General features: G+C 42.0%; 1 protein-coding gene across 4 annotated transcripts; it reads left to right on the forward strand.

The window, feature by feature from the left end:
- The first annotated feature begins 11685 nt into the window (after window positions 1–11685).
- LOC147902528 (metal tolerance protein A1-like) lies at window positions 11686–31481 on the forward strand. 4 transcript variants are annotated; one of them, XM_087373576.1, is made up of 4 exons: window positions 11690–11784; window positions 26244–26332; window positions 26547–26626; window positions 29684–31481. In XM_087373576.1, exon 4 carries the CDS (start codon window positions 29685–29687, stop codon window positions 31035–31037), a length of 1353 nt encoding a protein of 450 aa, XP_087229702.1. In that variant the 5' UTR covers window positions 11690–11784; window positions 26244–26332; window positions 26547–26626; window position 29684; the 3' UTR covers window positions 31038–31481. The 4 variants fall into 4 exon arrangements, with proteins under 4 accessions (XP_087229703.1, XP_087229701.1, XP_087229702.1 ...); XM_087373577.1 differs by lacking the exon at window positions 26244–26332 and having other exon boundaries at window positions 11686–11784; window positions 26547–26636; XM_087373575.1 differs by lacking the exon at window positions 26244–26332 and having other exon boundaries at window positions 11686–11784.
- Window positions 31482–72089: the final 40608 nt, after the last annotated feature.

Raw genomic sequence — 72089 nt, forward strand, 5'->3', positions numbered from 1 at the left:
GAAGTGGATCTCCTACTATCCACATGCCCTGCATAGTCTGAATCTGTGTACCCAAGTACACGCATGTCTCCTTTACCAAAGCAGATGCACATCTCCTTGGTACCCTTCATGTACCTCATGATGCACTTAACTGCCTCCCAATGCCTCTTTCCTGGATTAGCCATATACCGGCTAACAACTCCCACTACAAATGCAATGTCTAGTCTAGTAGCTATCATAGCATACATAAGACTCCCAACTGCTGATGCATAAGGAACCTTGGCCATCATGGCCCTCTCCTCATCTGATTTGGGACTATCTGTATGACTCAGTTTCACATATGGAGGCAATGGATTACTCACTGCCTTCCCCCCCTCCATATTGAAATGCTGCAATACTTTTGTAACATACTCTTTTTGTGAAAGCCAAAGGAGTTTTCTACTCCGATCACGAGTAATGCGCATACCAAGAATATGACCTGCAAATCCCAAATCCTTCATATCAAAGGCCTCATGCAACTTGGCCTTTAATGCATCTAGCTCATAAGTCTTCTTGCTAGCCAATAGCATATCATCCACATATAGTGCTAGGATTATCAGGCTATTATCCTTAGCCCTTTTAGTGTAGAGGCAATGATCAATTTCACTCCTTCTAAAACCCTGGGACCGAATGAAAGCATCAAACTTCTGATACCATTCTCTAGGCACTTGCTTAAGACCATAGAGACTCTTCTTCAGCTTGCAAACTAAATGCTCTTTGCCCTTTTCTTCAAAGCCTTCCGACTGCACCATGTAAATTTCCTCATGCAAATCCCCATGCAAGAAAGCTGTCTTGACATCCATCTGCATAAGCTCCATATCCTCTGCTGCCACTAGTCCAAGCATGCATCTAAGTGTGGTCATCTTCACAATTGGAGAGAATATCTCATCAAAGTCTACACCCTTCTCTTGCTTGAACCCTTTAGCAACCAAACGGGCCTTGTACCTAGGCACATCATCACCTGTGACCTTCATTTTGTAGACCCATTTGCATGGCAATGCTTTCTTTCCATGTGGCAAAGAAACCAAGTCCCAAGTCTTATTCTTCATAAGTGAACTCATCTCTGATTGCATAGCATACTCCCACTTGCGTTGATCCTCGCGCATCATAGCCTCTTTGTAGCAAGAAGGCTCCCCGCAATCAGTAAGCATCACATAGTCTACCCCTAGAATAAACTTATCAGGTGGTCTAGACACTCTAGAAGATCTTCTCAAGGGCATTTCAGCTTGCTGTCCCACCTGCATATCAGCCACATTTGGCTCATCATTTCCACCAATAGATGATCCATCATCTACCCTTGATTGTATACCTGTGGGAGTACTTGGTGGTACCATTTCTTGCACATTTGGTGCATGGACAGCTTGCTATCTATCAACATATGCAAGTGGATTCACATCCTGGAAAGTGATTCTCCTCATTTCCACATCCCTCATGGGTGCCTTATGCATCTTCTTCTCATTGAAGACCACATCATGGCTGCGTATGATCTTCTTTGCTTATGGATCCTAGAGACGATAGCCCATCTCTCCACTTTCACCATAACCCAGAAAGATGCATTTCCTAGACTTAGGATCTAGCTTCTTTTGAAGCTCTTTCGTCACATGTGCATATGCCTCACACCCAAATATACGCAAATGAGAGTAAGAGGGCTTCTTGCCACTCCATGCCTCTTCAGGAATACCACCATCCAAACTCTTACTAGGTGATCTATTGATCACATGCACTGCAGTCTTCATTGCCTCAGCCCAAAAACCACCAGAAAGACTTGCATTGGAAAGCATGCATTGCAACCTTTCTTGAATGGTACGGTTCATCTTTTCTGCAACTGGATTTTGTTCTGGAGTATGAGGGGATGTGAGCTCCCTCTTAGTCCCACGTGTATCACAGAAATGCTGAAAGTCATGAGAGAGATACTCTCCACCATTGTCAGTCCGTAGGCATTTAAGCGTTCTACCTGACTGATTCTCAACCAAGGCCAGCCGTTTCTGAAATACCTGGAACACATCACTCTTCCGAGCTATAGCATAAGCCCACACTTTCCTAGTTGCATCATCAATGAATGTCACATAGTATTCAGCCCCGCCTAATGACCGTGTAGGCATGGGACCACATACATCTGAATGCACCAAATCAAGCTTTTCAAACTCTTTCTTTCCCCTTCTTTTATGGGCTGATTTAGTCTGCTTCCCATAGAGACAGTGCTCACAAAATTCAAAACCAGAGAAACTCAAATGTGGTACATAACCCAAACGGCATAAGAGTTTCATTCCATTTTGGCTCATGTGCCCCAACCTGCAATGCCACAAAGAAGTGCTTGGCTGCTCGGTTATTGCAACAACATGATCAAATACCCCTGATACATGTAAGGGATACAAAGTCCCACACTTGGCACCCCTGGCCAAAAGCATAGAGCCCTTTTGCATTTTCCAACTCTGAAAGCCAAAAGTGGTGTGAAAACCAGCATCATCTAGCTGACCCACTGAAATAAGACTCTTGGTCAGCTTAGGCACATGTCTCACATGTTTCAAAACAAATGCAGACCCATTTGCAAAAGAAAACTTTATGTCACCTACTCCCACTATGTCACATGCATAGTCATTTCCAAGATGCACACAACCTGTCTTTCCACTGTCATAAGTGGAGAACCATTCCCTATGGGGAGTAACATGGAATGAAGCACCAGAATCCAAAATCCAATCCTGGGAATATGCATCATCTGAAGTGGTAAGCAACTCTGTAGATAAACTAGACATGAAGAGAATGTCATTGTCACCATCATGTGTGACTGCATTGATCTCCTCGATCTTCACTTTTCCTTTGTCCTCCCTTGGACTCTCTTCCTTTTGATTTGCACCCCAATTTGCATTCTTTTTCTTATCCTTTTGCTTTCTTTTCAGCTTGTAGCAATCCTTTTTCATATGGCCCTTCTTGCCACAATGGTAACACTCAATGTTCCGTGCCCTGGATTTGCTACGAGACTTCCCTCTTTCTTGTGACTTCCCCCTGAACTGTGATCTACCCCTTTGCACATTTAAGGCTGCATCCTGCTTGTTGCCGTCCATAGACTTCCGTCTAATCTCCTCGGCCAACAAGCTACCCACAACATCATCAAATTTCAGTACTCCACTAGGTGCAGAGTTACTGACAGCTGTACGGAAGGTATCCCATAAGGATGGCAATGAACATAAGAGAAATATTGCCTTAGTCTCCGCATCAAAATTCATTTTCTGAGCCTGAAGCTGGCTAAAAATAATATTGAATTCATTCAAGTGAGAAGTAATGGAGACCCCTTCCTTCATCTGCAGCTCAAACAACCTCTTCATGAGGTAAACTTTATTAGAGGCAGTTTCCTTCTCATAAATAAGTGGCACACAGTTTCTTCCACAAATCTTCCGTAGTCTGCTCATTTACTACTGTGAAATAAACTGACTCTGCAAGATGAAGTCTAATAGTAGACTTTGCTAATGCATCCAACTCATTCCAATCATCCTCAGACATATCTGCAGGCTTAGCTTCAATACCTGCCAAGGGTTTAATTTGCTTCTTTTGAATAAGCACATCCCTTATTTGTTCTTTCCACAAAGAGAAGTTTGTCCCATCAAACTTTTTAATGCTGAAAAACTCCTTTTCAGACATGGAAGAGGATGCCATGATGCAAATGAAACAAAATCCCAAATGCTAGTGCCTGCAAGAGAGAATCACACCAAATACCAGGTGCACCCAAATGTGTATGCCACAATAGAGTGAAATATCACCAAATTTCAAAGCTCAAAGCATCAAAAGATGCATCTGACTCATGTGCATATACTATGCATCCATATGAGCAAATCTGGCCCAAAAAAAATTGCCAATAAGTGCCAAATGAGTCAAGCATAAACACCGTCCACTGGCATATGCATCAATAATATCTCATCCAAGAGAGCATAGCACTATCAGTGCATCACCTGCAATGTGTCAAAGCTGTCCCTCAGCATAAAATAGCATCCATGTGCAAAGCGTCCATAAAAATAGCATCCCACAAGGCAATTTGGGCCTATCAGCACATCCAATAAGGACCGTAATGCATCCAAATGGCGTATAAATCATCCACTACAACCCAATGCATACCACAAATGAGCACACACTGCTCAAACTACAACCAGAGTGATCTACATAAGGTATGCTCAAGAAATCATAGTCCCACGGTAATGAGCACTACTGAAAATAGAACCTGAGATGCCTCAAAACATGGACGCCATTGCATAATCGGACTCAACAAGAAAATTTGCAAATATCTCTCTTCTGTCAGAACTCCAAAATCCCAACCGATGAGTGAGAAATGGGAGTCAACACTTATCCACTGCCATGTGGCATAAATCTAAGGTTTCAAAACCTTAGAATGAAAAATGCATAACAGAGAGACGAAATCGAATACACAGAGATCTATAACTCTGAAAATCCTCCACCGAATCGCGCAAGAACTGATAGGTAGGGGTTTTTGGGCGTCCGGAACGCAATGGGATAGACGGTTTTGGAAACTGTGGTCTCAATCACTGGGTCCAACACACGGACTGAAAAACGTTTTTGGAAACAGAGATGTTTGTAAACTCCACCGGAGTGCGAATGATGAGCAACATAGAAGTTTTAGGACCTCCTGAGTCCACCAGAACTGACAGATCTGCAAATGGTTGCTCCAAACTTGAGTTCCAACACCCGGGCAAAAAACGCAGAAACTGACACAGTGAGTCAGAAATCCAATGAAATGATCCCAGATTCAAGAATGAAGGTGTTTCCAGGCTCCTGAAGTAATGTGGACACCAAAAGCAAGCAATAGTTGCCTCTACAAGTCAATATGGAGTCTCTGTCATCGAACGGAACATCGAACGGAACAGGGAAAAGCTCAAAATACGACTTTTTCTTTGAAAACTCTTAACAGGCTCTCAAAACCACTTCGTAAAACCAAAGTGACTTTTCCAAAGATTCCTCCAAGGTCTCTGCACACTTAGATGCAAGTAAAGTCACCCACAAAGCTTCCCACAGAGTTTCTCCTTCCTCCCACAGAGCTACTGAGCTTCAAGCATTCACGCACACTCAGCTAGATCACCCGGGCTCTGATACCAATCGAGAGTGCTCTCAACGGAAGCAAGAATGGAAGAGGGAGAGAGAGAAACAGAGAGCCACAAGTTTTGGTGGGTGCAGAACCGTCCTAATCTTCTTTTTCATTCATTTATATATGTGTTTGAGTATTGTACATAACCGGGGTAAAGGCACAGTGACCTTTAACCCCCACACTCTCATCTCTCTACACTCATCATCATACAAAGGATTCTGTGGCATCTTCCCTAGGGAGGCACGTGCAAATCAAGTCGTGGGGAAGGACCTGATGGCTGCATCCATGACTACTGTGGAAAGGGTGTCTGACGTATCAGCAAGGTCTACAACATCTCCAAGTAGTAGATCTAGAAGCCTCTTTGCCAAGTTGCTCACATAGATGGGGTCTAGGGCATGATTAAAGTGAACCTATACACGAGTGGATGCGAGGGGGACCCTCTCTATGACTGGCATAGTGGTAGAGATACAAAAGGCTAGGTACAAGTGATCAGCATCGAGTGGGGGAGGGGGCACAATAAATTCATATATTCGTGAGGTAAAGGCCAAGGAACCGAATAGATAGTCCACTATGCTTGTCCCTCTGCCATGTGGGAAACAAGTGAGATCACTGGATGATGGCCATCTCTGTAGACCATTGTGAATTATCAAATCATGAACATCCCCTAGCTCAAGTAGATGTCCTCCATACTCTTTCACATGTGGTGCATCTGCAGAGTGTCTTACTATCCCGAGCTCAGTTGCATCTAGTTTTGGTACTATGAGGGAATCCGATGCAAAATCCAGTAGGTCCACCAGCATATTCCCTGTGCATGCATTGAAGTCACCAAAAAGAAGGATGTCCCCCTACCTGGAGAATTAAGTTATATCATCCTAAATCGACTCATATGGATTGTGCACTTTTGTGGTGACCTCACGTGCGTAGGATGAAGTATCTAGGGGGAAATAACACACTGCTATGAGAATCGATCGTGCATCTGGTACCTGGACTCGTATCCACATGTCGCGCATGCTCCTCTCTCCGGTCTCATGTGTGATATAAAAAGGATAGCCACTCCCCCCAAACCTCACACACCAATGTCTCTCCTTGTCTCCTTCCTATGAGATGACTCCCATGTATATCCTGTCACGGTGGGCAGTCCTCTCTCGGGGCTCTCATGTGTCTCAGTGTAGAAGACCATGTCTCTGTCAGTGTATGTTTCCAAGAAACCACCTGGATCAGACCAGAGTGTGCCATTGCAATTCCACACTGCAATTTTTAATCCACTTTGTGTCCCTCTGGCCCGACACTATCATAATTCACCCTCTTCTTTCTCTCTTCCTTTTCTTCCTTCTCTCCATAGTCCTAATCTCCTCTCTCTCGGATGATCACCCTACCATCTCTGTATGCATCCCATTTCCTTGCTTCTCTCGCTGCCATGACGTGTACCATACTTTCTCTCTGGTGTTCCTTCTGTAGGAGGGTGAGGTCATCCTCTAGGTAGATCCGGGTTCCTTTCAAGGTCACCCATGTGCTCATGAGGGTCTTCCTATCCATGGCTGTTCAAAGCTTTATCACAAGTGGCCTTGTGGATGCATCAGGCTTACCAACTCTCCAAGCTGTCTCACATGTCAGGTTCACACCCATTTTGGTGAACAAAGCATTTGCATCTACCATAGGAGTATCTCCTACTATGAAGCCTCAGACTAAGACATTTAGGGCTTTACTATTTCTCCTTTTAACCTCATTACAGCCTCTCCTTTCTTGATTTTCTGGGTGAATTTGGCATGTTTACCTTTCATAGTATCTTGTAAGAAAGCCAAGTCTTTTCTGAGTTTTTCATTCTCAGATTTCAGCTCATTTATGATCTTGCATCCTTCTTCTAACATCCCCTTTTCCCCTTTGAGATGCTTCATTTGTTCCCTAATGATGTTGAGAGAGAGAGAGAGAGAGAGAGAGAGAGAGAGAGAGAAGGGGGGGGAGGGGGGAGAGGTGTCCATTTATGGGAGGTAGCATTATCATGCAACCTAGTTGTTTGTAATCAAGCCCAAAGCTTTTCGCATAATACAACTTGACACTTCTGTATCTATTATTGTACTCTTACATTCTTTAAAGTATTCACTATCTTTATATGCCTTTATGCCATGTTGCAATAGTTAATGCTTGGATCTAACATATGGTAGCCTCCTTGCACCCAAAGTAATGTCACTTAGCTTAGAGAGAAATCAACTTTTTGTATACCCAAGTGATCGATGTGTGACTGAGGGAAAAAGATCATGCATATATCTTTGCTAAAATACAAGATAAGTCTCCCTAGTTATAACGTTTAGGGACATAATGAAGAAACTTGGGCTCTCTTGATAATCATCAAATTCATGGTGGTCTTAGACTGTGTGGCCTTTGCATTGGACAATCATTGTAAAGATGGTCTAGTTGATCTTCTTGTATTAGGTTGATCTTCCTGTATCCTATTGATCACATGCATAGTCACTATCTATCATAGTAACATTGCAAATTAATTTGATTTTGTAATAGTTGATGCTTGGATCTAACATATGATAGCCTCCTTGCACCCAAAGTAATGTCACTTAGCTTAGAGAGAAAGCAAATTGTTGTATACCCAAGTGATCAGTGTGTGACTGAGGGAAAAAGATCATGCATATATCTTTGTTAAAATACAGGATAAGTCTCCCTAGTTATAACGTTTAGGGACATAATGAAGAAACTTGGTAATTAGCAAATTCATGCTGGTCTTAGACTGTGTGGCCTTTGCATTGGACAATCATTGTAAAGATGGTATGGTTGACCTTCTTGTATTAGGTTGATCTTCCTGTATCCTGATCACATGCATAGTCACTATCTATCATAGTAACATTGCAAATTAATTTGATTTTGTTTATATTCAATCCCAAAATCTTTTGTGCCTCATATGTGTCTCAATATTCTCTTGGTCACATTTGATGTGATTTCCTTTATATTCTCTTACAAATTGATGTGATTCCCTTTCTATTCAATCCCAAAATCTTTGTGTCTAATATGTGTCTCAATATTCTCTTGTTCACATTCAAGAGGGATTTGTTCCCCTCTTTTGCAAAGAAAAGACTTCTATTAAGTACAAAAGAAACTCCAAGAGCAAAGCTCAAGGGAAAAGTACATCATGCAAGGCATGAGAAAACAAATGCCCCTATAGGGCAAGGGCAAAATCAAGATCCTATATGATGAGAGCTAGAAAATATCCAAGGTTGAGGCTGAAAGTGCCAACTCAACCTTGCGGGGACTCCCAGAAGGATGGGGAGCCACTCCACTCCTTAAGAAAAACAACTGTTCGAGTAGAGACTACTCAAGAAGATCCCTGCATGCTCCCCCAAATGGCCTCCAAGGTCGGTAGAGTATCTATCCAAATATTAGACAATGTGTGTGCATGCTGGACCTAGAAACCATCCAAGGCCTTTGTGCATATGTATGTATAAATATGCCATGCCACTATGCTTGCCAAAGTCTCCTAGGAAGTATCCATAGAGGCATGTGTAGGTCTGTAGGGAGACCCAGAAGCACCGTCAAGAGAGCATGACTCAACCAGGTCTCATTGACCCAAAAGAGCCCAAGATGAGTCATGTCAAACACGTGAGGCCCAAAATAGAATGCCAAGCTACAAAGCCCCAGGTCATGAAGAAAGGAGAATGTATAAAAGCTCTCAATAAGCTAGCAATCCCTTTCTAGATGATCCTCGCATGTTTGCAATCCCATAAGAAATGTTAAATAGACTTCTTAACAATAGAAAGGCAAACGAATATAAGTAGAGTCTACCCCAAGCACATAGACTTCTCAACAATAGAAAGGCAAACGAATATAAGTAGAGTCTGCCCCAAACACAAAGCTCTACTAATTCACTACAATCCATCCATGGATAGGAAGTTAGTAGAAAAGAGTGATTTTTCTATTTCTAGAGTGTCTTTCAAAAGGATTTCTACAAGTCAACAAAAATCTAAAAATTCTCCCAATGAGAAGCTCTGGTGGGCTTCTAGCCTCCAAGGCTTAGCTGAAACTTCCCTGCATTATTAACCGTGTATCAAAAGAAGGGGACGCTCTTCTCTCGGTGCCTTGCATCAATCCATTCCCACTTCGTGGGGCCCCACTATATATACTTTATGGGGACATCTCCATAGAGGCAAATCCTCTATGAACCCAAGGGAATATGATCCCTATTAGGGTCTAAATACCATCTTGAAGCCAAAAAACAATGCTCCATGTGACCTACAACCTTGATAGGCCCAAATGGAAAATGCATAAGTATATCATCCATAGACTTGGACAACCTACCCTCAGAATGAATATCAAAGACCAAGGCATCCTTGTCAAATCTGCATAGTCTTATAACGTGAAGTGAAGGCCACTGGACAAGTAAATTGAGAGTGAGGCCTACCACCTGCAAGAAACCAATCCAAGGGTCTGTTTGCATCGATTTGCTAAATCCTCACTACACTTTCTCTAAGGTAACTTTACTATTTAGAGTCTCTAATCATCTCATAGGTTTTTGAAATCCCTCCAAGAAACCTTAGAGGGAGTAGGACCTAATCTCCCATTTAGATTGCTCCTTCTAATAAGAGGTACCAAGTGGTCTATCATGATCATCAAGTATAGTATCATTTCACATGATAGGCTACCTATATACCTCTTTCAAAGAGGAAGGGGGAACTCTCCAAAAGAGTACTCTTGAAGCTGACCCAAGGTTTTAGGATTGGAGCCATAAAAGGGGAGGAGGGAACCCTACGATGGGTTGAGGTAAACATTTACCTACTACTATCCACCAATCTCCACATGTGGAAGGAGAATAGGATTGTATGCATTGAATGAAAAAATCCTTCCAAGGTTCGTCCTTGGATGTCAAATAATAGACCTCAGCATCAACTTTCAACTTATTTTTTCAAACCTATCTCAACATATGTGCAAGCCAATAAGGACATCAAATGGAAGTAAATCAATTAATCATCAATTTTCAAAGTACTTACATGCATGTTGATCTCAAAAGAGAGGCAAAATTAGTCACTACTTTAACTTAAGCTCACACATTGTAGCAAATAAGTTTTAAACACAAACTGGATGAACATTTCATGGAGAGAAGTATGCAACAATCAGTGCACATCCTCAATATCAACAACAAATAAATTTATTTAACGACAAATAGTGGCTTGTACTAGAAGTTAAAGATTAGGTAAAGCATAAGCTATCCCTTTAGAAAATTGGAATGTAAGCATGCTGGTGGAAAGTGCATTCGCAATGTGCTCTCGTGGGCTTAGTGTACATGTAACTTCTATGTAAGATACTAAGGCCAAGTACATGTTTTCATACTATTATAAGATGTAGTTCCCAGTTCAAATCATGTACCCAAAGAGAACTTTAAAAAGAAAAGAAAAGAAAAGAAAAGGGAATATATATTATAAAAAATGGGGGGGTATGCTTTGAGGATATATATATTATAAAAAGTAGGTATGCTTTGAGGAATTTTAATTTAGAGAATGTGGAAAAAGAAAACTATGTAACAAGGTATGCTTTGGGGAATTTTAATTTAGAGAATGGTTTTGAAGTTCCAAATTCCCATAGGGGTTCCCCTAGAGTCAGGTATGCTTTGAGGATATATATATATTATAAAAAGTAGGTATGCTTTGAGGAATTTTAATTTAGAGAATGTGGAAAAAGAAAACTATGTAACAAGGTATGCTTTGGGGAATTTTAATTTAGAGAATGGTTTTGAAGTTCCAAATTCCCATAGGGGTTCCCCTAGAGTTAGGGAAGCTCAAAATACAACTTTTTAGAGCACATTCCCACGATGCCCAACTCAACATTGGAGATTTTTTGGCCTAAAGTTGTGTCAGGCCGAAACAATTTTCTAGAGCTCTGGGAAGGATCAATTGCTTATTTTGGCTCATTGAAAATCTAAAACAGAGGATTGATAAAGTGGGAATGAGCTCTTATGTGAGCTCACCATACTTAGAGGCCTTCCCCATCGGCCCCCCACACCAGCTTCCCACCGAGGCTTTGCATGTAATGGGCTAGTCCCCATAGCATCTTGCAAATAGCTCTGCAACCAGCCACACCAGTTTCAGAAGGGAATTTGGGGGGTGCCTGGGGTACCCCCCAAACCTCCTTAACAAAGATGCAAACCAGTTGGGCTTGGTTTTGAAATGGGGGCAGAGTGTATATAAGATGTGTGCAGTAGTTCCAGAAGCTTTGTATGGGGATGATCTGCAAGGTAGCGATGGTTAGGGTATGGGAGGGGACAAAATTGCTACTCCAAACTTGGTACTGCAATAAATGTAGCAAATAGCAATACATTCCAATCTGCAAGCGAACTCTGCAAGCGAACTCTAGCACTCTCCTCAGGCCAACTTCAGTGCATTTTGGTTGAGATGTCTTTTGTATGAGTCTGTTTTACTGATTAATATATAAACATAACTCTTTCAATTAAAAAAAAAAAAAACATTCCAATCTGCAAAACAGATGCAACTCTTCTGGAATTGATTGGGCACACGTGTGGGCTATAAGGTTGGAGTGAAGGGAAACGTGTGAACTAGTGCTATATATAGGCAAAGGAGGAAGGTACTCGTGTTCTTTTTGCTATGCATGTTCTTCTTCCTGCTCACACCTCCGTAGCCTTTTACCTTCATCGTCCAGGAGCCCTCCGGCCTTTCGCTCATCAGGTATTCTCCTCCTTCGCTTCTTTTCTTCGTCTCTCTTCTTTTCCCTTTCATTTTTCATGCCTTTGTTTGTCTCTTTTGTTTGCCTTTTGGATGCCTTTCATATCATCCCGCAGCGGAGACCACCAGCTCTTCAGGTAGGTTCTCCCTTTCCCGCCTCTTTCTCCGCTTTTCGTCTCCCTGCCTCTGCGTTTAATGCTGTGCCTATTGTCTCTCCTCGGATTTAGCTCTCGCTTTTCCTGTCGAGTCGTATGGGATGAGGTGGTGGCCAGCAGGCCCAGATTGCCCATGCACAACTGGGAGCACTTGTTATGCCCATGTGATCGTCCTAACCGGTGGAGGCGATATGGATTTCTTGCAGACAAGCCTCAGTTTCTTTTGATGGCTCCTTGATGCAGCCTACGACCTATGCCTGTTTGAGCGCAAGGAATAGAGTAAGTGCTTGTTGTCTTAACTTCAGAAGCTTGTAGGTGAGAATCTGCTTGGCGCCATGTCGGCAAGGCTATGTCCCATGCTTAGTGATTGTGGACAAAGCTGCCATGAAAATCTTTGCGAAGCTTTGAGATAGGCTGGTTAGCTAGCCTTTGATCATACTTTTGACTATTCAGTTGGAACATGAGGGCATCGGTTAGACCGGCAGGGTGTGGGGATCGGAGCAAAATGTCCAAGTGATGAAGATTTGAGACAGGTGGGTTAGCTAGTCTTAGAACATAGTCTCAACATAGTTGAGATTGAGTTGGAGGAGGATGCAAGTGAGGGCACATGTTAGGCTAGTAGAGTGCAAGATGGGAGCAAAATGCTACTTTAAGGGATTGAGCATCCAAGAACAAGCGGGTGGAGAGGAGAGAGACCAAACATTGGGCGAACGTCAGTCTTGCGCAAGCAAATTTTGCATTTTCTCGATTTGGTGCAAAGGAATGAGGATCGGAAATATTGCTTTGCCCGACGTATGCTGTACACATAGGTAGGAATAAATGCACACGAGCAAATTGAAACTAGCATAAGTAGGGTTTGAGTTGAGCTCTCCACTATGAAGTGTTCTGTATTGCATTCTTTTTGTGATATTTTTTGAATTGGATCAGAGACTTTTGGAGCTTGAATGGCTCCAAATGTTAACTATGTGGCCAATGGGTGGAGGGCAATGGATATAGTCAGTTTTGTCTTGTATCAATTGGCTATGTATTTACCATTTTTCCCTTGTGGTGGTGTGGCTTCTCTTTGCATGGCTTGTTTGGTAAGATTAAATATGTTGAATTGACCTTCTATTGATATGTTTGTTAGCCTTAAACCTTTCTTTGATGGAGGTCTTTCTTACTGTTTGCTCGCTTTTTCTCACTCGCTTATTTATGTCCGCTTGCTTTTCCTCGCTAGCTCTTTGGCAATCCTCCTCTAATTGGCCCTAGATTTCTTCAACCTTTGTAATGTGGTCATGCACTGTGTCCCTTTCTCGATCCTCATGTTGCGAATTTTGGAGGTTCCATATGTGTAACCTATTGTGTATGTTTGTCCTTGTATGCTTATGTCCATCCATGTATCCGTCCTCATGTGGATGTGTCTACATTGTGTGTTGAGTGGGAGTGGTTAAGGTAGGTGTGATTGATTCAGAGAGGATCATGGGATGGTCGATGTAATAGTGAATCTAGGGGTCCTCATGATGATCTCATTGATGATGTATATGCATTATAATCTCAGCCTATATATGTCACATGAATAAACATATTGAGTTTTTGTTGCCATTGCGTTTCATGTTCTCCCATGTTTCTTCTCCAACCTCCATAGCCATTTCCTTCAAAATTCTATGGGAAGGTCTAAATAGGCAGTGTCTAATCCCATTGTGAGTATTTTAGGAAAGGACATTACATGATTGGAATTACAAGTGAGAACATGGCATGTTCTACCAATGAACTTAAGAGGCTTCTAGTAGAACTTAATTGAGACGTACATGTGGCCTCAAAGGCTCAGGAATGTCAAGTATGGCGTAGAGGGCTGATGCATAGGCACATAATTAGAGGTTCATACTTAAAAAAGCTCTTGGGCTCAACTCATGGGCCATGGGACAAGATCCACAATTTGCATTTGCCCCCTCCTAAAAGATAACTGTCCTCAAGAAATACCAATGGAAATGCAATAAAAACACATTGTTGAAAAGAAGGCTAGAAGCATCCAAGTGGTGTTTACGAGAATTCGACTCTTGATAAGTCATGCTATACAATTGCATCTTGAGAAACAGCTTGGAATTATTTAGGTTGCCACCAAATGTTGCTTCAAGGCTTGTCCATACATCTGTAGAAAAGGAGTAGGGCACAGATTGGAGAAAGCGAGAATGAGGAGAGGAATGGAGAGAGAGAATGGGAGAGGAGGAAGGAGAAGGGGTAGGAAAGAGAGAATGATGTGGGTAGGAAGGAGGGAGACACATGCACGCACGCACGCACGGAGAGAGAGAACGAGGTGGGTAGGAGGGAGACACGCACGGAGAGAGAGAGAGAGAGAGAGAGAGAGAGAGAGGATTGGGGAAGAGAGAGTAGGTTGCAAGTAGGAGGAAGGAGGAGATAGATTAGATGTCACATCAAAAGTGTTACAAAAGTGGAGGGCTTGGACTTATATAGTTCCCTCCATTATCCCCTCTAACCGTCACTAAAGCATCCCTAAATTAGCTCCCTTTTCCCGTTCTTTACAGCCATCCCTCCTCAAAATTTTGCCCTCAAAATTGCAAGTGTTGGCTGGAAACAAAGGCTCCTTGCTGCTGTAAAAAGGTGTTATGCTCTAGCCAAGATAGCATGACCTCGGAAAGATCGGTGGGCATTTTCTCTTAGATGACTAACTTTTGTAATAGTTAATGTGCGTAATTGAAATGGTCAAGAGAAGTAACTACCAAGGTCATAGGTGAGGGTGAAATGGCATTGACTAGGTAGTTCTGAGTGCTAAGGCCTAGGTGCACCTAAATGTGCAATAATGCCAAGGGGCAAGTGGTTTAAAATGTGCCCCAAGAGAGGGGTAAAAAGGTGCACCAAGTGGAGAGGCTAAAATGATGACATTTGGCAAGGAGAACTATCTAGGGAAATGAGGGTCTCGTGGATAAGCATGAGAAAAACAAAGGAACGAATTAATTAGAATATCTGTGATCCACGAGAGTAGGTTGGGTGGAACAAAGGAAATGCCATCGCCCGTGATCTGTGTCAAAGTAGAAATAGTGCTTAACAATTGGTATCAGAGCCTTGTGGAGAGAGTAAGGGACAAGAGAGGGGATTAGAAACCTTCACGTGAACGAGATGGAGTTGGATCGTCGAATGAGCTGAGAGCGAATCGACGGATTGATCGGGTGAGGCTACGACGTGACAAAACGAGGTAGGAACGTGACAAGACTACGTGACGAAACGAGGCGGTGACGGAGTTGTTGGCGACGCCTGATCGACGGCGTTCCCGATTGTCAACGTAAAAAGGCTAGTGGGGTCCCGTAACGCGCTGACGCGCAATTGGCCTACGAATCCGTGGGTGCTGGATTACTTTAATGGAGGTCGTCAACGATTGACGAAGTTTTCTCAATTGGGGCTGGAGCGCAGGTGGACGAGGATCGACGCGGGAGTCAGAGGCAGGTGCAAATTTTGTTACGGTCACGGGATCTGGCCGCCTCTTTCGTTGACGCTAGGAGTCCGTGGGCAGGAAACTCAGGTGGCAGAATAGCCCGACAGACCGAGAGCAGAGAGCCTGACATTAGTTAGTGCATGAAGGCACTTGATCAGCGTAGAACGCTAGTTGAACGACAAGAGTCTGTACCTAAGCTGTGATTCCAGACTGGTCGCAGCAGAGCGAGGGACTGTTGGCCGGAATTGTATGGAACAAAAGGGAGCGTGGCTGTTCGTTAACGACCAGGGAGCTCTCTTCGAACTTCATTACTTTTGTTTTGTTTTTTTTTCCTTTCTCCTCGATTAGTCGGGCGATGCTTTGCTTTCATAGACGGATCTTGAGGGCAATCAGCCTGCATGAGGCTCTAATGTTGTAGCAGGGACAGATTATGCCTGTGCATATACCTGTGTGCTTTAGTCGGGATCAGATTGCAGGAAATTCCCTAGTATAGGGAAAAGCGCTGTTTGGGTTTTAGAAAAGACTGAAAAAAAAAGAAAAAAAGAAAAAGAAAAAAAAAACATTTTCCATTGTGAAACTATGGAGGCAGAAGGGCAGAATTCTAGGGTGAATCCTAGTGAGTCTAGAGTACAGTCTACACAACAGATGTCACATCATGCAGCACCTACTTTGATCGGTAGGATTTCAATATTAGAAGATGCTTTACAGCAGATTATGAACCAGCAGCTTCAAGTGAATGCTAGTCAGAATGAGATTAGGGAGATGGTACAAGCCTTGTCGGCTAGAGCGTCTAGAATTGATAAGGGCAAAGCTCCAGCAGAGCGAGAGCCCAGTATACATTCATTAGAGCGCGCGAGGGTCAAAGTGCCTAATATCGCTAATTATAGATCAGAGAAGTACGCTGGTTGGATGACCGAGCGCAGCTCTGATGTGATCGAGGTTTGGTTACACAAGTGGGAAGAAGCCTTCGCCATTTGTGAAATTAGATCTGATCTAACTAAAATCCGTGAGGCCACGCACCTGTTTATTGAGGCAGCGGATAGATGGTGGATAAAGCAACAGAAGGATCAAGTTGCTCCTACCACCTGGGAAGGGTTTAAATCCGAATTTAAGAAACACTTTCTCCCACCTGATGAAGAGTCCCGAGCTTGGGATGCTTATAGAAATCTTCGTCAGAGGAATCTGTCGGTGGCAGAGTACACTGACAAATTCAGGGAATGTGTCATGAAAATAACAGATCCTCTCCCTATGTTGGTTCAGTTAAAAGACTATATCTATGGACTGAACGACAAGATCAAAATGGAAGTTCGGGCTAAGTATGTGACTACATTAGATGAATCTATTGCAGTAGCCTTGAACTATGAGGATGCCAGAGGCAGATCTGGTGGATTTGTGCAGGCAGGGACTCAGTATGAGTACCCGAAAAAAGGGGGATTTCAGAGGAAATGGACTTCAAAGACAAGTGTCTCTCAGCCAAGTGGCCAAAACAAGCAGGTGAAGCCGGTTGAGGGACCAATAAAAACAAGTACCACCGTTGGGGTGAAAAGGAAATTAACTCTAATGGCAGCCCGGGCTTGGTCAAAGTCCTCGTTGACCCCTGAACAAAAAGAGAAAGCTAGAAAAGAAGGATTGTGCTTCGGCTGCCTTCAGCGACATCAGTGGAAAGATTGTCCACTGAATAAAGACCGTCGTACGGCTAATATGATAATATCTGAATGCGACATGGAAATGCAGGAGAGTCCCAATGCAGAACATATGCAGATGCAACTGGCGGGACCTTCTCAGAGGTTAGTACCTTGTTTGTTATGTGTGTCTGTTGCTAAGCTAGTGACGAGTGCACCTGATAACATCCTATCTAAGCCCGCAGCAATGGGGTATACAGCCTTTAATGATACGGAGTTAATTAAAATGAAAGGGCAAGTGGCCAATCATGATGTCATTGTGTTGTTTGACTCGGCGTCAACTCACAATGTGATTAACTCCAAGCTCGTGAAGAGGCTGAAATTAAAGACAAGTCCATCTGACTATGCGTATACAGTCAGAATGACAGATGGAAGTTCAACTGAAGTATGGGACCAAAGGGTTACCTAGTTGGAGCTTCGGATTCAGGACTATGCTGAGAAGCTTGATTTTGAAATGACCAAGCTTGCTCATGCAAATATAGCCCTGGGTATGGCGTGGCATTCTAGGAAGAATCCAGCCATTGATTGGAAAAAGCACGTATATCAATTCAAGATGAATGATGTGCTTTATGTCTTGCGAGGTGAAAAAGATATATCTCAGGGACCGTTGGTTTCCGTGATGGAAATCAGAAAAGCTCAAGTAGAGTTTTAATTCCTTTGCACAGCATCGGTAGAGCCGGTTGATGATTCTTCGGCTAGCATTGATGTTATGCAAAGTGGTGAGATGGCCAAGCTGGCTAATCTTATAACAGAGGAGTTCTCTGAATGTTTTAGGGATAAACTACCTTATGGGTTACCTCCAGAGCGGAAAGTTCAACATAAGATTGAACTGATCCCGAGGGCCGAACCTGTAAATAGACCTCCTTATAGAATGAGTTTTACTGAAGAGGCGGAGGTGCGTAGACAACTGGAAGAATACCTCAAGTTGGGGTTGATTCAACCAAGTTTCTCACCTTTTGCTATGCCAGTGATATTAAAGAAGAAAAAGGATGATACGTTTCGCCTCTGTATAGATTACAGAGCATTGAATAATATCACTGTTAAGCACAGGTATCCGATGGCTCGGATTGATGATTTACTAGATGCATTACATGGAGCCGTGATTTTCAGCAAGATAGATCTTAAGTGTGGCTACCATCAAATCCGGATTAGAGCCGAGGATGTGCATAAAATTGCTTTCAGAAGCAGGTTTGGTCATTACGAGTTTTTGGTAATGCCCTTTGGACTTACTAATGCTCCTGCTACATTCGTCATGCTGATGAACGATTTGCTACGTCCGTATATCGAAAAGTTCGTAGTACATTTTATTGACGATATCCTGATATTCAGTAAAAGTATTACTGAGCATCGTGAACACTTAAGAGTAGTGTTCAGTACTTTGAGGAAAGCTAGTCTTTATGTAAATAAAAAGAAAACTATACAAGGTATGGTTAGGTTTGAGTATTTAGGATTCATAATTACTTCACAGGGGGTAGAAATGGATCCGAAGAAAGTGGCTGCGATACTAACTTGGCCAATCCCTCAGAGTCTGACGGCGTTGCGATCATTCTTGGGATTTGTCTAGTTTTATAGAAGGCATATCAAAGGATATTCCGAAATAGTATCGCCATTGACTGATCTGACCTCAGCTAAAGTACCTTTTATTTGGGGACAGAATCAACAAGAAAGTTTTAACACCATAAAACAAGCTGTGGTCACAGGACCGGTGTTAAAAATAGTTGATCCCCAGAAACCGTTGTTTCTAGAAACTGATGCAAGTGGCATTGCGGTAGGAGCAGTCCTCCTTCAAGAGGGAAGGCCAGTAGCCTTTGAAAGCAAGAAGCTTTCTCTTTCTCAAAGGAATTGGCCAACTCATGAATTGGAGTTGTATGATGTTATCCATGCTTTGAAAACATGGAGGCATTATTTGTATGGTTCAGAGTTTTATGTGGATGTGGATCATGATACTCTGAAATATTTTTCTAAACAGCCTGACTTGAGGGGCCGCTTAGCTAGGTGGGCAGAGCTCATGCAGGAGTTTAATTTAACGATTCGGTACCGAAGGGAAAAAGACAATAAGCTTGCTGATGCGTTGTCTCGCATTATGCACAACCTGAGTTTCACGGTATTAGAGAGTGCTCTAATGACCGAGATAAGAGAAACTCAAAAGGTGGACGAGTTTGTCCAGAGCTTATGGCCTAAAGCTCATGTGTTAAAACCCGGGGAAAATGAAAAGGATGACCTGGCATCCAGAAAAGACCAAACTTATGCAAGATATACCATAAGGGATGGTATGCTAGTTAGAAATGGCAAGATTGTAGTACCTAGTCAGAATGATCTCAGGCAGAGAGTCATTCGACAATGCCATGATAGCCCGTGTGCGGGACATCCAGGAGTCGAGAAGACATATGATCTTGTGAAGCGAGATTTCTTTTGGCCAAAGATGAAAAAGCATATTCATGAATATGTGACACGGTGTTTCTCGTGTCAGGTAAGCAAGGCTGAGCGGGTGAAGCCACCCGGACTTTTACAGCCCTTAGAAATACCACTAAGTGGGAGAGCATTTCCATACTTTATTGTAGGACTGCCTACGACGCAAGGAGGGTATGATTCTATCCTTGCGGTGGTTGATCGTCTAACCAAGATGGCTCACTTCATTCCGACTAGAGAGTCTGTTAGTGTCCCGCAAGTGGCGGATTTGTTCATTAGACATATATTTCGTCTGCATGGATTGCCTAGATCCATAGTGTCAGACCGAGACGTCAGATTTACCGGTCATTTCTGGACAGCGGTATTCGAGACACTAAGGACTGAGTTGGGAATGAGTGGTGGGGATCATCCTGAGACGGATGGTCAGACGGAGAGAGTCAACCAGACTTTAGAGGACATGCTGAGGGCATGTGTCATTGAGGCAACATACATGGGACAAGTGGTTGCCATTGTTGGAGTTTGCCTACAATGATAGGAAACATTCCTCTACCGGGTTCAGTCCGTTTGAACTGAACTATGGTTATAGACCAGCCAATCCAACTATAGTTGGAGTACCTCAGAAAGTGCCTAGTGCCGCGAACTTTGTAGTTCAGATGCGGGAGATGCTAGCCCTTGCGAGAGCTAATATCTGCCAGGCTATGGATAGAGCCAAGGTGTATGCGGATGAAAATCGGTCTATAAGGGTATTTAAGGAAGGGGACAAAGTTTTTCTCAGAGTTCCTTCGCACTCGAAGTCATTGACTTCAGGAGAGTGTGTTAAGTTATCACCTCGATACTGTGGGCCGTGGTTAATTCTAAAGAGAATAGGCAGTGTAGCCTATAAATTAGAATTGCCACAGGGGTGTAAGGTGCACCCGGTTTTTCATGTTTCGCGCTTAAAGAAATTTTTGCATACAGGTGACTCACTAATCGAAGGTGTGGTTTTGTTTCAGGAGATAGAGGATATTGCAAGGCGCAAGCCAACAAGAATCCTGGACCGAGGAACAATGCAAATACGAAATCGGAAGATATCCACGGTGTTGGTTGCATGGCATGGTCAGCCTCTATCGGAAGCTACCTGGGAATCCGTATACCAGTTACGGAGAGTGTTCCCAGATTTCATCATCGAGGACGCTGATGCTTGAAGAGGGAAGGAATGTTATGCTCTAGCCGAGATAGCATGACCTCGGAAAGATCGGTGGGCATTTTCTCTTAGATGACCAACTTTTGTAATAGTTAATGTGCGTAATTGAAATGGTCAAGAGAAGTAACTGCCAAGGTCCTAGGTGAGGGTGAAATGGCATTGACTAGGTAGTTCTGAGTGCTAAGGCCTAGGTGCACCTAAATGTGCAATAATGCCAAGGGGCAAGTGGTTTAAAATGTGTCCCAAGAGAGGGGTAAAAAGGTGCACCAAGTGGAGAGGCTAAAATGATGACATTTGGCAAGAACTATCTAGGGAAATGAGGGTCTCGTGGATAAGCATGAGAAAAACAAAAGAACGAACTAATTAGAATATCTGTGATCCACGAGAGTAGGCTGGGTGGAACAAAGGAAATGCCATCGCCCGTGATCTGTGTCAAAGTAGAAATAGTGCTTAACAAAAGGTCATGCATGCCACCCGGCTCAAATGGAAAAGTAAGATAGTTCTTGTTTGCTGGAAACAAAGGCTCCTTGCTGCTGCAAAAAGGTCATGCTTGCCACCCGGCTCAAATAGTTCTTGTTCCCATAAGTTGTAGCGCCATCGGGGTCATGTAAGCATTGATCCCACCTCCGGAGTGCCGACAGAAACTCAGTACGAAGACTTTGTATAAATGGATGCTCAAGTATGTGTGGGTGTGTGGATTTGTATGTGTGAGAGCATATTTTTATACTATGGTCTACACCCATTGTTGGGCGCTGATGACGTCAGTGGGGATGTCATAGTAGCTAGTCCTTGCTATGCATGATGGAGTTTATGGTTTTCAACCTTGTGAGTGACTATCATGAGATTGAAACTGCACTATGTTGTGTTTTTAGAGAATGAGTTTGGGAATGTTCCTGGATTCATCTAGGTATATTGATCCCACCTAGCGTGCTCGTCATGAAGAAGCTCCAAAATCATATAGGCTGTTCCGGAATCCCAAGGCAGTTATTTTGTGAACCTCGCTGTGCCTTGCTGTCCACTTTCTCCACGTTGGAAGCATTCATTGTTTTGCCATATACCTTGCAAGGCAGCTTTGATGAGGTGTCGTTGCATTTCATTTTTATATGTGCTTGCCTACCCAAATGCGAAGAACTGAAGATCATTCTCATTGTAGCTGCTGTTTTTAGGCTCCAACATCTCCATAAGCGTCTTTGCTCTCTCAATATTTGTTGGGAGCACAAGGGCTGTAGCAATGCTCGCCTGCCCAAATGATAAGAACTGAAAATCATCTTCGTTATGGATGCTATTATCACGCTCATACAGTTCCAGTAGTTCTCGTGCTTCCTCAACATTCCAGGGATTTTCAGTCCTCACATGTAATATCCTTCTAATCATGACACCCATGAGGTCTTTGAAAGCTGCCCATGTATAGTGCTTCCAAGATGAAGTACACATCTTTAACTAGATGTGGGCATGACGTAGGCCATAATGAGGAATCTTGCCCTCATCATCCATTGGATATAATTTGAAATATCCTTCCAAATCTGAGAGCCATTCTTCTCGCTTATTAGGATTCTTGGTTTCTCCTTTGAATCTGTGGTCCATCAAAATATCTTTTAAGTGTCTACCACACACCTGTCCAACCAAGCCCCTGCCAAGACAAGTCATCCCTGACCACAGATGGTATCACATAGGCATGGTGCTCATTTGACTAGGCGACTTTCATGTCCCAAACCCGTGTGCGTATTATGCATATGTCATCCTTCCACATAAATCTGTCCAGGCTGCATTTGAGGTAGTCTAGACTCTATGCAGAGCCTCCTATCTGATTGAGATTGAGGCCAACTCCTCTCACATGCATTGTGCTGAAATAAAGCTGAGAAATAAGTGCTAGAGGGACAGGCTCTCCCAAAAGCATCCACATGAGGTTGTGGGATGCACTAAATGGTGGTAGTGAATCTCCATCCCCTGCATGTAGCTCAAGGATATCACCCCATTGGAAGTGTCACTGGTGGGAGTCTCTAGCTGAAGTTCTCCATGGGGAAGATCATAGTGGCCTGCTCACTAGTAAGTTTTCCCAAAATGAAAGGATCTTGCTGGTTGTGTAAAATATATTCTGCCTGCTGCCCACCTGGCATCTTGTGTGGGATTACAGTAGAATCCCCATGAATTAGTGTACCTTGGTGCTCTTCCAAACAGGGTGTAGCATTATTGTGCCCTAGAAGATCACCCTCCCTGGGAAGAAGCTGATTGCCCTTTTCCTTCATGATCCTCAACTTCTGTTTTAAGTTTTTCTCATCCCCAACTGCAGCCTTACCTTGGTCTCCTGCAACTGCACTTCAATGTGCATCCTTTTCATCATCTTGCATATATATATTACCTTGCTGCTGTGCACCAATGTACTTGATGGGAGTAACTGCTTAGACCAATATGGTGGTGCAAGGGCTTCTTACCAACAGTATTATTGTGCGCATTTTTCAAAAGTGTCATATAAGCCATCTTCCTCTTGCAGTCCATTGTCTTCATTGGATGTCATCTAGGTTGTACCGTGTAGATGCTGCTTCTATTATTGGCAGTGGTCATGAACATATCAGAATTGTCTGCAGGGCAGAGCCGTCTGGTATTATCCCTGAAATCTGCATGCTTGGACTGGTTTCCATCCCCACCATTAAGTCCAGTGCCAGATGAATGCATCTCTCGTGTGCTTCAGGAGCATGGCATGTAAGCTGAGCATCTCAAATTTCGATTCCCCTTTGATGTAGGTTCGTCTTTGACAATCTTGTGGGAGACTCTTTGGTGGATCAATATCCTTCGCATCCCCATTGTTTTGGTGTATAGGAAGAAGCATGGGCTGCTTTCCCATCTCCTGCATTGTAATGTGCACAACCTCTCCGACGTCCTCACAAATGTGTTCGCCGATTTGCTGGCCCACATGCTTCAGTGCCTTGGGCTATGAAGCATTGCCGATAAAGCATCCATGAATTTAGCCCTTGTGCCCCGGTTGTCTGTACAGTCCATACCTTGGCTGACGTCATCTGACCAGTCCACACAGCCCTTGCTTGCTGGAAACCTTGCACAGACTGACCTTCTCAAGCATGGAGAGCCTCTGGGCATCTTTGCTCAGATCTACCCTCCATGGTGGCTTCTCTCTGTCAGGTTCTTTCGTTTATTTGCTGCCCACATGGCAGCCCATGTGCTGCCCATGTGGCAGCCCCATGACCCTTTCTATGGTCCTATGGTCTACCCCCCCGATGCACTCCTCATTTTTGGGCTCACAGGTGGGGAGGTGACCAACCCTAATCCAATAGAGGGGGCGATAAGAAATCGGCGTGAGCATAAAATCCAGATTAGATATGGGCTACAATTACTCTTGCAATTAGGGTATTTCGGAATCCACATTCCATTAGGCAACATTGCCTTGTGTATAGTCTCTCTTGTTCACTTCTCTCACCAAGCATATCCTATGTTGGACTTTGCTTTGACTGATCCCTACCAGAATTGAACGATTCAAAGGCAATGGACGAAGCGTTTGTGGTCACCCCATGAAACCTCTATAAGGCGAATCGCGATCTCTGGCCACAAGCAGCCGTCTACCGACTGAATCGTAAGCTGTGCTCGTTGGCCAAACCGTCGTACGTACGATGGATATGCAACCACCAACACACAAGCGTGGATTTCCGACCAGCCCGAGAAACCTCTACCTATGGGATTCGCCGTCAGCCCACAAGTGTATTCACCAGATGGAATCCAACCTGCCCACGGGCAGCTCTCTACCCATGGGATTCGTGATCTTTGCTACACCAAGAACTACCGTACGGATCGCAAAAACTGCCATATGGGTTATTGCAACCCCGACCTCTGCTCATCAAATCTCGGAATGAAATCTCTCTTCCTTCTTCAGTTGGCGCCAATGCGACGCCAATCCTCCATCCCTCCTGCCCATACCATTCCCATGCACGTAGGGACTTTGGATTTGGAAGGTTACATGTGAGCAAATCCATGACTTGTATGGACTTTGGCCCCTCTTTGGACTACTTCAATGGTCCAAGCATTTTATACCAAGGGGCAAATTGCCCTTGCCTCCTTTTTGTATCAATTAGAACCAAGGGGCATTTAGCATGAAAACTTCCAACTTAATTCTCCGAGGTATTGCCCACTTAGCGAGGGTTAAAAATTCATGTCCTTGTGACATGCCCCCTCTTGAAAAGTGGAGACCCCTTTTGTAACCTGCGAAGATCCCAAAGCAACTAGTAGCTTTCTGAAGCCTGTTTATGCCCCTCCTGAACGATTCGAAGGCAACTGACGAAGCTTTCATGGTCAGCCAGCCCCTCCTGTACAGTTCATAGGCAATTGATGAAGCTCTTTAAGACCAGCCCTTCCTAAACGATTTGATGGCAATGGACGAAGCATTTGTGGTCAGCCCATGAAACCTCTACAAGGCGATTCTATATCAGTGAGCCTGTTCGAGTCACTTGCAACACAGGACAAGTCTTCTATACCAGTGAGCCTGTTCGAGTCACTTGCAACACAGGACAAGTCTTCTATACCAGTGAGTATATTTGAGTCACTTGCAACACAAGAAACCTTTTCTACATCAACATGTGTTACTATAATGTCCTCAATACCTGTGAGCATGCCACTATGATACTCTTGATCACTACTATAGCTTCTTATCAGTTTGGATCCCATTTGTGTTATAGTCCTTTTCTTCTGATAATATTCTGTCGTGTCTTCCATGACATTGAAGGAAACTATCTTGGGCAAACTTGATTTCAAGAAAGCTAACCCCCATTTACAAGTACTATGAACTTGTAGATGAGACATAGTATTATGGACGTCTAGATGTGAAGTACTATCCATTGCATTTTGAATGACACCTGCACTAGTCAACTTAATTACCTCCACTATACAGAGAAAACTCTGAGCATAGCCCTTAAAGTTGCCAATTGCTAAAACTCCAGAGCAAGACAACATCTCTACCCTGGGATATGCGACCACCAGCCCAAAAGTGTGGAATTCTGATGAGCCCAAGAAACCTCTATGCATGGGATTCACCGTCAACCCACAAGTGCCCACGGGCAGCCCTCTACTCACAGGATTTGTGATCTTTGCTACGTCAAGAACTATCGTATAGAGAGGGAATCTAGCGACGACTGCTGCTTGGTGATTGCACCTGCGACCTCTGCTCATCAAGTTCCCGTACGAAATATCTTTCCCTTCTCCAGTTGGCGCCTATGCGACGTCAATCCTCCATCCAAAAGCCTCTTGTCCATTCCATTCCCATGCACGTAGGGACTTTGGATTTGGAAGGTTACATGTGGCAAATCCACGGTTTTGCCCCTCTTTGGACCACTCCAAAGGTCCAAGCATTCAATACCAAGGGGCAAATTTCCTTTGCCCCCTTTTTCGATCAATTAGAACCAAGGGACATTTAGCACTAAAACTTCAAACTTAATTCTCCAAGGTAATGCCCTCTTAGCTTGGGTCACGTCCTCGTGACACGTATGTCGACGATCTAGTGTATAAAGCATGTTAAATCAAAAGTAGTCTCCACACTAGTCACAATTGAGTTTCTCGAGCCTTGTTTGATCTCCTCATGCTTGTCTGCAACGCTTTTGTGCCTGCAGGGTCCTTGAGATTCTTTTATTCCTTGGTTGAAGATATGTTTGCAAGGGGCTCTTACTTTTCAATACAGTCTAGTCGTCTTCTTCATCAGGTCATATTTTGACAACATCTTTTGTTATGCTCACTGATATGCATTTTGTGCTTTTGGGATCCAACTTTATCCTTGGTCATGGGAAACATTTATAGAACCTTTTGAAGGCAAAATTTAAGAGAAAGGGAAAATTTAAACAGAGAAATGGCTAACAACATAGAAAAAGAAAGGATTTGAAAAAGTTTAGATGAAAATGGGTTATTGGGTGATGCAGCTGTAGAGCGACCAGTTCCAGATCAGCCAATTGTTGGAAAGGCAACAATGGCAACTCAATGCTGAATTGATACTGAAATGGTCGGTGAAGGTACCATATTCAAATCTTCTTGGAAGTCATGCTGCAAATTTTCTGATTTTGTTGCCCCTTAGAGGGCTCAAATATTCTAAACGCATGAAAAAATTACACCGATTTTGATATTTAGCTCTGCAATCCATGGATTGTGCGAAATGATGACAGGGTTTTTCCTGACCTAATGTCTAACGTTTTTGAAAGTAAGGATATATTCATGTTCCCTTGACTGAGAGGAAGCCATCATGCAAGAAAAGAATCTGAAAAAATGATGACATGGCAGTATCTCAGCCTCCAAGAGGAATCTGGCAAGGAAACTTTAGAAAGGGTAGAGCCTCTGAGGAGAGTGATTGGTGGTTGGAATTTAGGAATGAACTCCCACTAAAACCCAAGAGAATTGCTTTGATACTAAAATTGCATGCCCCTCACTCTCTCGAAGCGTAATAAACAGGCAACATAGAGAATACAGGGGCAGAACTGTATATTCCAGTAGATGAATTTAAATACAAAGCAGGACATGGCCATCAAATAGGTAGAAGCTAGGCCTGACACTATAGATGCCTAGGCGATCTTGGTGAGCTTGAATGGTTGAGAGTGGAATAAGAGCTCAAATAGAGAAAACGATCCAAGATGATCAAAAAGTACTACCCTAACAGCGTATATACTCTATTCAAAAGTCACTATTTAGTAGCATTAAAGACTAACTCATTTCCATGGCCCACCTTTTGAAGAATTTAGGTGAATATGCGCATGAAATGTGAAATGTTCCTATGATAGTGACTTCCTCAGAGCCCTCTAATTTCTAGGATACTTGCCTAAATCTTAGGCTGAGGCATTCAGTTTTTCAAACTCTAGAAGCCCTCTACCAACTAGGGTGCATGACAGTTTAGCCCTTTGGCTTGTTCAACATCGTTTGTGTTTTTTGCCAATGCTAGAACATCTTCTTGGTGCTGTAATGTGAGTTGTGATTAATCAAGGCAAGCTCAACTTGCCTATGACTGTGGTAGATTTTTTTGGCTGAGGTTATACTAACATTAGTTTGACTGAGTCTGATTGGTTTGATTAATTTTAACTTTTGGTCAAAGATGAAACATGTATAGTTTTTTCTTGAAGAATTATAAGAAAAGACATTTCTTGGTTGGAATACATTATGATAAGAGTAAAAGTTGTTATACATATTTTGTAATAGACTTAAACTTTGTTTCTTTGTGAGGCAGTCCATAATCAGCGATCTTCGAATTCGTACCTCATGCTCGTCATGATTTAGAGCCTCCATAAGTATCCTTCGTTGGCCAAGTAGTTTTAGGTAGTTCCAGTTTTGCGCATAGGGCCTTCTGATTGATAGTGGATTTGTCAGGCATGTCATATGTACATTTATGCCCAAAAAAATGCCTAGTTAGAATTGTTTTGTTGTTGTTGTTTTTTGGTCAAATAGGAAGAATATGTATTTTTATTTTTTCAAGATAAATAAGGGCCTCTCGATTAGAAAATGTCATTACATTCGTGCATCTAAAAGGTAATTATGGGATGCGTAAGAGATTTTGGACTACTTTTTGAATTGCTTTCTCCTTTAGTGCTAGCTTGCGTCATGGCTGAGTCTGCCTCACCAATGGAGTGCCGACAAAAACTCAATATGAAGACTTTGTATAAATGGATGCTCAAGTATGTGTGGTGTGTGGATTTTTATGTGTGAGAGCATATGTTTATACTATGGTCTACACCCACTGTCGGGCGCTGATGACGTCAGTGGGGATGTCATAGTAGCTAGTCCCTGCTATGCGTGATCGAGTTCATGGTTTTCAACCTTATGATTGACTTTATTCTTTGGGAGGCAGCCTTTAATGGTCCATTTCATGAATGTTACATCTTCGTGCTGTCCATATGGACTTTGAATGTTTTTAAATTTCTAAATTTGCACCAAATCTTACACCTAGTAGTCTCTATGGCTTAGCATAATGCATTTTTATGCTCATTTGCCGAGTATTTGGCAAATGGAGCTGCTGTCAATTTGTACGTTGTGTTCTTCAGGATTCAGAGGCTCTCGCCTGAAGCCCATACGTAGTATTCCTTGCTCGATATTAATGCATAGTATTCCTTTGATACATATTGAAAGGATATATGGTACGCATGCCACACTGGCGTGGGATCTTTCTACCATGCTCTTACGTGGCTTGATAATCCCACATGGGGCTACGCACTTAAGCTTGAACTGACTAGGCCATTGATTGTCTCTCTTTTATGTGGGCCAATTTTTGAAGTACAGCGTCCCATGGGCTCATAATGGAAAACATACCAAAAGAAACAAAAAATCAGCTTTAGGGAAAGGATATTTCATCGTTCTTGTTGTCGCCCCTTAATTATGGCTCAACAGATTTGGAGATTTATCCCTTCAAATTTCTCAGGGATATACCATGGTTGTGCAAATGAGAGCAGCCAAACAGGGCTGCAATTATAAGTGTACTTTGCACATGATTAACTCCCCCCAGGGTCTCTGGACAACATTTCAAAAGTTAGAAGTTGAATTCTACCTCCTTCGGGATGTCAGGATTAAGTTGAAATTGTGAATATTCCCATCGTTGAGCCAATGAACAGGGTCTTCTGGTGCATCAATTGTGACCACTTACCTCTCTATTTTATGCAATGTAAATTAAATTTGAGGAAGCAAGTTTATATCATGATTATAGATTTCAAGCCACAAAATAAACATGATAACCAATGAACAGGGTCTTCTGGTGCATCAATTGTGACCAGTTACCTCTCTATTTCATGCAATGTAAACTAAAATTGAGGAAGCAAGTTTATATCATGATTATAGGTTCCAGGCCACATAATAAACATGATAACCATTATTGCTGTGTTTGAGGACATGTTTAAGGTGGTCCAAGATTTTAGCTTGATGTTTAACATTTGATCAAGTGGTAGGGAAAGCATGAAGTATGATGCCATTGTGTCCTTCTATGTGTTAGGAGTGAGTAGCTTTTGTACTAAATGCTGGCCATGTGAATGTTGTCGTTGTCTGGTTTTTTAAATATAGAATATTCAAGTGGCTGCCATGATGTCTGCAGAATGGAGAACTGTAGTTCACAACCATTGCTTGGGAATGAAATAAATCAGCAGGGAATCAGCAATGATTCACAAAACCTGGAAGGCAGATTCTGTGGTACTGGTTGTGGGTTTTCAGATGCAAAAAGCCGAGCGGAAGATGCACACGCCAGATCAGTTGCTACACGAAAGCTTGGCATTGCTATTGTGTTATGTTTGGTATTCATTGCAGTGGAGGTGGCAGGTGGTCTGGTGTCCAATAGTCTTGCTATTCTTACTGATGCTGCGCATCTGCTTTCAGATGTTGCAGGCTTTGCCATTTCCTTGTTTGCTATCTGGGCTGCAAGTTGGGAGGCCACACCTCGGCAAAGCTATGGCTACTTCAGGCTTGAAATTATTGGCGCTCTTCTCTCAATTCAACTTATTTGGCTTCTAACTGGCATCATTGTGTATGAAGCTATCTACAGGATTATACATAGCAGTCAGCCAATTGATGGTCGCCTTATGTTTATTGTTGCCAGCTTTGGATTATGTGTGAATATCGCTATGGTTTTTGTACTTGGTCATCATGGGCACAGCCATGGTCACAACCACGCGCATGGGGATGAGCATGGGCATGGGCATTTGCATGAGCAGGGTCACAAGAGTCAGGTTCTGGATCATGATGGTCATGGTGATGATGATGGTGATCACGGTCACAGTCACGGTCACAATCACTGTCACGATCACAATCATGATGGCAATCACAGTCATGATCATGGCGATGGTCATGACCACAACCATGGTCACAGTCAGACTGGTGATAGTGGAGCAGGTGCTGTTGAGGAACACAGATATAGTTATAATGAAATTGAAAGAAAGGGAAGCTTCAAATTAGATATTGACATTGACACAGAGGCCGCATCGCGCACAGGATATTCAGACGCTGGCAATATCAATGTTAGAGGGGCCTGGTTACATGTTTTTGGTGATTTGGTCCAAAGTATTGGGGTGATGATTGGGGGTGCAATCATTTGGGTAAAACCTGAGTGGAGGATGGTGGATTTAATTTGTACTCTCTTGTTTTCATTGCTGGTTCTTGGTACTACTGTCAAAATACTGAGAGACATAGTGGAGATTTTAATGGAAAGCACGCCTCGGGAGATTGATGTTAAAAAGCTTGAAAAAGGGCTCTGTGACATTCCAGGGGTTATTGCAATTCATGAATTGCACATCTGGGCAATCACAATGGGGAAGACCTTGCTTGCCTGTCATGTAACAATATTTGATGATGCTGATGCCGATGCTATTCTTCAAAACGTATTGGGTTATTGTGAACGAGTGTTTAATATCAGTCATGTTACTGTTCAAATTGAGAGGCATCGTGGAAACGTGTGACTGGTACACACTCTGGTTGGAGCTGAAAGGTTATTTCAAATGTCTGTGGAGACTCATTTTACCCATTGACAAAGGGATGGTCAGGGGCCCCACCTAGTTGTAACTGGACTGACGGATTTAGAGTACAAGCAGCACGAGCTGGTGGACGGGGCCATATTGACTATGATTGGACTTTTGAATGAACCACTTCGTAGTTCTATGTGGTATCAGGAGTCTGGGATTTTGAAGCTCCAGGCACTTCAGGCAACTAGGTCTAAAAGGTCCAAAGCTTGTAGAATGGATAATTTTTGGTCAATGTATTGCTCAGTTCACATAGCAGTTGCACTTTAAATATAAGAATAGGAAGAGCTCATTTTTGTAGTGATGTGATTTTTGCAATGAGAACATTAGGGTCCGTCTTTAATTTTGCAAGGATGATTGTTCTGGAGACTTTGCTCAAGTCAAAACGACTATGACTAAATGCAAAGTCTGGTATTTACAGAAGTGTGCTTGATTGAGATATCAATTCGTCAATGTTCTTTGAGCAGACACCTTGTTTTTATCAGGAAATGAGGCTGTCTTATCTGCACAATACATTGTTTTATAGCTGCATGTTTGGCCTGTTTAGGTTAAATAGGAGGTGAACAAAAGTACTTTCTACTAGCTTTATTTGACTCATCATTATATGAGCAATGTATGAAGTGTTGTCATATCTTTGTTTTTTTTGCAAAGCTGGATCGTGCATATTTTTTATTGGTCATATGGGATGGCTGAATAGAGAGTAATCATTGATAGCATGAAGAGGAAGGGAACTTTGGTGATATAATTGATAATGCACTAGACTTGCAAAAATGCACCTTTATGGGTTTTTTTTCCGCTTGCAAATATTGTTTTGTGATAAAGAGAGATGAGAAGTGTGACCCATTGTTTACTAGATGAGCCAAACAAGCTTTTCCCATTAATAGCTTTGATGGAAGGCCAAAGGGTGGCAATACGTATACCTAGTTGGCTCTCCTTGGAAGCCCAAAGGTAAGCATATGTATGTTAGAAATGACCCAACAGAGGGTACGCACAGTGGAAGACTGATAGTAATGCCCAGGAGCTCACACAGTGTGATGTGGGGTGTGGAATCACTAACTTCTGAACTTATGTGCATAGATGTGCAAGCCATTAAATAGACAATTTTTAGAGACAAATATAGAAGCAACACTATATATTTCCTTCTGTCCACAAAGTAGGACTGGATACAATACCAAAAGGTCCTACTACAAGCCTAGATCTTTGAGCTCGCGTACTCCACCTCGAGCATATGTAGACTCTCTCTAGATCCCTTCCACCTTGTTGCCTGGAAACGACCGTAGGTGGGCAGCACTTTGAGCTCAGTTTGCTGCCCTATGTCAGCCTCCTCCTCTTGTATGTAGGTCCAAGGGTGGGCCTATGACTACTGCTGTCTGCTCCCCAACTGCTGCTTCAAGTGATGATGAATGAGGGCCGGAGGCCCTTCTTTTATTGGCCCGCACCAAACTGGCCGACCAGTCTGTGGCTGGTCCAGCCCTATTAGGGCTCACAAACCGGGGCCTTTTGGGCCCACTCTTCTAGGGCCTTGGCCCTCTAATCAAGGCAAGGGCCCAGCCTATATAAAGGCAAGTCTTGCCTCATGGCAGCCTTCTTTGTTGCTCCAACAGGCCTCATCCATCCCCGTACTGCTTTGTACAGTTGTGCGCCACCTGTCCCAGGTCTGCACTCCCTCCGTATTGCTTTGTACAGTTGCACCACCTGTCCCGGGTCTGCTCACCCTTGCTGATGTCAGTGCTACCTGTCCGCCTCTATTTGGGGCTTGTTCCAGTCCATACAGACAGCCCTTGAAGCGCCTCTGAAAGGCTGCTGTGCTGCCCACATGACAGCTCATGTGTTGCCCATGTGTCAACCCCTTATGGCTGTCCTTTCCCTGTGAGGTGCTGCCCATGTGGCAGCCCCCTCCCTTATCATTTTTGCCTAGGTTAACCCCCCCCCCCCCCATGCTCTCCTCATATGGGGGCTTAAAGATGGGGAGGTGACCATTTCAACACCTCCTCTCACTGACATATCCAGGCCCAGTGCCAACACGTCGATGACGATGCTCCAGTAACTCCCTAGTCGTAGTCCTCTGGAACATTTTGATGTCGAAATCTTTTCCTGGCTTTTCATACAGTGGCTCTTGCTCCATCAAGTCCGGTTCCGCTTCCGCACACCATCCTGGTACACAGGTCCATCTTTGGTAGCACCTCTTGGCACTACCTCCTTCAGTTACATTCTCGCCTTTGAACTCGAGCAATCCAACTATCACGATCTTCTAGTTGTCCCCCTCATAATGAGTGAACAACCTGGAGTCTTCCAAGCACCATGGTTTGAGGGTCTGTTTCAACTTGGCAAGGTCTGATATTTCCAAATAACCTGGACCATGAACTCTCGTTGAGTTCTCAAGCAGGTACTCTTTTGGCTTCAGTACTCTTTGTTCATCACCTTCTAGTAATCTGCATCCGAGATTTGAAGAAGCACCAATACTTCCTCTTCTGCCTTCGAAGAAGGCCAATTCCTTTCAATCTCGTATCACTTGAGACAAATGAAGAGCAGAGTCTCTCCATAGCATGCTATAAAGGCTCAAATGCAGAATATCAAGTACATACCAGACTGTTGTACTGCTTGTGTGTGTGCTCTGAAAGTAAACCTTGTACTGCATCGAGGCACCCACCAAGAGCCTGTGTAATCTTGTATTGTCCCCTTCTGAAGTACACCATCCATCTGACCATGAGACCCCAGGTCCCTCCATGGAATCCACCCTCGTGTTAGTGTCAACAGCCATGCACCTGGAAGGTACTAAGTGCTCCATGTTGTCTTTCACCTTCACGAAGGCATTCGACTCCTCGTCGACCCACATCTCTATGTCAGACATCCTCACCGTGATTTCTTGGTCAACATATCTGACCTCGGTAACACTTGGTGATGTCACCAGGAACAACTCTTCGATTACCACATTTGCTTTGGCCTCTCCCTCTGAATCTGAGTCGGACTCCTTTTTGTTCTTTCGATCCGTCTTTTTCTTTTTGCAGTCCTTTGCAAAATTTCCCGGCGTATTATAGCAGAAGCACTTCTTCTGCTTCCTCTTCAAAGTCTCCTCGTCGTTAGAGTCGTCTTTCTTGGACTTATAACCATTAGGCTTGCCCTTTCCTTTGCCAGCGCAATCCTTCGCCAGCATTGCCTTATCGTCTTTGTCATCGTCGTAGAGCTTCTCCCAGTAATGGACCCAACTCCTCAAACGTTAGAAGTTTGGTCCTCTGTCCTGCTGTCACGGTCGTAACAAAGCACTTGAAACTCCGAGGTAGTCTCCTCAGTACCATCAAGGCCAAATGGCATGAGTCTGTCTTTTGACTAACTGTTGCCAGCTGGTCCCTCATCACCTTGACCTTCGTCAAGTGGCTATGTACCGTATCTCCTTCCTTATCAAGATTGTAGAGTTGATGCTAAAGAAGCAAAATCTGGGAGGTGTTGTCCGTCTCGTATAGATCCTTCAGAGTAACCCACGCCTCTACTGACGTCTCGGCCATCTGGATATGTGGAAGAACAGAGTCTGCCATAGTCCCTACGATTAATGCCAGGGCACGGGCATCTCTGTCTTCCCAAGCTTCAAGCTCCTCTCTGTCTACTGCCATGACTATCTTCCCTTGCTTGCCCACCATGTCCTCTGGCTTTGCCTCCACTCCTGTTGTCAGCTTCCACAACTTCTGAGCCACTAAATGGCTTCGGATTTTCACCTTCCAGGTCGGGTAGTTGGTCCCGTCTAGTTTCCCAAACTCTCCAAAGTTAGGGATAGTGAATGAGAGAAAATTGGGGGAGGAGGAAGGGAGAGCAGGGGCTGAAGAGGCTGTAGAGGTCGACATCTTTGCTATTATACCACACAGTAAAGTCAACCAAACTCAAATTTCAGTAGACCAGAACTCTGAACGCACCTGACTGAACCTGAGTCACCCTCCTCCTCACAAGGGCACAATCCTCCAGTCGTGGAAGTCGATTCCCAAGAGCGTCTGAATCAAGGTCGTCCTTCAGCAGGGTCCCTGCCTTTAGGCTTCCACACCTGTGAGCCTCCTACTTGGGCTCTGACACCATGTTAGAAATGACCCAACAGAGGGTACGCACAGCGGAAGACTGATAGTAATGCCTACGAGCTCACACATTGTGATGTGGGGTGTGGAATCACAAACTTCTAAACTTATGTGCATAAATGTACAAGCCATTAAATAGACAATTCTTAGAGACAAATATAGAAGCAACACTTTATATTTCCGTCTGTCCACAAAGTAGGACTGGATACAATACCAAAAGGTCCTTCTACTACAAGCTTGCCACTTCTAGATCTCTGAGCCCACGTGCTCCACCTCGAGCATATGTAGACTCTTTGTCTAGATCCCTTCCACCTTGCTGCTTGGAAGCGAGCCTAGGTGGGCAGCACCTTGAGCTTAGTTTGCAGCCCTATGTCAGCCTCCTTCTCCTCCTATATGTAGGTCCAAGGGTGGGCCTATGACTACTGCTATCTGCTCCCCAACTGCTGCTTCCAGTGATGATGAATGAGGGCTGGAGGCCCTCTTTTTATAGGCCCCAAAGGGGGCTGGCAAATATCGACCAACCTGCACCAAACTGGCCGACCAGTCTGTGGCTAGTCCAACCCAATTAGGGCTCACAAACCGGGGCCTTTTGGGCCCACTCTTCTAGGACCTTCTCCAATCAAAGCAAGGGCCCAGCCTATATAAAGGTAGGTCCTTGTCTCATGGTAGCCTCCTTCCTTTGTTGCTCCAACAGGCCTCATCCATCCCCGTACTGCTCCGTACAATTGCGCACCACCTCTCCTGGGTCTGCACACCCTTCGTATTGCTCCATATAGTTGCACCACCTGTCCCGGGTTTGCACACCCTTGCTGATGTCAGTGCCACCTGTCCGCCTCTATTTGGGTCCTGTTCCAGTCCGTATAGACAGCCCTTGAAGCGCCTTTGAAAGGCTGTTGTGCTGCTCACATGACAGCTCCTGTGTTGCCCATGTGACAACCCCTTATGGCTGTCCTTTCCCTGTGAGGTGTTGCCCATGTGGCAGCCCCCTCGCTTATCTTTTCTGCCTAGGTTCAACCCCCCCCGCCCCCATGCTCTCCTCATATGGGGGCTTACAGATGGGGAGGTGACCATTCCAACATTGTAAGTATACTTGGAAGCCCAAAGGTAAGTATATGTAACGTTTGGGTAACGGTATATCTACCACCATGCAAAACCAAGATCTCCTCTGCCCTGGTTTGGTTTGTCTCAATGCATACATACTTAAAAGCGTGCCGCATCGCATCTCTATCCGACTCTCCTTACGAACTATAGGGAACGCCTTGGATCAAAGAGAAGCCTGAGAGATTGCGAGCTCAATAAGCACTATAGTTCGACCTGCCTTGCTTTGCCTTCCAAGGTAGGACTCTCTTGCCATTGACAGCTACGCTCAGCATATCTATACGGTTTTTCTTTTCAAAGCTCAATTGGCTCAGCTCCTCTATAAAGCTAGGAAGGCCATACCCATTGACCTCCATAAGGCATCGCCAGCAACGTATAATGCGTCGCTAGCAGCTTATATGATTGCGCTAGTTGTCTCGATTGCGTGTATGTCCTAGCAGCACTCATTTGAGTTAGCACCAAGGCTTACCGACACTCTTTTGAATTATCACCTGGACGTATACTCAATGTAAATGCTGCAAGGAGTCGCGCCATTTGCCATAAAGGCATACGTGGCTTAGCCAAGGCTTAGACTACGTGCAATATATCGTAAGCAGATCACGGGTGACCTTATTGGTTGTACAATTAGGAGTTACCTTTTGCATTGGTTATGCACACTAGGAAACATAGCATTTTGCCTATTGATCGTTTTACACTTGAGATTTTCCATGCATTCCATATGGTCCTACATAAATCACTACTCTCGGTAAATCAAGAGCCTAAATTGGAAGGTGGAAGCCAATTATGTCAAAATTTTCCATAAAGGTTATGACATATTCTCTTATGTACATAGAGTTACGACATATTTCCTTATATACATAAGGGGTATGACATATTCTCTTATATATGTTCATGCTTTTACATATGTACATTCTCTTATATATGATTCATGGACATGATAGGGTTATGAATTATACTCCACACATAGGGTTATGAAATATTCCCTTATACATATGGTACTCCACACCTACAAATGTGTGAGCAAGGATTAAGGAATTCCTCCTATCCATGTGTTTTTCCCTGGTTTATTCTTGTACTTTACTTTGGACATCAATAACAAGTCCTGCAATGCTATGACACATGTCTTCCCTTCTTGTCCAAGTTAGGATACTAACGTAAAGGACCACTGGGAGGGACAAGTTTGGTTAGTTCTCTTATTTGGAAAAATGGAATCCTGATTGATATCAATCTAGCATCTATATTGTTTAACATGGGCACATACGTCATGTTTTTCACATTGAGTATCGGAACCCTCTTCTTCTGTGCTTGGTTTTTGTAGGGTGTGAAATGCACCCTTTGTATTGATAGAGAAGTGGTGGTAGCAAGTCATGGATGGTGGACTTAGATTCTTAAGCCTTTGGTTGAATGTTAATGTTCCACAATAAATGCCTGTGAACTTAGGCACGTCTTTTTTTTTTTTTGCATGTTAATGTTCCACAATAAATGCATGTGAACTTAGGAGAGTCTTTTAGTTTTTTGGGGTAAACATTGCGGATGACATATGCTCTACCTCTTCATTTTTAGTCTCTCTCGTGTCATTGTACCAATTTCGATCCATTGATTCAACTAAAGTTCAAAGACACCTTGGAAATCCATGTCATGACAAATTGCCGCCAATTCTCATACCTATGAAGATTGATCTGATCATGTCATTATGGCTTAACCTATTTTTCCATCATGGCTTGGGCATGTGAGTATTAGACGGTGGCTTTGCTTCCAAGCTTATCTTGATGTTTTAAGGCTTGTAGCCTAGAGCATACTTGATACATGCAGCTAAGAATTTATGTGTAGAGTTTCAAAATGGTTTTGCTCAACAAACATTCTATGATAGCTTTGAACACAAGTTGCTTTGATTTTACCCAGCCAAAAGGCTTTGATCACTTTTGCTATTTTTCGTCATGTACAATATCTGAGAAATTTAGCAAGTCTATTGATTGGTTGATCTTTATGTGCAAAATGATTTCATTGTGATCTTATCTAGCATTGCCTTGTTAGAGACACGTTAGAGATAATGCTACCATGTGGTAGATGCACTAAGCTAAAAGGCCCCCATTCTTCTTCACATGCTACACTAGTTTTGGATTGGCAACTGTTTTTCGTCTTCTATAATGGAGAATTGAAATCTCTTGTGTGATTTTACACATGGAATTTCCTTGGAAAATACATTCTAGATTTCCAAATGAAAGTTTTCTACATGCCTTCCACAACAACCATTCTTGAACTTCAAGGATTTTGTGGTGCTTCCCTTTGCTTAAGTTCCAAGGCAAGCTTCCATATAATATGGATTGTGATCCTTATTGATGCTCTAGTTTGCTCACTCCCCAACAATTAACTAATGGGTGCTGGGTGTTCAATGCTCATGAACCATTAACCCGACCCGTGTAGTGCTCAAATGAAGATGCTCTCTCTTGCAATCCTCGGTGAGTTGTGTATGTGTGTGTTTGAGTGTGATGAAAGCAAACGTCAACAAAACAACTCAGAGGATGGGGTCGAGTTCTTAACAACACAATTAAATAGATAGAGCAACATCATATGAACAAGTTGAAGTAACAGACACACTTGTATCAAGGAATTCTATTTACAACAAGCTCCTAACCAAGCAAGCCAAGTGAGAGAGAGAGAGAGAGAGAGAGAGAGAGAGAGAGAGAGAGAGAGAGAGCATGAACCTCAATGTCACTCATCTCCCCCTTACTGCCTGTTACAATGCTTCTTTCAAGTAACGGAACCAATTTCTATTGTTGGCACACTTGGTTTGCTGGACGCTCCTTGCTACTACTGGTCCATTGCCCTTAGCCTAAGGCCATAAGGGAAGATAAAATATCGACCTAGGACCCGAACCAAATGAGCAACAACGTCCTTGTAAACTTTGATTTTGGCCATTGCCCAATGCATAAGAGTGGTTCCCTTATAACATTACCATCCCAGATCCCAATCATGACTTATACCCTAGCCGACATCATCAACTATGATAATGATATAGCATTGAAAGTGTGGCTAGCTTGCAATATGATCTGCTACATGTTTGACCATTTCCTCCCTCTTATAGTGACCAAATATTGTCTGTGGAGGTTGTTAGAAGAAAACAACAGTCTGAGGTCCTCTTGTTTGTTGTATCAAATACATCAACAAGCTTGGAAACTACACAGAAATTCATTGCCATTCATGAGGCCAACAAAGCCTAGTGCTGAGAAACCACCCTTCAGGACGAGATCAAAAGGATGAAGCATGCCAATCAAAGGTCCAAGACAAAAGCAAAAGACATTGAACTATATAGTGATCGGGTGGATAGGGAGAATCTCTAGCTAAATACCCATTCAAACTTCTCAAGGTAGAATGTGATAAGACCAAGGATAAGATCCCAATCTCGAAAGAAAAACTCCAAGCTGTGCACAAGAAACTGCTAAACAAAGAATCCAAAGGCAAGGAGACAAATTCCAATAACAAGTTGAGGAGTTGATGCAATCCTCACTTGGCCCCAGGAACCCCCAAAGCTTAAGAAGTAGAAGGATGATAATAATTAAGGCAAAGGTGGCAGGGGATCCATGGACCCCTCACCTTTAACAACAGATGGCTATCTAAACGAGGCACCCTCATCACAACGTCACCAAGTAGAAACATAAGAGAGGAAATGAGCTGATAGAAGCCTAAGGCCTATGCAAAGGGCATTTAGGTAGTAGTAAATGAAGACCAAATGGCCAAAGAAAATTAATCTGCACTTCGACAAAAACTCTAGCAGCTAAGAGTAGCAAAAACTCTAGCGACTAAAAGTAGCAAAAACTTAGTTGCAAACACTACCATCCCTCTCAAAACAAAAGACAAGGCCACAAGTAAACAAATTAGAGGAAGAGGCCAAGCCATGCGTTGAACATGAGGACAAAGAGCGAGAGGACAAATTCTAGATGTGGCTTGCAAAAACGCAAGAAATCGGTGAGGGCGAGTGAGATGGGCTCATAAATGTTTCATAGGGGAACAAAAAATGTTGGCCAGTCATCGTTTGATAGATACTGAGGATCCCCCGTTGCCACCATCACCATGGCGAACCCGATAGCAAGCACAAAGGGAGGTAGTGCAAGAAAGAAGGGGCGAATGGGGAATGCATCATCCTCTCTCCCATCTCATTATCCATCCCCCTTAACACTGAGTAGGCATGGGACGAGCTATTAAGCTCCAACTTGAACAAACGGACAATATCCATGAAGTGGTCACAATATAGTTTAATTTAGCTTGATATGTATTTTACTGAAGCAAAAGAAAAATTTATACATGAAATTTTACCAAACTAGCATCTAACTTCCACTATAGCGCTCCCTACTAGGAGGAGGCAATGCTAACAAAACATTGATAATTCTTGTAAAGAGAACTAAAATAACTAATGCTTTTATGATTATCTAATGAATATGCTATACGTGCAGACTTTTCCAAAAACACAAAAGAATCTATGATAAAATAAGACAAATATACTATACTAGTAAATCCTTTTGGAAATACTCTGAGTAATAAAGCATACATTAGGAAAAAAGGGAGCTCATTTTGGAGCCTTTTAGGGTTTTGAAAGAATGTCTCTCAGGAAAAGGCTAATGTAACGTAGAAATTCCACAAAAAAAGGCAAAAATATGAAAAATAAAATAGTACTTTATGTTACAAGCGTGTGGCATTAATGAGAAGATTTGTTTTTTATTCTTTTACGGTTCGCATGTTGCATCAAGAGATGTGGACCCAAAATCGAAACAGAGCTCCATTTTGAGACTTCTCATGTGGTGACCCCAAACAACCATCCACTTTCTCTCGTTCTTCGGCACCATTCTCTCTTCAACAAGCATTCCTCTACTTTCACCATGATGAGCCATTCCATTCTCTCTTCGACAAGCATTCCTTGTTGCATCACTGTTGTTGTGATGCTCTTAAAATTTCAAGATAATAAGCTCCTTTCATCTTTTATTTGCTTGTTCTTAACTTCTTAAATAGTATGCAATAAAAGTACTCACAAATTCACGCTGTTTCTCTAAAAAGTATGTGTCCATCATATATTTTGCACTTATTAGAGTCCTCCATCCACAAGAGAAAGGATCCTCCTGTTGTGGTGTCTGTTTTATCAAAATAGAAAGCTAAGATATATATTGGACTATGAAGAGTGAAAAAATAAGAGGGACATAAAGATAAGTGATAATGATATGATTAAGTCTGGCAGCTTGGTCTAAAATTAGGTGCATGCAATCACTAGATACTCTAAAAATAGTACCTTAAAGAACGTTTTTGGCATGTGTGGCTGCCAAGTGTGACTTTAATAGATATCTGTGCCATCTCCTCTTATCTTCACTTTTCTCCATCCATTTAACAATTTTGAATCTTCATCTTCTTCCTCATCTTCATCTGGACAACACCTTAGACCTTGCTTTTCTCCCATCATCATCCCCACCTACCTATACTTGTGCCAAAACCATGGAGAGAAAGGATACATGTACTTAAATATACCCTAGTCTTGATCTACCTTTCCAAGCATCTTCTTGATCTATCTAATTCTACTGCATCATCTATTAGGCATTTGCTTCATCTTTTGAATGATCAAGGCAACTATCTTGAAGATTTACCGGAATTTGTTTGGATTTATATGAAGCTTGGAGATTAATACTATGTGGCCAAGGAGTTTTCTTGAAAATGTGAATTGAGCCTTCTTTAGCTTAGGATTACCCAATATCGTGTTTTTGAACAAATTTCTCACTGTTATTGCTAGAATTGTTTTTGCATCAATAGGACTTTTTGCTAGAAAACGTGATTTTAGTGTATTTAACTAGAATGACAGTCATATCATGTTTTTCTACAAACTTTCAAAGAGGAGGAGCTAACCATCTAGGTGATGCAAGTGATGCAACAAGACCTGTCAGGAAGACCATTGACCTCTCAGCATATGTTGTAAGGGAGGAGGAATCTCCTGGTAAGAATTTCTTCATGAGTGTTGATGTTTCTTTTTAGCTATATGTGCAGGACTCAATTTTAAATTTGTATGATGCGATCAAGAGAAGAAAGCCCAATGACAAGGGTTCAGACAAATGTGGACAGTCAGTTTTGCTAAGGGAAAGGAGGAGGAGGAGGAAAAGAAGTCACCCCAACTACAGCTCTTTGAATTTCTACAAAAATCAGAATGCCAAATGCACTATCACAAAGAATCTTGCTCCAAGAATCAGGTATTGTTCATTCATGTACTTTTAGAATGTTTTTCTTTCAAAGAATCTTACTCCAAGAATCAAGTACTGTTCATTCATGTAGTTTTAGAATGTTTTTAGTTTTCAACTCAAATCAGGGTCTATCAGAGCAACTTGCATGGAGACTTAGGTGAAAAAACCTTTAGAACAATGCAAGACAATGAAAATAATGAGATTTTATGATGCAACTTTGAAGAAGTAGTTAATTTGCCGTTTGTTTTGGTAATTTTGTTGTTTTCTTTTAATACATGATTTAAAGATTTTTTGTTTTAAAAGATACACTCTTACTACTGAGTTTTTTTATAGAAGATGGTCAGAAATAGATTTGGAGTTGTTTGGAAGCATATAATCAGTATTGGAAAAAAATCCAGCAATTTTAGCATCCTGGATTACAAGAGGGACCATTGAGGAGGACAAGTTTGATCACATTTTTTCTTCAAATATCCCTGTGAGGTATTGTTCATTCACATAGTTGAGCAGTGTTTGATGATAAGTAAATTTTTTTTTGAACTTGTAAATTTCAATCGTTAGATTTTGCATGCAATTAGCATTTTTATTTTTGCTTAGTTTGATACTTTTCTGAAACATGTCATGTTTGTATATTATTTATTGATGTCAATGTTATATTATATTAGGTGGAAAGTGCATGAAATCATGCAAGCTGCTTGGAATTAAAAAAAGGTGGATATCTTTTTTCAAATAGATGCAGAGAATGCACCATTCTTAAAGGAATAAATCCTCCTTAGCAAGTGAATGTGATTTAGTAGCTCTTCGACATCAAGGAAAAGCACATATGGATTTCTGGTTAGAAGGGAAAATATATCCAGTAGAGCCACAAACTTGTCAGACTCCTCAATTCCATGGATTGACTAACTTAATAAAGTTCCTATGTAAGGGTGAGAATGGTTTGTTAGGAAATTGTCGAAGGTTGATTGGTCATGGAGCAAGTATCATTCAGAGCCACCAATATGCTTGATGAAAGAGACAAAAGGATCGCAATGTTGGAGGCTTGGAATCAACATTTGGTATCATCTATGCAAGCTACAAGTGTTCAAATGTCTGCATATGATGGCATAGAGAAGAAAAATCAAGAATTACAGGGAAAGGTTCAAAGATTAGATGCTCAATTGGGAGAGAGCACTATAAATGCAATTCACTTACAGATGCAATAGCTCTGAAGGATGAGATCAAGAAGGTAGAGAAAACATTATCATTCGAGGAAATTACATCCAATGGATGAAATATCCAAGAAAAGTGGTCACTCACTGGAAGCGTTGAGTGAGAGCTTGTAGGAGTGTTTCAGAACTCATGTCTATCCATGATGAACACTATGGTGCTATGGGTGAAGTGCTTACAAAAAAAATGTTGGAGTCTGTTATACAACATCCAAAATTCAAAAGTCTAAAATTAGAAATTACATCTGAGTCAATGAACAAAGTTGTGGAGCATTTCAATGCAACTAGTGCACAAGGAGTTTGTGATACTATAGGGATAAGTACAAGGGCATATCAGCTCATATTTAAGAGCTTAAAAACAACATGTCTTTCTATAGGAGGACAAGTTAAAGCCCCACTTCCTAAACTGACTGATGTTGATAAGGCTAGGCATGCACTCAATTTGGGCGTACTTGATTTAGTCGGTGAGCCCCAGCATGTATGTAGTACACTAACTTTGAAAACAAAGGCTGGAGAGATTAAAGAATTGGAATTGACAGTCAATAATAACTTTGTAATGGATGTTTGAAGAGTTTTGCAAGCCATGGTAAAGTTTTATGATATGCCTATGGAAGAATGCAATGGTCCTCTGAAGATTATACTAAGGCTTGATGAAAGTGAGGTGGTCAAAGGTCCAAAATTGGAAAGAGTTAGTTTGACAATGATGAGTAGAATACTGGACCTTGAAGTTGAGCTTGATGATGCAAGACAGTTCAGTGTGCAATCAGAACGTGCAATCAGAACGCGTGCAATCAGAACAGGAGATTTGGTGGTTGGCTGCCTTTGAGGTATGATGGAAATTTGTATTTTAATGCAATAATGCAAAAAGACTTAGAATATTTTAAAATAACATGTGAGTTTTTTTTGCAGGTGCCTCAAATCTGGCCTGGTAATAGTCATGTAAATCAAACTTCCTTCTATGCGTCTGTACATAGTAGGGTCTTCTAGAAGCTCACCTGCATCTGCTCTCAGCTTCACATTCTGCTCCAAAGGAACTAAAATAGGCTTACAGCCTATCATCCCATATTTGGACAGCATGTCCAATCCATACTGCCTCTGCAAGAGCTGTATCCACTTGGTGATCAAATCACCTCAATGCCCAAGAAATAACGCAGCTCTCCCAAATCCTTCATCTCAAACTTCTGCCTCAATAGCATTTTCACATGAAGGATATCTTCATCACTATCACCTGTGATGATCAAATCATCAACATAAATGACCAGCAGCATAATCCCTTTCTCTGTTTTTCTCACATAGAGTGAGAAATCTGCCTTGGAAATCTGAAAGCCAATAGTGACAAGATATTGTCCTATCTTGTCAGACCATGCTCTAGGTGCCTGCTTCAAGCCATACAAGGCTTTCTTCAACCTGCAAACAAACTCAGGATGAATAGCATGAACGTAACCTGCTGGCTGCTCCATAAAGACCTCTTCTTGCAAATCACCATGCAAGAAGGCATTCTTTACATCCATCTGATGTAAAGACCATCCCTTTGATGCAGCCATAGCAATGGCTACTCTTACGGTTGCCATCCTTGCAACCGGGCTGAAAGTTTCTTCATAATCAATGCCATATGTCTGTGCATACCCCTTGACAACTAATCTTGCCTTGTATCTATTCACAGAACCATCTGCATTTTGCTTGATCTTATAAACCCACTTACAACCAATTGCATTCTTGCCTTTAGGCAAAGGCACCAATTCCCATGTAGCATTAGCATCCAAGGCATCCATTTCTTCATCCATGGCTTTCTCCCATTTTTCATTTCCCATGGCTTGCTCAAAAGAAGTGGGTTCTGGTTCCTGTATCACTTTGACCATATAGGCATAGTGAATGGCTGTAAATCCATCATATTTCAGCCTATCCACAGGATACCTAACCTTGGTAGACCTGCGCAAAATAGGCTTACTTCCAGTGCTCTCAAAACATCCCTGGTCTTCCTTACTCCAGGTGTAACAACAGAAGGAATACCCAACTCATCATCAATGCTCTGTTCTGAGCCACTGGATTCACCATCCACACAAGAGTGACCTGCATTCACATCAAACATGGGTTGATCTACCTTCTCTTTTCCTTTTCGTGATACCTGCGTACCACTCTCTGCATTGCTTTGAGGGGATTCTCCTGATCTCAATCTGCCTATCCATGGCGAAGTATGTGAACCACTCGTAGAGGACACTCTAGGTCCACTGATATTTTGTGATTGCTGCTGTACATTCTGTGCAGCATTACCATTTTGTGCATCTATATCAATCATCACATTTACTGGTTTATACCAGCTGCTCATCTCATCAAAAACAACATCTCTGCTCACTGTGAACTTATGTGTAGAAGGGTTATAGCATCTATACCCTTTCTGCTGTAGAGAATAACCAATAAAGATGCACTTCTCAGCTTTTGGATCCAACTTGGACCTCAACTCATCTGGCACATGGACATAGGCAATGCAACCAAAAATCTTCAAATGAGAAATATCTGGTTTCCTACCAGTATATATCTCCTCTGGCATCATGCCATGTATTACTGTAGTGGGAGTCCTGTTCATTATATAGACTGCTGTAGCAACTGCTTCAGCCCAATAATAATCTGGTAGATCTTTTTCATTTAGCATAGCCCGAGATACCTCTCCAATATGCTTGTTTTTTCTTTCTGCAATTCCATTTTGCTGTGGGGTATGACTGCATGAATATTGCTGCTTTATACCATGCTCCTGCAAGAACCTTGCAAACTCATTTGAGAGGTACTCTCCCCCTCCATCTGACCTTAGGCATTTTATTTGCAGGCCTGTTTCTTTTTCAACCATAGCTTTGAAAGCTTTGAAGTGCCCAAACACTTCACTTTTCTTTTTCATAAAATACACCCACAGTTTTCTGCTGAAGTCATCAATAAATGTGACAAAATAGTGACAGCCTCCAATAGATGCAGCTTTTGTAGTCCACACATCAGAGTGGATTAATTCCAATGGCTTTTTACTCTCTTGAACATGCCTAGGAAAAGGTTTCCTTGCTTGTTTCCCAAATTGACAGGCTTCACAAACCTTGTGCATTTCTGCAACCTTGAATTTAGGCAATCCTGCAACAATATTTTGGGCTTGCATTGATTTAAGTCGCTGTATATTAACATGACCAATGCGTTTGTGCCAGATATCAATATCTGCAACTACACCGGTCCCATGTGCAAACATTGCTGCACTCAATTCAGGCATGTCTGCATCCAACGTAAACATCCTGCCCTTCTTCTTTCCTTTTGCTATCAAGCGACCGTTATTTTTCATATCCTCAACAAAGCATCCATGAGGATTAAATCTAACCTGCAAGCCCTGCTCAACCATTTGACCAACAGAAACCAAGTTCTTGGTGATGTTCGAGACATGAAATACATCAGACAAGTATTTCTTTTTCCCATCCTGCATAGACAAAGGAATTTTGCCAATCTGCACAATAGGATGTGCAGTATCATCACCAGTCTCCACAAATCCTGGTTTTTCCATTTTTCTTGCATCCTGCATCCATTCAGTGTGACCTGTCATGTGGTTTGATGCACCCGAGTCAACATACCACACATCATTGCTTTCTTCTGCACTTGTTACAGAATTTGTCATATGCTGCACCATAAACAAATGCTCATTTCTGTCATCACCCTGTCTACTAGAGGATGCATAATTGCCTTGCTGCAATTTTCCATTCATAATGTCATTTTGCTTTTTATAGCAATCCTTAGCCATATGACCCATTTTGCCACAATAGTAGCATTCAATATTGCTGTTTGCATTTTGGCCTCTCTGCCATCCACCACGGCCTCTTTGGCTCCCCCTGCCTCTAGAGTTACCACGTCCTCCTGCATAGGACTGGTTTTCTTGCGTTTGCTGCATATTCTGATTTCTACCACGGCCTGCAGATCGGCCTCCTCTACCTCTGCCTCTACCTCTGAGTAGAAGACAGTTTCTTTTGAAGTTCCTGCTGAAGAAGATGCACCACCATTTCTCTGCTCTTCGGAAATTAGAAGAGCAATCAACTCCTCAAAATCAAGAAATTTTTCACGGATGGCAATGGATGTCCGGAACTGTGCATAATCCTTTCCTAGACCATTCAAGGTCACAGAGACCAAATCGTCATCATCCACTGGCGACCCAATGGAAGCAAGTGCATCTGCAATTTTCTTCATTTCATGTGGTAGTCATTTATGCTCAAATTTTCTCTCTGCACATTGTGCAACTCCTGTTTGAGTTGCATTTTCCTGGCTTGCGTATTTGTGCTATACATTTTTGCCAAAGTATCCCATGCCTCCTTTGGCGTATTTGCATCCTGAATATGCACAATCATGGAGTCCGAAATACTGATAGACAGCCAGTACATAACTTTCCTGGCTCTCTCATGCCATCCTTTGAATGCCTGCATTTCCTATTGACTGGGAACATTAGGAAGAACAGGTTCTTCTTCATTTCCTATAATGAACTCCCAATAGCCTTTTCCCATTAAGAAATTCGTCATTCTAAACTTCCATGCCTGGAAGTTGTTCTTGTCAAGCTTTTCAGTGACAATCTGTGAAAGAGAATCAGATGCCATTACAGAACACTGCAAAAAACACAGCTTTTGCCTCACACGGGCAGAACTACAAAACTGACGAAAGTGGTATTTCACCACACAGTCACTTCCTAGTGACGATTTTGCATCAACAAGCAACAAGCATGAATCTGCAACTCCCAATATCTCTACACAAAGGCATACGATGCAATTTCTGCGGCAACTTTTCACCGACCCGCAGAACAGTGGTCGCACAGCAAAAACAGGGCCTTTTTCTGAGTGCCTGCGAAGAACTTCCATCTCCAAAACGGGCCCCGAAATGACCTCGAAGGGCGCCTCAATCTGAGACAGTGCACTCTTGCACTTCTGGCTGTGCTACCTGCAGAAATTTGCTCCCAAACTCGAAATAGGAAAGCAACACTGGTCCTCTTACCAGGACACCATGAACTTGGCTTGCTTCCTTGAGCTCCTTACCACGAACAAGGCTTTGATACCATGTGAAGATAGTGGGAGAGAGGGAAGGAGTCTCACTTGAGGCTTTCTCACAATCACAATGGGGGAATACACACAAAGGTGGAGGCTGAAAACAGTTTTTCTCTTCTTAGTTGTGTAAGCCAAAAGAACTCTAATACAATGAAATAGAAGAACCCTATATGTGGGTCTCCAAACCAAACTCAACTAACTAAGGTGGCATACTAACTGAGCCACGAACTAGTGTAGAGAAGGATAGCTGTCATCCAGCTATTATTCGTGGGCGGTGTACCAACCACATCTCCAGCTAACAAGTCGGTGACATAAGTACACAACGGTCACCCTGGCATATCTCGAGTGGAGCTCGATATCTCAAAAAAGCATTCAAGTTGTATGATCCCATAAACCGAAAGGTAATAATCTATAGAGATGTAATCTTTGATGAGGAATTAGATTGGAAAACCTCAAATACAGAGGAGATAGACGCACTGATTAGACAGTCATCTAGAGAAAAGGTTGATGAAGAAGGGCAAGAATTGCCAAAAGCACCCCAAGCAGAGCTGTATCAACTCAGATGGTCTAGTAGGGAAAGCAGACCACTAGCGAGATTGACATACACTAGGAAAGGCAAAGCAATTCAGGTTGAAACCTGTAACTATGCTCTTATGACTACATTATGGCTATAGAAGAAGAGCCAGTGTACTTTGGAGATGCAGTTAACAAGCCAAAATGGTAAACTGCTATATGAATCCATGCTTTGTATAAGAATAATACTTGGGAATTATGCGACCTTCCACTAGGAAAGAAGGCCATAGCAAACAAATGGGTATACAAAGTGAAGTATAATCCAAATGGAAGTATTCAAAGATACAAAGCCAGACTAGTTGCAAAAGGATTTCCACAGCAATATGGTCAAGATTATGATGAGACTTATGCTCCAGTAAAACCAGGTGAAGAAGCTGTCAGCATGGGCAGCATGAGCAAAATCTTGCAAAATTCTTTGAGGTGAGAGTGCACCCTAGGAAGGTGGTTCTACTACTCAAAGGGTTCAGGGAATAGTCACATGTAGAGGGAGAATAAGCTCTTGCAATTTTGGATGAGGAGAGGGCAAACTAGTGAATAAGGAGAAAGAAGGTGGTAGGAGTGATGACATGGCAAAAAATAATTGAGGCTAGGAGCTCAAGGAGGACGTGGATCTGGTATCAAATGAAGGAACTGAAAAGAAGTCATGATGAGACCAACAATGAAGGAGAAAGAGTACTTTATTCATGAGAGGAAGTTCCAATATATAGGCCAGTGATACATTGTATGTGAGCTCAAGAGAGAGCATCCTAGATTCACAAATCACTCCACTGATCTCTCCATGAATCTCTCAATCATGCACTAGAACCTTCCACACTCACACCTACTGACTGACACATCATCAATCACACCTACTATAGGCACACTCACCACACAGGTGGTCACACACATGGACACCAAGCACACACACACAAACATAGGTATACCTTCATCAATTTGTTCTAACACTTTACATATAGAAGGATTTTTTGAAGAGACTCTTGGGTCTTATAGAAGATCTTTAAGTCCTTTGATTTGTAAACTCTAATCTATCATGACACGTTTTATGTATGGTTAGAGTTTATGCATCAAGTGCACTCACTTATGGGGCAATACAAGTGTACAAACTGTGTTGTACCTAGGGCAATACACTTGTATGTGGAAGTACATGATTGAGAAATTAAAAAAATAAAAAAATTCTGTTGAGACTTTATAGATAGGTATTTATTTGTTTGGTTATGGTCTAATACCACAAGCTAAACTAAGGAATAGAGATGTAGTTTCTCCTTTACATGGGAGATATTTGGGGAATACATATTCTTTTAATTATTTTGTAAGTAGGATTAATGTTCTCTACGTTTCAAAAATATTGAAACTTATATTCATTATTAGAACCAACTAAACCAATCATCATCACAAGGCAATAAGTTCATTAGGACCCAATGTTCTACACAATTACAAACATTAAGGTAGTATTTTTATTAGAACTAAATAAAGGTTTAATACTGGTAGTATTTTAAGATGGAAACCTAAAAAATACAGCAATGATTCATGACAAAATAACTTTTTAGATTCTATCTTTTGTACTCTTAATAATTTGATAAGTTGAATAATAGAAAACATGTTAGTCCAACAAATATCACACACAAAATAAAGCACAATCCAACACATATCATACCAAAAAAGGAAAACTTATGATTGCTTGCATGCTTTTCCTTAAAGAATTATAGTCATTTAGCTTCGAATGTTGATTTTATTAAACATTGTCAAAAGTAAATGGACATGCAAAACATTTTTAGAAGTTAAAGGACATGGAGAACATAGATAGAGGCAAGAACAATTGTGTTTTGAAGTGGCCCCTAGATGATGTTGAAGCTTAAATTTGGGTTAAAAACTTGACCTTGCCTACCAAACAAAAAATTATTCATTACATATTAGTATTTTTCTTTTAATAACTTCGATGTAAGTCATGAACTAGCCCATTTTTCATTTCCTTGGCCTTTGGCAAATGTCTCCAACATCCTAGCAATTTATATACATGATGAGATTAAAGATTACAACTGCAAGCTACTAAATTATAGGAAACCATTCAAAAATTTCTACACTAGTTGAATGAGAAATATTAAAGAGATCTATGCAATTTTAAAGTTTGACATAGCTATGAGCTAGGAAAGAATGCATCCATAGACATGCATTGCAAATCATTAGCCAAACATTGGAATTTTCATTGTTGCATGATAAATAGTATAAGCTAGGTCATGTACATCATGGATAACAAGTACAATAAGATTCCCGAAAGTGAATCTAGCACTTGATAGCCACAACCTTAACACAACATGGCAACTTGCTTGAATATCATCAAAAGTTAACTAGTTTACCAATAAGGTAGCTTGCATAAAATTTTATTGTTTATTGTTGCAAATACTCATATCTTCATACCAAACACCTTTAGGCCAATTAAAATATTAAATATCTTACACAAGGGACATAATATTATGTAAAAGAAACGTGTTTAATTATTTTGGCACTAGCTTGAGGCCAAGAATGCAACAATTAAATGCAATAACTATTGTGACTTATTTAATAGATGACTAGTTTAATTGAAGGGTTTTGTGCTTGAAAAGTGAGTTGGGAGACAATCATCATAGGTTTGGTTGGATGTTGCACATTTTTCTCAAATTTTCATTGCAATGGTGGACGAGATTTGATTTTGTACAAGTTTTGAAAACATTGGTTGATTTATCGAGGGAGAAGAAAAAAACTAGGCAAGGAATAGAAAAATCCCAATGAGTACTTAGTAGTGTTAGTTCCTAGTCTACAATAGCAAAAAACATGTCTTTATCTCCTAATCGGATGATTCTATCATCATCTCAAATTCACTATAAAGTACTACTAGAAAATGCTTAGGGAATAGCATCAAAGCATCATTTACAAATTTTCAATTCCTCTTTTTTTTAGGTAGAAAACTGTTGATTATATTAATATAAAAAGACTTTGTACATCATAAAAGTTATCCTTGACAGGATATCCTTGGAGTCCAACTAAACCTAAGTTTTAGGCTCAAACAAAATGAACCCTACTTCAGATGCTACTGCAAACCTTAGAGCCAGGATATCCAAATGAACCATAAAGCATGGGCCCTTAATTGGAACCAAAGCTCCTAATTGGTCTTAATTGCATATCCCAATAAAATGGCTTTCTAGTTGACTAGCTCCCCAATTTCTATCTAAATATATTTCCACATCTTTTTAGCATGACGGCAAGCAACAAACAACTAGAAAATGTCTTCAATATAACACCAAGTCATCTTATGTATTTGCCATGTCCTCTCCCTATGTTGAGACCTCTTGCATTAGTCCACATAGCTTTCTGTAATATAAGCCAAGCTTTATCTTCTTAGGGATCTTCTTGTTCCATATCTTCCCAAACCTTTCATACCACTTTTCTCTACTATCATGAAGTCTGGGATGTTTTTATCGAAGCTATACTTATATATTAATATTAATCTTGGTGAATGAAATTTGTATTTCTAACATAATTGTTTACCCCTTCCATACGTATGCATATTTTGAATTTGAGAATAAATCTCCATCTATATATACATCATAAGTTACATTGGAAATATATTTTTAAAATACTCTCATGTAGATAAACTGCATGTAAGTTTCAAAATTGAAAAATCCCCCTCTATTAAGCAACTTGCTATGCTACACTTTATAAGGTGACCGTCAAAGCATACAAGAAATGGTTATTAGTTGCTTTTATAAGGAAAGCCCAAGTATTTTACCTATTTGGGTGACATAGGATAGGCTAGTGTTAAATTCTATATGTGTTTAAGTGGTCATCATTAGGCCCATTATATAGGCATTTTGAGAATCTCTAGGAAGAAGGGAGCCATTTTAAAGTATTTTTGAAGGAAGCATACACAATGATTTTACACAAAAATAGTGCTTGAAAGGATAGTAGTATTTTATATGATCCACTATCTTAAGATATCACCTCACATGAAATAGGCAATCTCCTTTCTCAATCACATTTTTAAATCTCCAAGACAGTTGTATCTAGATCTACCCTTTGAGAACTACTTGATTACAAAATTGCAATTCAGTAGGAAACTTTGTCAAGTTGGCCTACGTCTCTAATATCACCTTTTTCAATGCTATTTGAGACAACACTAGTATTAGTTTTATTACGTGACTAGCGATCAAGGAGGAAGACAAACCCATAATAGTTACAAGAGGAAACACCTTTTCATCCCATGTAGCGCAAGATGTTAACACGGAATGTCGAAGAAGAATATACAACTCATCAAAAACAAGATAGAATCATGCAAGGTGGCATGTAACCCGTCATATACAAGGTCTCATATGGGTGGACACTAATGAAAATGATGGTGTAGAGTCTTCCAATGTGGATGCCCATGCATAAGTTTCAAAATTTCTTTGTAATTTTAGTTATCTAATTTGCAGTAAAGCCAACATATAATGGCCATGAGTTGCAGTATAAATGAGAAATTTTGTGTTATTGGATGTTAATTATAAGTATTTAGCTCAAGGTTGCACTAATTTTACATTTTTTAGAGTTTTTATTGAAACAGGTATTTTTAAAAATTAGGGTTTTGGGCCCTATATAAAAGAATAGTCCCTCATTTTCATTTCATTGTTTAAAGAGCTCTCCACTCCCACACCACCTCCCACTTGCCCCTAACATTTCCACCCTATCTCTCACACCCTCACCCTTTCTCTCACACACTCTCTCCATCCCCCATGGCTAGGCCCAAGATCAAGGCACCACGGAGATTGGCACAGCTAGACCCACCTCCAGACTTAGAGACCCTTGATGATCCCTGTCGAAGGGAGAAACTACCAATCCGAGAGCTAGACATGGAGCAAGAGGGACAGAGGAAGGCACAAGAAGAGGGATAGAGGAAGGCACAAGAAGATCCTTATGTAGAGACTAATGACTCAGAGAGCACAGAGGAGGAGTGCGAGGAAGAAGGACCAATGCAAGAACAGACAATTAGGGTCCAAGCCAACAGGGGAGAGGTGCCCGAGCTCTAAGTACAGGGCAAAGAGGCCCTCAAAATCCAAGAAGAGGCCCTCCACATCAAGGGCAAAGAGGCCCTCCTCCAGTGAGGCGATACAAATTAAAGCTGGGGATGGTGACACTTCAAGAGATCAGAAAGTTTCAAAAGTCCATCGATCTGCTCATCTCGATGGTGAGCTTCACAAGGGTGGTACGCGAGGTCATGCAGGACCTCAACCTTAGCTCAACCTCCTGGTTTTACAAGCATGGAGTTGTGGAGGCTCTCTGGCATATTTCTAGAGATGCCTTGCTTACCATGTAGCATGCAACTGAGGCCTACCTAGTAGACCTCATGGATGACACCCAACTCGCTACCATCCATAGGAAAAGGGTCACAGTGACCACCACAGACATGCAGTTTATTGTCCGTCTTACGAAGCCCAAGGGCACTTAGGGATTTTGTATGCTCTGCCTTGTGTGATAGTTAGAGTTCATGTACTTTGCCTATGGGCATCTATCTTGTATCAGCCTCTTTTCAATATAATAAAATGTCTTTTTTAAAATTGTATTTGTATGTGCAATCTCAAATTTATTTTCATTGTATTTGCAATCTATTAATTTACTTACATGCAATCTTAATTTACTTACGAAAGACTTTTTGATGGCGTATACAACAACAAAATGAAATAATAGACCTCAAATCTCAATGGAACATGCAAAAGGAAATAATACTCAATTTTACTTAACATGGAAAAGGAAACAATGTTCTATAGTGGGAAGAGAATATAAATTGAAAATGGTATTCTTTATTGACATAGAGTAGTATTATAAAGATCACCCACTTGAATGCACAAGATACTCTAGTCTAGGCTTCTTCTTGCTTGGCTCAGATCCCTTTTTTGCTTGCTAAAGCAGAGAGGGTTGCACAATTTCATTCTCTATAGCCTGGGGATCTGTAATGCCAAATAGCCCTGCAATAGATATGATACTATGGAGAGGACCGGATCGTGTGTCCAAGAACAAAAATAAAGCTACACTACACCTAACTAGAACAACACAATCTATAGTAGGATGGATGGGCCTCATCTTCACCATCCAATTGAGGACCTTGAACTTCATGATATTCATCTTTCCATCCGGCGATAATTGTTGATGGAACACCAAAATGTGTTGAGCCACTCTGTTGATGTAGTGGCCGTTCAAAGCCATCCCCCCACCAAAAGACCCTTTGGGTTCCACCCTGGCGTCTGGTATATTCATCAACCCATAAAATATCCTGCCACCAACATATTACATTAAAACCCAAAGATTATATAAATTAATAAAACATCATTTTTTAAGAAATAATAAGAATAATGGTTTTTCATAGATGAAAAATAATATCGTTACAAAATCATGTTTGGGAGGCCATTGAGACCCTAGCAACAACTGCAGAAACTAGGCTCTGGTCACATGATGTCGGATTTTGGGCTTGTAGGGGTTTTTTTTGCATAAAGTTGATGCACATGGTTGCTAGGGTCTCAGTGGCCTCCCAAACATGATTTTTTAAAGATATTATTTTTCATCTGTGAAAAAACCATAACCCTAATTGTTTCCACAAATGGAGTGGCAGGGGCATGTGTCAAGGACAAGTGGCATTGGCGGGATAACCTAGGTTTAAAATCATAAAATTTTGTTGGGTTTTTTACTCTAAACCTAAACCCTAATTTTTATTCCCTAAATCTAATTGTATTCCATGTGGCCTGAATTAAAACCACAAACCTGTTATTTTCCCTATATTTCAAAACCATAACCCTAATTGTTTCCACAAATGGAGTGGCAGGGGCAAGTCGTAGGGGAAAGTGGAAGTGGTAGGATATCCTGGGTTTAAGATCATAAAATTTGGTTGGGTTTTATACCCTAAACCCTTGGACCTATTTCTTTATTAAAAAAAAACAAATTTGGGAGGCCATTGAGACCCTAGCAACCATGTGCATCATTTTCAAGGAAAAAAATCCCTTGAAAACCCTAAATTTGACATCATGCAACCAGAGCCCAATTTTTGCAAGGGCAAGTGGTAGGGGAAAGTGGCTATGGCAAGATGTCCTGGGTTTAAAATCATAAAATTTGGTTGGGATTTGTACCCTAAACCCTTAGCCTTATTTCTTTTATTAAAAAAAAAATTTTGGGAGGCCACTGAGACCCTAGCAACCATGTACATCATTTTCAAGCAAAAAAAATCGGGGTTTTTTTGCATGAAAATGATGCACGTGGTTGCTAAGGTATCAGTGGCCTCCCAACCCCCCCCCTGTGTGTGTGTGTGTCTCTGTGTGTGTGTGTGTGTGTGTGTGTGTGTGTGTGTGTGTGTGTGTGTGTGTGTGTGTGTGTGTGTGTGTGTGTGTGTGTGTTGTTATGGATAAATTTGACCAAGGTAAAAGGCATAAATATGTGTGTGTGCTTGTATGCGGAAATAGTATAATAAAATATGGTGTGCATAGGACCCAGGGTTGAGGTGGCAGGGCATGACCATGTGCCACCCTTCCATGTAAGAGGACCCATAGGTGTGTTGTGCATAATCCATGGCAGTAATATTATAAAATGTTAAGGTGGCACGGTTCCTCCATGTGCCACCCCTCCACCTAGGTGGTCCCATGCCTGCATTTAGTGAGACATGGTCCAAGGACCATGGGAGAAGTAATATAAAATAGGTGGAGATGGATATTATATTGGATTATTCCCTCCATGTAGGATAGGCCCATGTGGGGGGGGGGTGTAGATAGTCCAAGAATGCAAGTTAAATAATGGGGAAAGTAAGATGAGGTGGCAAGATTCCTTGTGCCAACCCTTCACTTGTCCTCCTAGATGTTTGAACGTATCATAAAATTGAGAAGAGACCAAGGGAGTATCTTAGACTTGGGATATGGGGTTTGATTTATGTGAAAAAATGAGGCAAAGGGTTGTCGCACACAATTGAGAGTGCGTTCCTACCTAGCCCACATGGGAGATTCCGCCACACACACCATGCATGTGGGAGGATGCATTTATTGGGAGAGACCCCCTCTCTTGGCTATAAAAGGAGGGGGCTATTCCTTGATGTGACACGCTCATTCTTATAAAGCCACCATGCTAGTACTTTTATTTCCCCCCATCCTTCCTTTCAAATAAAGCATGACTCTCTTCCCTTGATGTCTCCATCTCTACACTCCACCTCCCATCATGTACATGCTCCTCTTCCCCCTCTCCCTTCCCCCTTGTGCCATAGTCTCCCTCTTCATTCCCACCCCTCTTGATCCCTTTTCCCCACCCATGTTAATGCTTCTCCCCTCACATTCCCTTCCCCCCATGGCCTTCTAGCATTGCCATGCCTAGCATCTAGCCTCATGCCTTGATTTTTTTTCTAGTTAATAGAATTGGTGTGGCTGCTGGGATACGAATCTCCACGTATGAGGATCATGCCACCTTCGACAACTTGGTAGTTCTCTTGTGCAAATGCTCTCCTCTCTTCTCATCCCACCCCTCTCCCTCTCATCTTCTCTCTCTCTAGTCCTCCCTCTATTTCTCCCTCTATTTCTCTCTCCTCTCTTCCTCTCCTCTCTCTCTCTCTCTCTCTCTCTATCTCTCTCTCTCTCTCTCTCTCTCTCTCTCTCTCTCTCCTCTTCCCTCTCCTCTCTCTCTCACCTGCATTCTCTCCATTCGTCCTGCCGTGTGCCTCACCATCATCGCCTCACCATTTGCACTGCCGTACGCATTGCCATCAGGTGTCGTGTCCCATGGCTCACCATTTGTGTCGCATCCACCATGCTGCCATCAATTTTGCTACTGTTACTGCCTACACCACCACCACCTATGCTTGTCATTGGGCACTGCCCCACGCTTGTGCCACCTGTGCCTACTGTCACTGCCCATGCGCTACTGTCTATCCCACTGCCATCGCCACTTACACTTGCCACCAGGTGCCACCTTGCGCTTGCGCCACTTGTGCCTATTGTCACTGCCTGCGCACTGATGTCTATCCCGCTGCCACTGCCACCTGCGCTTGTCGCCTATGCCTGTGCACCATTGTCGCCAAGATCTTGCTACTACCTCCACCCATGCTACCACCTCCGCACTCTGTGCATCGTGTTTGCTCGCCTCGTTATCCACTCCTCCCTCGCATTTCATGCCCACCGCTACCTCACCGCCTCCTCCTTGGTTTGCATCCTACAGCCTCTATGGCAACAAAGCTTCCGATGTCCGTGTCTTTTTAATGGGGTAGAATTTCTTGGTGCCGCAAAATGAAGAAGTGTTCAGTTCTCCGAGCTCTTCATGATTGGCTGGTAAAAATTAGAAGGTATTCCTAGGCAAAGAAGATGCATGAAAAGTGAGTCTCTTCTAGAGAATTCTCTTAAGCGGCCGACAAAATGTCAGAATCTAGTTGTTCATCTAACTCTATCCCTTTGAAGGTCAAGAAGAAAAGAGTGTTCAAGAAAAAGGTCAAGGTCCAGGAAAAGCCAAGGAGCTATTACTATGATTATGCCAAGGAGCTAGGGTTCTCCAAATTCTTATGTAATAACATGCATTTATATGGTTAAGATGTTTCGTCCTCGGAACCTGTTTGTTCCTAATCAACCTTTTGTTCTACATCATGAACTTCATGTGGTAATTTTGTTTAGACACAAAGTGAATTTTCAATAGAAAATTGTGAGCTTGTTTGGGGCAGAACGCCTTACTGAGGCATCCCCTCATCCACTCATCCTCCCAATCCTAGATTATCAGGAGACTTGGGATGTACTTGTCTTGGTGCTCATATGACATCGTCTTGGGTCTTACACTTTGATGGTGCTTATAGACCTTCAACAAAAGCGGTGGGGGTAGGAGTGACCTTGACTTCACCCGACGGAGAAAAGTTTTTGATGGTAGCCCCATGGCAGTAGACACTTGCAATCAGGTCGAATACTCCGCACTCATTTTTGGCTTGCAAAAAGCCAAAGGACATCAAATCACTCAACTAGAGGTACGAGGCAACTCACAACTAGTATGCCGACAAGTGAGCACTGGGTGGAAAGTGAGAAGTGAAGCCTTAACACGCCACCATCAATAGGCTACTCAGCTTTGTCAAAACTTTGAAGAGATTCAAGTGAAGCATATACCAAGAACTTAGAATAGCATCTCTGACTCAGTAGCACAAGCATCCTATGAATCAAAAGGAGATACCTCTTCAAAGGAATGGAAATGCCGAACCTCACTCCGCTAGAAGAAATCTCATGGAGACTACAAGAGCTTGAGGATTCGGAAGGTGATGTGAAAGCCCTGCATCTTCTTACCATGGTAATGGCTTTCCTCTTTGCTTTGATGAACAACTTGATGCGATGCCATATCCCCAATCTTTCGCAATGATATCAGCTATAAAAGTTATTTACGAACTCTTCTTCGCCATTGACTCTTCCCATACGGAATATCGCACCACTCCCAATACTCCATTTCCAGCTTACATTTTCTTTCTAGAGGTCTCATCCGTGCACTTCCATTTTAAAATTCCACTCTCTATTGTCAATACATAATCTTGTATTTTCTTACCTCGTCCATTGTATTCTTTGATCCCCTCGTCTTTTCCAAGCATGGCTGGCATTCCTGTGTTCTGTGGTCAAGTTGAAGAAAATCCAAATGAGTATCTTGTGGCCTTCAAGTGCCATTGTGTTTCTCTCAACTTTCTTACTGAAGATAGATGGTCATTGGTTCTTCACACATTTCTAGAGGGTTTGGCTCAAGTGTGGTATGAGAAGCAAGTCGATGATGTTCGCCAAAGTTAGCCGAGGTTGGCAGCAGCTCTACGATCAAGTATTTTGGCAAAGAAGAGGAGCCGGAGAATGTGTACCTGTAGGTGGCAAACCTAAAGCCGTCAGAAGGTGAGATGGTGTGTCGATATGTGGATCGAGTGATCGTGCTCCTGGACCATTTAATTGCCACGCAGGAGGACAATGCCAAATTTTGAGCTGGAATGACTCAGCATGTGCAAGGCTACCTTTTAGTAGGAGCAAGTGATGTATTCCGCCTCAAGCTTAAATGGGAGAATCCAGAGATCATGGTGCGAGCACAAGAGATTGCTCAAAAGTTTGACAAAGTTCAGTCTAACCCCACTTCAAAGAATACAGTTGTCCCTCAGCAACCCCCTCAATTCATGCAACAACAACCTGGGGGATCCAACTTAGGGGCATACCCCCACCCCCCGTCAGGGATGTATCCATCGCCTCCACCTGAAATGTATGGTCCTCCCTTAGATGCTTACCCTCAATGAGATGTATATCCCCACCCTCCGCCTGGAAGATTTCCCCAGCCTTGCCCACGAGCCCCCCTCCTTCTTAATCCCTGGGCCCCTCTTACTAAAGAACCTAGAGTCAATGACCTTTCCAAGGCCTTGAATGATCTTCGGCTTGAGATGGTCGGCATCAAAAATCAAGCCAATCACCCTCCAAGAGAATGTGTCAATGTTGTGTGCTACGAGTGCCACCAGAAGGGTCATTATTGCACCGAATGTTCTTATATTCCAAGGGTGAATCTTCTAGGTGAATCAAGGGATTCTGACATAGAGGTCCTTGACCTCGAGAAGAGAAGTCATACCACCTCGGACCCCTCTCCAAACCGTGGACTGGCCACCTCAGGAAGAAGGTGTCCTTCTCAGAGCCCCTAGATGCTGAGATGACAGACCCACCAACAGAGAAGGCTAAAAGATCTCACAGGAGTAAGTGGTCGCCCTCGGATTTCCCTATCGGCTCAAAGCAAGAAGACTATTCGGTCGTTTAGGACCTTGCTCATCAGTCTTTGAGCATCACGCTTCCTCAACTAATAGCATTAACCCCTAAGGTGAGATGTGAGTTGTAGCAAGGGCTCTCAACATGGAGGAGCAAGAAAAAGGGAAAGGTATGAGAGATTTCGTCTATCTCTAAAGATGTTGATCGGCATCTGCATACAGTAGACATCATCATAGATAATTTCCGTATCAAAAGTGTGTGTTGATGGGGGAGCCGTATGTAATATCATGGTGCCTCGTATCATGAATAAGTTGAATTTGAAATGCACAAGGTGTTCCTCCACTTGAATCAAAGTAGCAGATGGTCGATGACTTGCCACCTTGGGAGTCATTGAGGATTTGCCCATCACTGTCAATGGGTTGACCACCACCATCCATTTCTATTTAGTCGACATTGAAGATACAGGAAGGAGTTACCCAGCAGCCAGGTGCCACTGAGCCAGAAGAAGAAGAGGAGCAAGATAGTGATACTCCTCTGTGGCTGAGTCAATGGAAGATTTAGACAGGGGGGAGGAGTCCTCAAAGGAAGAAGTTTACATGATGGGGGTGTCTCCAACCTCGCCACCCATGGTAAAGGTAACAGCGAGTCCTCAATAGCTTGAATCTATGCTTTCTCTAGACCTCACTTCGAGTGAGAAAGATGAGTTCCTAGAAATGTTCAAATGTTTCCTTGACGTCTTTGCAACTAGCTACCACCACCTTCGCCATGTGATTGCCATAGAACACAAGATAGAGTTGAAGCCTAATGTTAAGCCAATGGCTCAGAAGTATCGGAGATTAGGGCACCTATAGACTGATGCTTTGTGCTTAGAGTTGCAAAATCTTGTAGAAGCTGTGTTTATTATTCCGATTCATAGTTTTGAATGGGTTTCACCAATGGTAGTCACCCCAAAGAAAAACAACAAGTGGCGGGTCTGCATCGATTATAAGAAACTCAATGCGGCCACTAAGAGGGACCATCATCCTCTGCCCTTTCAAGACCTCATTCTTGAGAAAGTAAGTGGTCATGAGATGTACACTTTTTGCGATGGTTACTCTGAATTTTATCATATCAGAATTGCCAAGGAGGATGTGCTCAAAACCACATTTGCCACACCCTGGGGGATCTTTGCATTCAAAGTGATGCCATTTGGCCTCTCCAATGCTCCTGCTACCTTTTAAAGATTTATGCAAATCGTGTTTGGTCCTTATTTGGGGGTTTTCTTGGAGGTGTTTTTAGATGAATTTTATATATTCTCGGCACGTAAGGAGCATGTCATAAAGGTTAGGATGGCCTTCCAAAGGGTCAATGATGCAAATGGCAGTCTCAATCCTGATAAATGCACCATTGGAGCCACTCAAGGGAGGTTACTTAGACATATTGTCTCATCCGAGGGCATCAAGCCTGACCCCAAGAAGGTGAAAGTTATCCTCAAGCTCTCCCCACCAACAACCAAATTTCAGTACATTCATTTATCAATCTAGCAAGATACTATTGCTGCTTCATTGATCAATATGCTACTTTGACGCGACCCATGACTATGCTATTAAAAGATGGGGTTGATTTCTCTTGGGTTGAGGATTGTGATCATGGGTTTGTACAAATCAAGAGTGCTCTGGATTCAGAACCCATTCTATGCAATCTTGATTGGTCAAAGACTTTCTATATTAATCATGGGTTCGGTCCATTGGTCCGCTCCATTTGTCCCATGGATGCTGGATAAGAGATGCTAGAAGTGCGATGATCAATACCCATGCAATCCATGAGCAACTCCACTGCTTCATTTAAGAATAGACTCCCATGGTCAGATTCTATTTCCATGGGTGTCCTAAACCTTGACCAGATACGTTCAAATATGAAATTTGAAACTGCCTTACCATTTGCAACGGGGAGGGCGATAGCTTCAGCCCACTTAGTAACATATTGAGTGGCTACCAAAAGATACTTCTTTTTGCGGGCAGTCATGGGTAGGGGCCCGACAAACCACTTCTGAAACAGATGGATGGACATCAGTGGATGATGTTTCCCAGGATGCAAATCCTTCCTACCAAAGAATTGACATGGTTCACAAGTTTTGCAATACATAGTGACATCCTTGAATAAGGTCGGCCAATAGTACCCAACATGTAAGATCTTCTTAGATATATAGTCACTAGCATAGTGGCCTCCACAAAATCCATCATGACAATGCTTCAATACCTTAGGTACTTCATCTGCATCAATGGCCTGTCTTAGTACCTCATCCATGCCTTGATGGTACAACCCCCCATCAAAGAGAGTGTAGTCCCTACTATCTCTACGGATCTTATTTCTCTCATAGCTAGTACTTTCCGGAGGATTTCTGGAGGAAAGGAGAAAGCAGTCAAAAACCTATAGATACCACCATACCATGGATCCCCAACTTCTATGGCTGCTATAAGGGTTACATCAAGACACTCCTCTAAATCAATCAAAGCATTCTTCAAGTTGGAACAATCCCCTTTTACAATTTTGAAAGAAAAATCATATTCTTGTAGAACTGCCAACCATTTGGCCAACCAGCCCATGGGATTTGGTGATTGAAGAACCTAGAGATTGTAATGAAGGACTTTCCAGCCACATAATGCTTAAATTTCTCAATGCAAAACACCAAAGACAAGGCATGCTTGTCAGCCTCAAATTAGCGTCATTCAGTTTCGAGCAATAGTCGAGAAGCAAATCGAATGGGATACATGAACTGATCCTCCCCTTGCTGGAGAAGTAAAAAGCCCCTGCCCATGACTACCCACAAAAAGAAGTATCTTTTGGTAGCCACTCAGTATGTCACTAGGTGGGCTGAAGCTATTACCCTCCCCGCTGCAAATGGTAAGGCAGTTTCAAATTTCATATTTGAACGTATCTGCACAAGGTTTGGGACACCCATGGAAATAGTATTTGACCATGGGAGTCCATTCTTAAATGAAGCAGTGGAGTTGCTCATGGATTGCATGGGTATCAATCATCACACTTTTAGCATCTATTATCCAGCATGCATGGGACAAATGGAGCAGACCAATGGACTCCTTTGTAAATCCATGGGAAAAATGGCCACAGGGTACAGGAGCCAATGTGATTAGAAGGTCACTGAAGCCGTGTGGGCTTACAACATCACCCATAAAACGTCTATAGGTCACACTCCTTTTGAGTTGGTGTATGGTACTGAGGCAATTTTACCACTAGAGATAGAGATTCCGGCCTTGAGATTGGCACAAGAATAGAGGATGATAGCAGATGAACATGTAGAGGCCAATAGGTTGGTACAACTTGAGAAGCTAGATGAAACCCGACACCTTGCACTACATCAACAAAAAGAATCGACAAAAGGCCCGCTTGGATGCTAAGATTCGCAAGGGATGGGCAAGACACTTTGCTGAGGGAGATGTTGTGCTATGCTTTGATAATATATTGGACCACCAAATGGATAAAAAGTTCCTTCCATTGTGGATCGGTCCATACAAAGTCATCAAGGAACATAGCAATGGGTCTATACAAGTTCAGGAGCTGCATGAGCGATATTGATGTTGATGCTGACTTTGATTTTGTTGATGATGACCACTTTTTTGATATGATCTACCTCTACCTCTGCCTTTGCCTCTGCTTCTATCTGAAGCTGTGAATGCCTGATCATTAAAATGACCTTTACATGCTTGAATTGCTTGAGTCCTGACTTCTTCACCAAGTAGAACTGACTAAAGTTCTTCCAATGTCGGAATTTGCCATTGAATGGCAATACTTTGGACTAGACTCTCGTATCCCTCTCCTAGTCCATTCAAGATTACTTGAACCATTTCTGTGGGGTCCATAGTCTCTCCTGCTGCTACAAGTTGATTGTTGTAGTCTTTTATGCAGAGTACATAAGCATGATCGGTTTCACTGCTGTTGTGAAAACTTTGGTTGATTTGGTTTCTCAGGGTGAGAATCTTGGATGTGTTCTTGGACTCGTAGAGAGCTGCGAATATATCCCATGCTTCTTTCGATGTCTTGAATGTGTTGAGTTGTCCTAGCATGAAATCTTGCACATTCTGCTTGATCAGATGATAGGCATACTTGTCTTTCTTATCCCATTCTACCTGAGCTCGAGCAATGGCAGGATCTACTACTAGTGTGGAAGCTGTTTGTGTAGCTGGAGATCCCATTGTGGGTGCTATGACAATAGATGGAGTAGAGCTACTTATGGCTGGATTGGCCAATGGTCTAGGTGTAGACCCATCGACAGACTCCCATTTGTCCTGAAGTACAAGAATGGTCTCCATTTAGTATTTCCATGTGCCGTAATTGGAGTTGTCTAACTTAGTAGATGCCTCTAGATTGAGGTTGCTAGTCGTAGACATGGTGCAAGAAATGTACTCAAAAGTGTCGTGAAAATCTCTGTATGAATCAACTGCAAATACACTGATTGTGCCAAGTGGAATCTCTGAACCATCGGTGAAGATAGCACTGCAATATATATAAAATCTGATCTGTATTACAAGGCTTGTGGCAATGATGCCAGGAATAGCCAAGGGATTTACAAGGTTGAAATGATGTGCACAATGCCGTGAAATACAGAATAGGCTTTACAATGGTGGCATGTGTGTGTGAAATCAAGTGCTATCTGCCGACTGAACAATCTGCAATGCCTCTAAACTCTGAAGTCTGCTCACTGAACTGATGAACATAAGGTTTCAGGTAATGTAATGATGTGAAACCGTATGTGAGCGTATGGATTGACTTCAAATAGGTACTAGTCGGGAATTTCGGGCATGGCTTAGATTGGCAACTTGGGGAAATTCAAAGCATCCCCTCTATGGTGATCTAGTCTACTTTGTTCTAGATTCATACCAACCGTTGATCGATGAAAGAACATCAAATAATTCCTTTTCTTTTGTTCTTTTTAAGTGCTGGGTCAGATGTGTTGATGTAGAGGCAAATGTGCGTGAAGGAAGTTGTTTTGTCGGGGCGAAGCTCAAATGTGAGTGTAACTTGCACCAAAATGTATGCATGATGTGTCGAACGCATAGAGCATAAAAAAACGAGCGACTTTCCTTTTTGGAGCACCCTCAAATTCTTCCTGGATCAAGAGATACGACTTGATCTAGGTGGAGGGGAAAAAGGAGTGAAAATGGGCTCAATGATGATGTATCACTGTGAGTCACATGCAGTGATGATGTGGCACTATTCCTTGCAAGAGGTGTGCCAATGGAGCCTTGTACTAAGGTGGCAGGAGTGGTCACATGCAGTGACTGTGGAGCACTGTGTGTGCCTACAGAGGTTAGTGTGCCATGTGGCACAAATGATGTGGCAGTTGATGATGTCAGTAAGATGAGATGGCAATAATGACATGTCTCTGATGATGTGGTCTTAGTGATGTGTCCCTGATGATGTGGCAATGGGGTGATGTGTCCCTGATGACATGGCAATGGTGACATGGCCTACAAACATAGTTTGTTGATGTGGCAGTGATGAGGTGTCTGATGAGATGACATGGTAGTCGACTGTCACATGTCAAATTTCTAATTATGTGGTCAATCAGGGGATAAGGGTAGCCCCTTATCTGCTACATGTTAGAGATAGGGAGGCCGAAATCTTGTGAAGATTCTGACGAAATCTTTCAGATTTCATTGTCTTCCCCATTTGGTCTTCTTCCTTCTGTAGGGGCACCGCTTCGATGAGCTAAGAAGCTCTTGGAGACTTCAGTGGTCATCGATGCTATAGAGTCTCGCGATGCGATGAGTGGAGTAGTCAGTGAAGAGGTTGCTCATGGATGGAGGCAACTCGGTGGGCGTTGGAAACTGTTGCAAGGAGCTACCTATGGAGTTGCTATGAGGCAAGTTGATCAAGGGCTCGTTGGAGCTATGTAGGGCCTTGGAGCCAGATATAGAGCCCAGTGCTGCATGGGCAACTGACAACAAAAGCTATTGTTGTAAGAGCCTATCAATTGGAGTGATGAAGGTGCTGCCTATTGAAGGAGTCCATCATAGGTACTGCCTATTGAAGGAGCCCGTCGATTGGATTTCGTTACAAGGTTGTTGGAGAGGCGACTAAACTTGTTGGAGGTGACTTGGAGAGCAAGGCGGCCCTGCAATCTTGAGCATTTGTAGGAGAGGTTGATGAAGCTTAGGCCGTGCAAGTTATTCGGGGACGAATAGCTAGGAGTTGGCATTGCATGCAGATCTGCTATTGCAACCGAGGCTACAAAGTTCATTGATGCATTGGAGGCTACAGTTCAGTGGGTATGCTTCTTGTGAGCCGGGAGCTGTTGTAAGCCTGTGTGCTCAGTTGGAGATGCTTTGAAGCTACAGACCATGGCTGAAGCTTTGATTGCTAAAAAACTAGGAAGTAAAACCGAAATGGCTAGAGAAAGACCTCTAATGTATCATGAAATGAGACTTCTCTAAAAAAAACTCAAATATGTCTTGAAGAATATGAGAGACCTTATAGAGACTACTCCAATCTCTCAAAACTTGAGCTCTAGGAAGCAGAATCCTAATCTTTCCAATCCGAAATGAAGATAGAATGAGTAACTCTCTCTCTCTCAGTAGATTATGAAGAACTCTCCCTATCACTTGAAGAAGATTACTCTCTCTCACTTTCAATCAAAGAACTCTCGTAGTGGAGTTGAATGGACGAAAATCTTTCCAATGAATGGAAATTCTCTATGAAGTGAACTCTCACATGAACACTTGAGAACTCTCAATCTCACAATCTCTCTCACACTCAAGAATCGCAATGCCTCAATGGAAGGATAGGATGCTCTGATACCATGACAAAATATGAAGAGGGGAGAGGAGAAGAGTGGAGATGAGGAGAGAGGGCACATCTAGAGAGCACACCACAAATGACTAACTGTACACTAGATTTAGTTGAAAAAATAGAATATATACAAACCCATTTAGGGTTAGGGTTAGGGGATCTAACCCTTTCCCTTATAGCACTCTATAAGGTTAGTGCTATGCACGTATGATCACATGATGGTGCTCTGAACATGTGATCACATGATGTTGAGCATGAACTCTCAACATAACATTGATTGGCCAATTCCTCATGGTGTTGTAACAGAGTCATATAGAGCCAGGTTTTTTTCAAAAGTACAACGATCCTTACAGCCAAGGATTGCTAGTAGAATCAACAAAATAACTATTTGCATGCCAATAACAATCTTTGTAGATCTATTCAATAAAATTTCTATCAAGATTTGCAAGATGATGCTCACTTATAATGCAAATCGTGCTGAAATAATTCCAAACTTCTTGAATTATGGTTGGGACAACATCCAACCAAGTATCCTGTGAGCTTGTGTGCAACTCCATTAAACTTAAGTACATGATTGCCACTCAAAATTTCATATTAACCTTTTACTATGGACGCAGTAGAATGATTGGGAACCAATTGGTTCCAATGGATCAAGATTTGAACTCTTTTGGTCCTGAGAATGAAGCACTGGATATCACCATTAATGAGAATGAAAATTTATTGGGAATTATATCAATCAAACAATGCTGCACACTCACTCGATTACGCTAGGACATTCAGGTTGAGACAGAGGGTAGTGTTGCAAAAAGACTCTCATTCATTCTGAATAGAAAGAAGGTAAACCAAGAGTTGAATACGACTCAATGTTTTTTATTTATTATTGAATGAATCATTGATTAACAATAGTATTGTAGTGGAGGGAAACGAGAATTTTGTGTAGAGATATCCCAAATGGGATTATTGAGATAATTCAAAATTCTTGATTACAGATTTTGTATTAATACAGCACACAAGTACAAAATGATATTTACATAGTATACAATTGTGAGGAAACAGATAAATTTTATACATTATCATGTCAAACAAATGCATGATTCTCAGAGAATCGTTGCCGTTCAGGCGATGGTGGATGTTATGAAGAGTTGGCATCCAATGCCTAGGATGATCCTATGAAGAAGGTTAATCATGGAGCTTTTGTTGTGCCTTTTCATCGTCCACCACCACCTCTTCCATGTTCTAATCTCACCTTCACTCTAGTAGTTGAACCTTTCTAGGCTTTGCATATTGTTGGAGTCAAACAAGCTCTACAATAGTTTTAGCTCTAAAGTTACAACCATAATCAGCATTCTGATCTCACCTTCACTCTAGTAGTTGAACCTTTCTAGGCTTTGCATATTGTTGGAGTCAAACAAGCTCTACAATAGTTTTGGCTCTAAAGTTACAACCATAATTAGCATTGTAACTATATTTTTTATCATTTACAAACGACAATGGAGAATCAGATTCTCTGTTATTGTAAAAATTTGTCATTAAAAGTTTGTAATAGATACATCTATATTTATGAGTCAAGTCTCTCTCTCTCTCTCTCTCTCTCTCTCTCTCTCTCTCTCTCTAGATAAATTTCATTAGACATCATTATGCATTACAAACTTCCAAGAGTACAATGTGCCTCAACTCACACAGAAGGCTCTGAAGTAGTTAAAGGATTCTTAGGTCCACCAAGCTTAGTAAATGGATGGGGAAGGGGCTCACGATCCTTAGGTTAAGGATCAATAGTTTGAGGGGCTGGATGAATTCAATAGTTAGAGAAGGAAGTTCAGTGGATGGTGGAGGCATCTGAGGTTGGGCCTTAGGTTCCTTTAGTCCTATCAGAGGGTCCTCATCCTGCTCTCGAGTGAGGTCCTCCATCAATTTTGAGTTCTGTCCCTGATCTTATTTCTTAGAGCTTTCTTGCTCCTTACTTTTCTCTTGTGGTAACGAGCAGGCATATTGAAGGAGATTTACAATCATCCTAGCTCTAAAGTTTAACAAAAATTGATCATCATAGCTTTCTTTTGTCATCTGTGGAAACATAAAAAAAATTTAGTTTCAAGTTCAGTGTTAAGATTAGTGTTATGTATAAAATTTAAATGCATCAATAATGATACTTACGAGACCTGGTGTATCCTCTAATAAATAAGCCTCCAAAATGTACTTGGTGTTTATAAGGACCCTCCATCCACAAGAGTGGGCATCGTATTGTTGTGGTGTCTGTGAACCATCTAGTCACTTATAAGCCTAAAACTATTTTAATTAATTTTAAAAAAGTATTGAGAGGGTAAAGGATTTTGTGTCTTACGTCCAAGTGCAGTGGTTCAATTGCACCCAATGTAGATGAATATATTCACAGAAATCAATTGCAAAAGATAGTCTTTTCATACCACTATAAGTTGCATATGTGAGTGTGAGTGACTTTCAACAAAATAAATAATTTGTTATTTTTAAAATTGTGATATTTATTTAAGGCATTGCAAGTTCACTTACAGATCGATATCTTGATGAGTATGTGTAACTGAATTGAAGCAGAAGCATCCTTTTGATGGTAGATGTACTATAGCGAAACTCCAATGTCAACTTCATTTGACAATTGCTGTAAAGATTAGAATTTGTGGATTGAAAATAACAATCTAGCTCCTTATGCAATGTACTAACTAATCACTTACTCTAAATGGTAAGGGATGACAATTAGGGTCACAGATTCAAAATTGAAATATGTGAACCACTTCGCAAGCTGGTCCACTAGCTACCTGAGATCCCTCATTTTGAAGGAGATAGCTGGGTCCATGATATGTACCATACCTTAAATCTCCTCATGTAACTTTTTTTTGAGTAAGCTACAAATCAACATAGGAGTTCAGAATAGTGTTCAAAATAGGTGGTTGTATAAATCGATATATAAAAAGAAAAACGTACTTGAGTCCTACAAGGATAACCATATTGGTAACTTGTCCTACTCTATCTTTGATTGCTTTGAGACAATCTTCTGTTAGGGTAAACTCTCTCATTGACTCCATATCTGCAAAAACTTATCCTTACAGCAAGTCCCACTGTATTTAGATGCTTGAGAACATGTAGCTCTAGCTTTGCAACATCTAGATTAGTGTACGAGGTACAAAGATGCCTGGTGCCCTTATATTTTATCCTTTGCACCTCCTCAAAGGCCATTTTTGCTCTTGTTTTTATTCCATGAGTCACTTGAGTACTTCCTCTACAGTCACCTCATCTTGTTTTGGCATTTGAGTAGGTGGTATCAGCAAAATGTCTCTCATCTTCATGTCTGTCATATCTGTAGCCTTCAGGAGTTTGTCATATCTCCATCTAACCATCTTTAAAGTGGTGATATCTTTTGCCATGATTGTCACCCTTGGGTTGCAAGAAGAAATGTATCTTGAAAAAACTCTATGAAAAAGTCCTCGGTAGCCACCTGCAATGCCCAACTAGTTGTTCTTTGCCACCGGTATCCAAGGCCCAAAAAGTTCATATCATAACAAACTTGCCTAACAAGCCTTTGAAAAGGAGCCTTCGGAATACACAGTCCCATGGCTTTCTAGGCCCTTCTTATGTCCATTAGAACACTGACCTTTTGTGTAAATCTTTTCTTTTTTCCTTGTTTGAGAAGATGCATTGGCTTTCCCTTTCTTGGATGTGAATCCCGTCCTCTTGATGTTGCCAATTTTGCTATGGGTGGACCCTTGTTCGTCTTCTTGGCAGTAGCCTTTGTCCTTGCCATTGTAATTGATGCTAAACTGCACCTGACATCATAAAACATAAGTCCTAAGTCCTCTCTCTCTCTCTCTCTCTCTCTCTCTCTCTCTCTCATGAAAGGCATGACAAAACACAGTGTAGGCATGGACATAACATAGTTCATTATATCAAGGTTTATGTAGCCTTCTATCCCCTCTATCCTTTGATGCAACTATTGATAGATAGCATGGAGTAAACTCTGCAATCATTCTAGCATTATTCATTTATCAAGGTCAACATGCTTGGGCCAATGACAAATACTTGGGCATTTGTGCATGCTAGGTTGAAGCTGCAATGCTTCCCCAGCATCCTCACCCAGCAATATTATCCTGCTAGTTGGTGTTGGTTCATCCTACAAGGGGAAGTGCTCTGATGGAATGTTATATCACTAAAGATACAAAGCATGGGCTCTTTCATGAGTCTTACGCTCAATTTGAGGATCATCAGATGTCACTTCCTATCACATCTAGGGAAGACTAGAAAGCAACCTTCAAAAGGGTTTATATACACATTAAAAACTTGTT

This window comes from Dipteris shenzhenensis, chromosome 4 (genome assembly GCF_047967505.1).
Source record: "Dipteris shenzhenensis isolate YYH24624 ecotype China chromosome 4, Dip_SZ_1.0, whole genome shotgun sequence".
In the NCBI taxonomy this organism is placed as follows: Eukaryota; Viridiplantae; Streptophyta; class Polypodiopsida; order Gleicheniales; family Dipteridaceae; genus Dipteris; species Dipteris shenzhenensis.

Coding starts and splice junctions, on each gene's coding strand:
- LOC147902528 (XM_087373577.1), top strand. CDS start 29,685: ATGGAGAACTGTAGTTCACAACCATTGCTTGGGAATGAAATAAATCAG.